Raw genomic sequence first — 69869 nt, forward strand, 5'->3', positions numbered from 1 at the left:
TACTCGATCCCTCCTGGTTGAGACGAGTTGTTTTGCCTGGCAATCTTCCTCCCTGAGAATAAAGACCTTTCGTCATAGGTTCTTTAGTACTCATTTTCTCTTCTAAAGTTCCCTCAAACTAGAGCAAAACTATATGGTTTGTCCAGGTTTGGGTCTCCATTTGCATTAGATCGCCAACTGCTCAAGGCAATGAGTTTCTAAAGAACTTCAGTGTGATTTCATAGTTTATGTTTCAGTTTTGCGTTTGTGTGTGGCAGCGTGATGCGTGCTTCTATGTTGTCATTTTACTTTTGCCATTTGCCAACAAAATCACGTCACTTGCCTTGTGATGTGGACATCGAGTCATATCGAGGAGGAGGTGCTAGGGACCCATTGTCTATTCCTACTGGTTCGATTACTCGAGCGCGGGCCAAACAATTCAAGCAAGCTGTTGGCATCATGGTTCGTGATCTTTGGCGTGAAGATGACCTTGGATCAAATCTTGAAGAATCTTGGAAATCTTGATGCAATTTAATTATCTTGTCACCAAATAATTCGCATTAGATTTTTAGGGTTGGTTTTTAGGGTTTGTGTGGCAGCCTATATAAAGGATTTGCCAAATTTCTTTGAGGACAGAGAGATATTTTATTTTTGAGGAAAAAAATTGAGAGGTTCTCTTTTTACTGTTCTTTTGAGGACTTGACCTAATCAAGATTCTCTTCGACTTATCGAGCGAGATAGCGAATTCTTTCGCTCGTGGCGTGCGTCTATAACGTTGGTTGGTTGACACGTGTTCGTCAACAGGTCACGTTCATACCAAGGTTGCCAATCACAGGTTTGATTGGAGGTCGAGGTTTGCAATTCGCACCATCTAGGCCATCGTAGAACGATCCATCCGCAACGATTCACATCACCTTGGTTCTGAAGTCGGCTCTGGAGGTGCAGTCTCTGGCTTCAGAGCTGGTTCTGGGGGTGTGGTTTTCCAGCACTGGTGTTTGTTCTTGGGGTTCTTCGATCCAGACAGGAACGTTGTTTGCCTCTTTTCATGTTCAAATGAATCAAAAAATCTTCTTCTCCAGTCAAACAGAAGCCTTACAAATCTTAAAACTCAATGACTTACCGAGTTCCTAAACTGGAGATTGTACAGCATCTGGCTAGTTTCTGTTCCTTGTTCATTTGCCTCCAAACTCCTTACCCTGACCCCATGTTCAAGAGCGTCATTGCATAGATCTTCCATGTATAGCTGCCAAGAAGCACAATCAAGGATCAAATAAAAGTTGTGCACAATGAGTTGACTGGTTTATCCAACTTTTTATACTGACCAGTAGTATATTAGGTGAAGACCAGCTATCGAGATGCTGTTCCAATATTCAGGATGCTTTTTGCATTCCTCGAAGAAATCAGCGATCTTGTTGCTTGATTCATCATCATTGTTGTAGGATCAATGAGAAATTCTGAAATACCATCAACAGTCATTTCTGCAGAACTCCCTTGATTAGTTGCAAACATGGGCAATGCACAATTCAGCGCTTCAACAACCGTTAGACCAAACCGTTCGTATAGTGCAGACTGCACAAAGGCTCCCCGTGTATATGCAATACGGTGATAAAGTTCTCCTTTCCAACATCTGTCAATTTGAGCTGCTATCCTTCTGAACTCCCTTCAGTTGGTATTTTTCTATCAAGGAGTGCATTCTTTTTATTTCCACAGTTTCTTCCCTATCTTCTGATTTCACTGGGTCAAAGAATCCTGTGACATCCACCAGATTCACCAAACTTCTCAGCCTTCCCATACCACTCAGACCAGAAATATTTTTCATTTTATCAAGCCTTGCCATAGAAAAAATGATTGGTTTGTTCCGATTGGCAATCCCTGTCCACATATACAAGAGTTAACAATATATGACATCAAACGCAAATTTTGCCTCCCTATATAAACAGATTGGAAAGGAACTAACAGATGCTCGTTGTTGTCCTCCTTGTTGTATAGTAGTTCCTCAATAGCGGGGTGAACATTGGTCAGCCTTCTTTCTTTCTGTGTGAAGGGATACACAAAATTATCAGCCCCCAGACAAGCAACATCGAACTTCAGTTCAAAAACATTGATGCCAGAGACACCTGAAATAGCCCTGGCACAGTGGATGCTCTATAACTTTCATATGCCCCACGCATAGATTGACTGGAGAAATTAACTTTCCCGATGAACATCATTGATAATAAGTCAATTAACAAATTTTATCAGGTTTGAAGGACCAAAACTAACCTTCCAGCAATTTCTTGGTATGTGCTGGTTATGACATAATCCATCTGATTCATCGCAATCAAGTCTGCAGTAAATTGACATGAATAATGGTATTTTGAATCAAGCTCCTTCCACTGAGCGTCCGAGTCCTCATACTCGATGCTCTCTAGGGCATGAGCTATAGTACCCTGTATTGGATGCGAAAGAAGCCAACATTTGCTAGCAAAAAAACAGCTCCTGAGATTTTAGGTCTTCCATGACTTTGCAGGATTAGCCAGGAACAAGAGGGAAATGGCAGAATATTTAAAATTACCAAGCCCATGTTATTTCTAGTTTGCTAGCAATAAGTGATGCCACCAGGTTTCCAACTAAGTAGTTTCCGAATATAAGATCTGGTTTAGAATCCATGTGTTTCATGAACCTTGCAGCCACATCCTGACAAAATGAACACACACACACACACACATATATACACATACACATAGATAAGACAATTATGCACCGACCTCCATAATACTTAAAAACTGCTGATGAAGCAAAAAATTCCAGGATGAATGCCTGAGCAAATCTTTCTAGGAAAGGATCGATACTGAAATGGGACACCCATTGGTGGAGAACGACTCCTTCTGGTGTCTCAAAAAGGACCCGAAGAATGTAAGAGTGCTTTGTCTTGAAGATCGGCTGCTTTGCATCAGGGATAAGTCGCATAACCTGGATAAGTGGAATTGCAAAAGACGACACAGAACATTCTTTCTATTTTGTGAGTTAATGTTATCTAGACGACAGAACTAATCTCCGTGGCCTTGAAAGTCAATCACCGCAAGAATGTTAGGCTTCACTGCAAGGCCCTGCTGCTTAGTTCTCAGGAGCAGTTCTTCTTCCAAAGCCCTCGCTTGATCAAAAACGTAAACCACCGGCGGAGATCACGCAGCATCATAAAATTTATGTAGTCATATTTGCATCGTAGATAATTGACAATCAAAAGTAGTGATAAATGGAATTTCCCTTTGCAGTTTACTACATTTAAACGACTCGCAATGATCACATATTTAGCACCATGCCACCTGTATCTGGCAACCCAAGGGCATCTGACTAGCCGAAGTAGCCACAAGGAGAGATTATGACAACATCGAAAAACATAGGAAGCCTGCTGATGAACAGGTACATTTCTTACCGAGCCAAAGCTTGAAGCAATTCGAACAATGCATGGTTTCTTTCACCCTTTCTGAAGTAGCCCTCCAACCTTTTCCAAAGCCCGGTTCCTTAATCCTGGGAAAAAGATAATTGGCAAGCCAAGTTTAATTGCAATGACAAAAGGGAGTTGAGCAGTTTTCTTTTCCGCAAGCAACGACAAACTGATAACCTCTGCTCAAAGTTCTCTATAGGCGCATCTTTCGGAAATGTGGAGCTGAGAATGCACCCACGGTGGCCTCCAAGAACCCGAGCCCCCTCAACGTTGTCTTCAATTGACTGCTCCGCTTCTTCCATAACCTCCCCACGTTTCATCAACCTTAACCCAGTTGACACAACCTTTGCCCAACCAAGAACCAAATCAAGAAACGAGTGAACTTCATGAGACACGCCCAACACGCGCGCACGCACGGAGGCACAAAAATCGAGAACTTAGGAACCGAACCGGATTTGAAAAATGTCCCCCTTAGCTCCTCAAATCGACTTTGAAGTACCTACCCGACTTCATCACATCCTGCACAATAACGGTCAACAAACCCGCCCTTTTAATGGCTGAACCTGAGGCCATTTCCGCTATTCAAGAAGCGCGAGAACGCTGCTAAACCGAGAAGACTTGGAATTCTCAAAGGAGCTCTTGTTCCTTCTTGCCTGGATGGGAATGTGCATATATAGTGAGAGAGTTGCGGGAGAGGAGAGAGGCATGGATTGGGAGGAGGAGAACGAACAATCTTTGTGGAACTAAGCGGGGAATTGCGAATATCTAATTCAAGAAAGGAAGTTAGTGTGGCAAAGCTAACTTCTATGTCGCAAGAAAACCTTCCGATCCTCCCCTTCTCCGGCAAGCAATTTTGAAAAAGAAAATTCAGCCAAGTCTATTAACTCATCGTGTTCTCTCGTTTCGACCTCGCCGCCGCAGCTCAGGCAACGCTGGCAGCGGTGACTTCATTGCCGAGCGGACGAGCCCGAGGCCGAGCTGGAGTCAGCGAAGCGGCGCCGATCGGGCTGCGGAGAGGAAAGAAAAGAGAGGGAGCTGCGAGTGCTCGGAGGAGGCAAAACAGAGCAAGAAACAGAGCATCGACGACGACGCTCTGCTGCGAATGTGAGCGTTGTAAATAGAAAAAGTAAAGACGCGAGTTTCGAAATTAGTTTATGTAAATTGTAAGTAGGGGGAGTCTTAGGATAATTTCACATAATTAAGTAAATAACGGTAATCTTGAAATTGTGGGCTGCCTAGAACTGGAGGTAGGACTTCTTTGCCGGGCTCATCATTGACCCTCTGTTCTCCTCTTTTTGCTCTTTGTTAAGAACAAGCAGCACACTCGAAGATCACAGTAGTAACTACAAGAAGGAAGTTATTGTCTTATCGATAAACCAGGAAGAGGCAAATCTGCTAGTTTTATTATCTGTTTTTCACAAGAGACGCGCTTTCCATTGCAACAGTTGCTTTGATACACCTTGCCAGAAAAAGAAAATTGAGCATAAAACGAAAATGACATTTTGTGTTATTGAATCTGGGCTTTATTCTTATTGAGTGCAGTTTCGGTATGACTTCAATGGCTTGCCCATGATGCCCCCTGAGGTCAATCTGATTCTGAGAAATAAAGCCTCGACAGGGCGTAGTATGAGATCAAGATGAATGTCATCGTGAGGCACCACCAGTTCCAGGGGCAAGTTATTTCGTTCCCTATCCTCGAGGCGAGCGGCTTTTCTTGGATATCTTCCTCCCTGAGAATCAAAAAGCTGGTTAGTTCAACATAGCCCTCTGGGTTCTTTGATACTTGGCTTCTTTTACATAAGCTCACTGAAAACTTTTGTTAACAGAATGATGTGGTTTGTGCATTTGATTGTGTGCGTCTCCGTGTGCGTTAGATTCACTGACAAATGGAATTAACTGCTCAAGGCAAAACGATGGTTTGGGCAAAATTTCTCACCTTGGCAGCTCCGGTTTCGGGATCATTTGCCCACTATAAGATCTCCTTAGTTCACTGAAAGATCGCAAAGTGTTGGTTGCATTCTAAAGAACTTCAATGTGCTTAGATGGATTATGTTTCAGTTCTCGTTGTTAAGTGACGTTCGATGATGTCATTTTGGTTTGCCAACAAAATCATGTCACTTGCCTGGGTTCTGGTGTCCCTTTTGAAGGTACAGTCCCTGGCTCTGGAGTTGGTTTTTGGGGCTTGCTCCCCACCTTCGCCCCTTGTTCTTGGGGTTCTTCAGTCGGGATTGGAACGTTCTTCGCCTGTTTTCATAGCTCAAATTAATCAAACCATCTTTTCTCGAATTGAAAAGAAAGCCTTGTAAGTCTCCAACTGAGATAACTCACCAACTTCCTGAAATGGAGATTGTACATCATCTGAATGTATCTTGTCTTAGCAAGTTTCTGTTGCTTGTTCATATGCCTCCAAACCCCATACATGGACCCCATGTTCAAGAGCTTCTTTGCGTAGATTTTCCACGTATAGCTGGGAAGAAGCACAACCAAGGATCAAATAATTGTTTTGTATGATGAGTCACAATACTTGCTAAGTTATATTTACCACTCATATATACGCTGAAGGCCGCCTGTTGAGATCGTATTCCAATATTCAGGACCTTTTTTGCATTTCTCGAAGAAATCGGCAATCTTGTTGCTTGACTCGTCACCATTGTTGGGATCAATGTGAAACCCTGAAACACCATCAACAATAATCTCTGCAGGACCACCTTGATTAGTGGCGAATGTGGGCAATCCACAGTTCATTGCTTCAATGACAGTGAGACCAAAAGCTTCATACAGAGCGGGCTGCACAAAAGCTCCTTTGGTATCTGCAATACAGCGGTATAGTTCTCCATTTCGATATCTGTCAGTTTGAGCCGCAATCCATCTGAACTGACCCTTGAGTTGGTATTTCTCTATCAAGGCGTGCATCTTTTTAATTTCTGCAATTTCTTCCCTATCTTTTGATTTCGCTGGGTCAAAGAATCCTGCTACAACAACAAGATTCACCAAATTTCTAAGCCTTTTGTTCTTCCCATACCACTCAGTTAGTCCACTGATATTTTTTACGGTATCGAGCCTTGCCATCGAAAAAATGATTGGTTTCTTCCGATCAGCAAGAAAACCCCTGTCCATATATACAAGAGTTAACACCAGGAACATGCCTCGAAACCCAAATGTTCAAGCCAAGATAAACTAATAGGGAAGGGACTAACAAACGCTCGTTGTTGTCCTCCTCCTTGTATAGTAGTTCCTCGATGGCAGGATGAAAATAAGTCAACCTCTTTTGTTTCTGTGTATAGGGAAAGTACACAGTTTGATCGGCACCTGGGGCAGCAATATTGAATTTCGGTTCGAAAACATTGATGCCAGAGACCACCCGACAAAGCCCCGGCATAGTAAACACTGTGTGACTTTCATACTGTCCGGGCCTAGTTTTGCTGAAGAAAGATAATTGTCTTTAGCATCACTAGAAATACTTCGACCGACAAATTTTATCAACTTTGAAGGATACTGAAACTAACCTTCCAGCAATTTCTTGGTATGTGCTGGTAATGACAAAATCAGTCTGGTTCATTGCAATCAAGTCCGCGGTAAATTGACATGAAAAGTGGTATTTTGGATCAAGCTCCTTCCACTTGACATCTGAGTCCTCATACTTGGTTTTCTCTAGAGCATGAGCTATGGTACCCTGGATAGAGAGGAAGCCAACATTCAGCAGCAAAACAATAAATCATAAGAATTGGAGGTCTTCCGTCCAATTTTGTGGCATTATTCATGAGAGAGAGGGAAGTGGTAACCTGTGTTATTCCCAGTTTGCTAGCCATGAGAGAAGCCACCAGGTTCCCATCTGAGTAGTTTCCGATTATGAGATCCGGTTTACAATCCATGTGATCCATGATCTTCGCAGCCGCATCCTAATGAAATAACAAATGTATCGTCAAAAAACTAAGCACCGACAATCATATGAACTAAAAGTGACTGATGAAGCAATGAAATCCAGAATTTTTGCCTGAGCAAATCTTTCTAAGTAAGGATAGATGTCAAAACGGGACACCCATTGGCGGAGAACGTCTCCTTTTGACGTCTTAAAAGGGACCCGAAGAATGTAGGAGTGCTTTGTGTCAACGATGGGCTCCAACTCCTGGTCACACTTGGTGTTTTTTGCGTCTGGTATGAGTCGCGTGACCTGCATAAGTGGAATAGCGAAAGATAAGATGAAGCAGACTTTCCTATTGGTAAATTATCGACCTCTAGAGAACTAATCTCTCTGTGAGTTTGTGAGTGACTCACCACAAGAATGTTTGGCTTCACTGCAAGGCCCTGCTGTTTAATTCTGAGGAGCATTTCTTCCTCTAAAGCCCTCACTTGATCTAGGATGTAAACCACCTAGAGAAATTGTGCAGCAAAAGATTCTTTTTTATATCTTAAGTCAGACTTGTACCATGAGAGTCATGAAATTAAACTAGTCCACTTTTATCATGCACGGATTGCCTTTCATTTTGCAGTCAAACATTTGATACGTAATATCCATATATTTTTTAGTACCTGGCCACCTGTATCTGGCAACCCAAGGACGTCTGCCTGGCCAAAGTAGCCATGAGGAGAGAATATGACGACGTTGAAAATCATAGGAAGCCTGCTAATGAACAAGTCCATTTTCTCCGAGTCCAGAGCTTGAAGCAACTCGGACAGAGTATGCATCGTCTCTTTCACTCGCTCTGCAGTATCGCCCCAACCTTTTTCGAATCCTAGTTCCTTGATCCTGGAAAACCGAAAGGGAAAAACAATAAGCCAGGTTTCGTTAGACTATAAAAAAGGAGTTCAAGAAATTCTCTTTTTTGCGAAGGCGAGAATAAATTAGCAACCTCTGCTCAAACTTCTGTACAGGTTCATCTTTGGGAAATGCGGAGACGAATGCTTCGGCTGCTATCAATGCTGCTTGAAGTTTTGGGACCGTGTTCAAGTTCTGGTTAATGATTAGATTCTGCAAATCGGGACCAAAATAGAACCCGTCAACCTCTGGCGCTATCATTGGAAGTGTTGCATTCTTGTTGGTTGTTTGTTCCATTCATCGCCAAATTTGGCAGTTGTAAATGCTTACCTCTCCGTGATGGTTGAGGGCAAGCAAGAACTCAAGAAAAGACTTGGCACTCTGACTGTCCTTGCTCAATTTAGAGGTCATTAACTTTGTGACAAAGTTCATTCCATTCCCAATGGAAGAAGGAAGTGCCATGCGAGGAGTGGTGAAGTCGATGGCTTCAAAATCTATTTCCAGTGCATTGTCGTCGTTTGCCCTGCACAAAGAGCAAAATCGTATCGAGCAATAAAATAAGATACCGAACTGGGCCGTGCCACTATTGCAGAGAGCATTTGCATTAATTGTGTTACAGCACTTCGAATGAAGTCATCGACATAGATGAAATGCATGATATAACCATTTTGCGAAAGTAATTCTCTTTGGGATTCCTCGAGTTGTAAAGCACGCACCAGTTCTCATCGAAAACCGTCTCCTTGAACCTCAAGTACTCTTTAGCAGTGATACCTTCTACCTCAAGATCACTGGCATTCACCTTCACATATTCCCAAATGCCAGGATTCAGTCTAACCGCCAACCCAACATATGGGGGGACCACCGCAGCCTCCTGCAATTCCACGGAACAGCAAAATTTGACGAATGCTCGAGCACCAAATGATAGGAATCAGAGATGCTATGCTGCTTTGACAAATTCACACGCAAATTTCAAACTTTTCAAGTTGTGTCAGTCCACGCTATTGCTATGTTAGGAATTGGGTTAAACTTAGCGTCCATGAAATATTTATCAATGCATGAGGGGAGTCATTCAAAGTAAAATTGAAGAAAAACCGAAGTCCCTGCATGACTGGAAAAGGGTCCTAATGTCCTTTCAAAAAGATAAGATTTCGTTTGCATATTTACCAAATCACGAAAGATGGCAGGTCCAATTCCCGAGTGCTCGGGCGCGTGCATGCATGCATGCAAGAGAGAGAGAGAGAGAGAGACCTGAGTGGAGCTAAGAATAAACCCGAGCTGGCCTTCAAGAACCTGAGCCCTTTCGGTCATGTCTTCAATTGACTGCTCCACCTCCCCCATGATCTGCTGGCGTTTCATCAACCTCTTCCCACCCGCCACAAACCTTCTCCAAACAAGGACCAAATCATCAAACCAAGTAAGCTTCACATATTTCCATTAAGTGAACACAAACGATGAGAAAACCAACACCAATCCAGACCCATAATCACAAACTACCAAGAAACCAAGTATCACCTGGTAAAGCATCTCTTCATGTGGTACCTACTGGGCTTCATCGCATCTGGCATGTTGTCGGCCACCGAATCCGCCCTCTTAATCCCCGAACCTGAGGCCATCTCCGCGATCCAAGAAGCGCAATGAAACTGCTAATCCCGCAACAGATTTGGAGTTCGCAAAGGAGCTCTTGTTCTTCTTCTCGTTCATGCTTGCCTGAACGGGAATGTATATATAGCGAGACCAGGTTCGAGAGAGCGGAGAAGGGAAGGAGAGGAGGGAGGAGGAGAAGGAACATTCTTTATTGAGATCAGTGGGAAGTTTGGAGGATTTTAACCAAGAAAGGAATTTTTGCTGTGGCAGGAAAAACCGATGCCAGAGGTTTTCGACTGTCGGACGATATTTGAACGTGGAGGGAAAAGAATTTTATCGGAACGTGTTGTTTTTTTTCTCTGCCCCTGAAATGGACGACCATTTGATTCTTTTCTTCTTCGTCTCTCTCTCTCTCTCGATGAAGAAGAACGTGAAAGAAGCAAGAACCACCGTCTTTCGAAAGAGAAGGTTTGGCGAACACTTCTCACTTCACTTGTTCATGAGGCCTCTTCAAACTATAGACACGACCCCATCAATACGTCGCCTGGGGGTATCGATGGCTCGGTTGAGGCTTTCAGGAAATCTGAACCGAACAGAATACAAATTATTGGAACTAAACTAAATAAGGGTAAGAAAGAAAAGAGATTTTAAGTTGGGCATTCAATTATTGTTGAGAATTTCGATTCAGTTCGGTTAACTGAGCTCAAATAACCCGAATCGAAAAAGAGAATGGTTATCTTTCTATTATCCAAACTGGACCAAAAATATATTAAATTTCGATTCGGTCCTGACGCCCCTAATGTTGTCCACGTATGAATTTTAAGAAAATGAGACATGTTAGTGGTGGTTTGGGGGCATCGAGGTGAACTTAATAAGAAGAATATCCGTTAATCACTCCAACTCATTGCTCTTAATTGGATCTTGACCGTCGAAAAAACATGAAATTCTTATTTATTCAGCAATCGGTTTCTTAAATATAATTGCTGAAATGCATTGGAGCAATGCAATCAAAGCTTAACCGATTATAAGTCTTTGAAAATTGTTAGTTGAAATTGCGTGTCGGTAAAGAGAGTAGCTCCACACGATGGATTATATAAAAAATGGGAGGCAACCGAAATTTTAGTTTATCGTGGGTAGGGACATTATTGCCGACACAATAACCTCTACATGAAATGCTGACATGAATAGAAAATAGACGATTCAAATAGCATTCACTAATATCATAGAAGACATTATTAATATACTTTTAAGAGAAGGTCTTATAAAAAAAAAAAAAAAACATAAGGAAGCATCAGAAAAACAACAAATATTTTTTGGTTCTAACCCTATAGCATAGAAGGAAGAGGAAAGAACCGTATCGAACTATTTTAAATTTAAAATATATCAATAGGCCTGACCTATTCAAACTATCAACAAATTCCTAGAATTTAAGGCGGAATGGGGATTGTAATTCTTTTTAGTTGGCTAAACGAAATTCTAAACTCCAAAATAGTTGAGATTACCAACCAAATATTTAAAAAAAAAAAAAAATCTTATCGGCAACGGAAGTAACTATATATTACGGAGAGAAAATTATAAAGAAAAAGGTTCCAACCCTCTTAATAAAGGAAACGGAGAATTTTGAAAGAACCATTGAAGAGTTTGAATTGAGAGGGAGGGATCCTAAACAGCAGCTCAAGTAACAAAATTATGGGCATGAGAGCTACAATCTCTACTAGTGAACGAATGTCGAAGAACTAGCAAAAAGCCTTACGGTGCCTCTAACAAGCTTTGATGTCGATCAGTTCTCCAATGGGAATCGAGGGTTCGCTCCATTCGCATCATCGACCATGCCGAGGCAATCGCCCGAGAAGACCGCATGCGACGTATCAATGAAATCAAGGGGTACCACAGTGGCAAAACGTAGAGTGAGAGCTTCGCATTCTCCACGAGTTGAAGGAGGATTTAGGGACATGCAAATAAGAGCAGGTTACTCGATCATCGTTGATGATCGCACTTAGAAAGGCATTGTCTCGTCTAGGGCCGTCAAAATAGGTCACATACCCATATGTTGACTCAAATTTATTAAAGCAAGTTAGATTCAGGTCACCTGAAATTTATAATATGGGTCCTATATGAGTTAACAGAGAAAACCTAATAAATATGAATTCTAACAGGTATATTATGGACTCACTTTCAACCCAAAAAAATCACAACTGCGTAAAACTAGTCTCACGGTTTGCTCCCTCCTCTTCCTGTTAGATCACACTGCTCCAGACAATCCGGCTCTTGTCGCAGCCGTTTGTTGTACTTGCCGTTGTTGCCGTTGTTGCCACCACTCAGCAAACCGCAAGCAGCTATGAACATTGGTTCTTCATAACACGAGAGAAACAAAAACGGAGGCGAAATGAGGGGGAGGAGAGCGGAGAACTTGTTAGCGGGCGTGGTACATGAGCGGAGAGCGAGAGTGCACATGAAATGTACGATGAAAAGGCAAGCACAAATAATCTCTCTCTCTCTCTCTCTCTCTCTCTCTATGAAAGCCCCCTATCTCGGTTCGAAGTTCAATTTATCGTCCTTGTTCCATTTAAGTAAGGGCCGATTAACTAGCTTCATCAAGATCCCTTTTCTCGACAAAAATTTAGCGCTCGTTAGATTAAAGAGGAAGAAAGCATCACATGCATCGCGAATACTTATGATGCCATGCGAAGCATATTAAGGTCGCAAAGAGAAAGAATCGTGCTAGACATTGCAAAGTTATGCTAAAAGTTCAATGAAAGGATATAACCAGACCGCACTTGTAGCAAATTTCAGTAGAGCCATCGTTTTGCATGAGTTTGGTAACGCATAATATAACACGAAGAGCTATTACAGCACCAAGAGGTTTAAACCTTTAAGTCTTATTAGATGCCACTTTGTCTCATCACCATCTTCACGCTCTTGTCCATAACTCAATGCCCGAGCTCCCTAACAAACTCAACAGGCTAGTCCATGAGTCACCCATCATTCAGAGGATAATTCAAGGAGAAAAAATCGTAAAAAGTAGAGTTCGGGTTAAGTCGGGTATCAGTTGAATTGAATCGAGTACTGAAATGTCGCTAATAAATGAATTAAGGTGAGTCGACCCACATGTTTGGCTAGACTCATATAGATGAGCAACATTTGGAGTCTTGCACCCAAGAATGGGTCTGATTCAGTTTGCCGCCACGGACTGAAGTCATCCAGCTCCCAAGCCAAATTATAGTCACATCCTTTTAGTGTCACTGCTAGAGAGGTGAGTAGGGGTGTAAACATCAGCGCTATGGAAAAATTGAATTCTTGATGCGCCGAAGAGCCTCACAAATAATCAAAGCAAGCATTGAACGACATGCCTGAACTAAGCAAAAGCAATGAGGTAGGCCAATCTAACAGTACACAAACGTCTCGTAGCCCGAGGCCAAATCAATTCGTCAGATCTAAGACTGACAAGGGATATGAACGGACAAAGGCGGCATCAGCTGAGCTTAGCAATGAAGATCGTGATCAGAATAGGCTGATAATTATCTTACATTGCATGCGAGCGCAAAAGCCTGTAACATTCAGACGGAAGCAACATTCGGATGGAAGCGAAAAGAGCTACAAACGCAACCCAGCCAACGACAAGACAGTGGCAATTTAACCACTCCTTCCAAAAGATTTGCAACTGGCCAGCCATCTCATTCTCAATATTTACCCCCGTATCAATTGAGCTTCTCCGAGATCGTGTTTCACTCTAAAGCAACAAAATTCGCAAAGCACACATTAAAGAACTAAAGCATCCAAAAAATCAATATCACTGAGGTAATAAAAGTTTGTCTGGATGCTGGCATGAGTATATGACCCACCTAAACATTATATTCCCACAGGGTGCGAAATTTGTGAAGCAGACTGGAAAAGGCAAAAGCGACACTTAAACAAGAACGACCCACCAAACCTAGCAGTAAAACATGACCCTCTTGACATTCTCTTTGAGGGCAGGCAGCGGTCTGACAGCAGCATTGGCTCCTGGCGCACGAGTGCTCCGTGAACCAGCGGCACCCATGCCAGGTCCCCCACGTCCTGTGGCAATTCCACTGGTCACGGAACCGCTGTCTGATGTCTCTGGTTCCATGTAGAAGCGAGCACGGAATGCAGCAAGATGAGCATAATATGCAGGAGGCACTGCAAGATCAAGAGATTCATCAATTTAAGTTCAAGCCTATATCCCCTTTTCAGTGTGTTGCGGGGGGCGGCGGCGGCGGCGGCGGCGGCGGCATGCGCACGAGAGAGAGAGAGAGAGAGAGAGAGAGAGAGACTCACCGATAGAGACAGACCGAGTACACCTTGCATAACTGCAAAATTAAGAAAGATACATCAGCTCTAATTTGTAGTCAGTAGTACACTTAATGAGAAAAAGAAGAAAACCTTGATCTTATGATACAAGAACAGTTGACAAACAGAAAGCACATTGATTTGCATAATTCCAGACGTAGACAGGGCTTATGATTCACCAACATAACAGAGATATAATACTAACGTGTAGCAAAGATTATTAGTCAAAGACTGAAGTCCATCCGCAGTAAACTTGTTCTCATCCCAGAGGACGTGATAATGCGCTGGACGGCTAGTACCCTACCAATATCCATCCAAGTGTTAGTGCATCTTCTGAATTGACGTCCATAAATGAAAGGAACAAATGTAGTTTATTTATGGCGCAAGTGAAATACCTGAATTCCAGCATGGCTGCACAGATAGAAGTCAAACTCTGTAGGATGGCATATCTTGGAGTCCACGACAGTGCCTGCTCATGATTTGCAATTTGTATATTCAACAATCAAAATAATACCAACAAACAAAGCTAGTTCAGAGTAAGCCAAAACCTTACCGGGCAATATATTCCCACTCCTATCAACTGCATTGTGGTCACGGTGATTATTAGCAAACAACCTCGTGTGGTGTCGCTTCTGAACAACAACAAATGTCACAGGAGGCTGATAGTTTGGTTCAAGGGAATTACATGCCTGGAATCACAAGGAAGGGGTCATGAAATCAGAGAGCTGCTACTTCATTAACTATTTTGAGTCCAGAGATCCAAAAAGTAAGTTGCTAATATATAAACCATTTAGAGTACAGAGACTGAAGTGGTTGTTACACTGCAAATAAAGAAGTTTAACTCAAGAAGAGGTTACTACCTTGCGAATAGCATCAAGCTCATAGAGCAACACCTGATAAAACTGGCCCTCACTCACGCCATCCCTACATATCAAACAATCAAAAAGTTTAAATACCATACCAACTGCCAACTGTTGAGTTAAGACAGGAAGAAATGTACCTGTAAAAAATGATGCGCTGAGGTTTCTGTCCCGTCGCTCTGCGAAATGATATAAGCAGTTCTCTGGGAAAAATTAAAGACAGTTTGGTCATCCAAATGACTTTACTAACAGAAATTGACATATTATGCAGTGTCAAAACTTGGTAACCTGAACTACTGCTTACGTACAGGCACCAATTAGTATCAGATGCACGTAAAATATGAGAGAGAGAGAGAGAGAGCATACTTTATCATACCACCAGTCACAGTCCCTCTGACTGGATCCTGCCAAGTCTTGTACAAATCTTGAATCAGCTCTTGTCGATGGGCTTGAGCACATACCAAACCTGCGTATTTGGTAACTTCCGGCCAATCTTGAGAAGCTACAACCTAAGAAACGAAAGAGGAGAGAATTTCAGTTATAATAGGTAACACAGACTCAGATTACAAATAAAACTAATTAATCAAACACATGATCAGATGAAAACAAATAACGCACGGCAGCTATCGATGGACTAGAATCCTCGCCGGGATGAGGATGAGTGACATCAGCACCAAAGATAATTGTGGGCCGATCACTGACTAGAGGAATTCGCCTAGACAGTGCATCAACAAGAACAGTGTTCCTCCCCCCAACCTTCACATTGATCTTGAGGGCGACATTTGCCAGGTACTGTTTACTTTTCTTAAATACATGTTTTGTCAAACAGCACTGAGAAACGAGCCCAAGATCAGTCTCACATATTCGCTTCAAATCCCCTGCAGGCAAAATGAATATAAGACAATATGAGTGAAGATCAATTTGAGAATTTGATGAAGACTAATGCTCATTGAGTATCTCCTACCATAAAGTGATCCATTATTATCAGGAAGAATGACGATTAGTAGGTCAATATCTTTGCCCTTGGGCTGGATTCTTGTCATGGCCTCATGGTATCGAGCTTTGAGAATCCTCTCAACTTGATCCGGACGGCCGCTTATTGGTGGAAGAATAGGATCAGGGTTGAAGGCCTTAACAACCAATTAAGAGGAGAGACAAATCACCAAAATATTGTAAAATTCAACGAAGTCTTTTGAACAAATTGTAAAATAACAATCAATACCATGCCAGAAATGTAGCACATGTGAGCAAGCTCGTGACAGAAATCACGTGCCACCGTATCTTGAACATTCCTTGAAAAGTTGATGCAGAACCAATTGTTCACTGTACCTCCGTTAACCATTTTCTGCATATTAAGGTTTATACAATCAAATGCTTGAAGAGGCAACATTTTAAGAGATGCAAGGGAATGCAATAGCATTGATAATGTCCAAGAAATGGGCCAAGGTATACAAAAGAATGTCAAAGCTGAAATATTGATGTATCATCCACCAAACAACCACACACTAGACTTCTCCCCTCACTAATCTAGCACGGACAAATGGACATACGCACGGACACACGAGAGAGAGAGAGACTTTCTCAGAGAAGGAGAGCCAATCCACACAAGCAACAGGAGCACAAGTTAAAGGAGCAGCCTTAATCTAAAACTCTCCAATCAAGATCACAGAACCTCCCCCCAAAACACAAGCTGATTAAAAAGCTAAAACGATCACGTCCTACCAAAAAAGCCAAAAAGTCTCAGCTGCAAGCAAAATACCACAAAAGCAGACCACGTCCAGGGTCGCTGAAGCCCTTATTTCAAAGCTTCATAAATCCAACAAACACACTAAATAACACATCAATATATGATTGTTAAGGGACCCCCCCAAGGTGCTGAAAAATCTTCCAAGCACAAGCCAGCCTCAGGAAGTAAAAGTACACAGTACTTAAATTGGCTCTTCAGATAAATAAGGAGGACCTAGTTCCACTAACTACTTACTTTATTCATCATGTTCCAGCAACCAACTTCAGGCAGGCAATCCTTTATTCTGCCTGAATCGTGATACTTGAGCTGCACAGAGTAATAATCATAAGAAAGAGTTATTTCCTAAACTATTGCAGATGGACAACAACAAGGTGCATGACATTTACCCAAGGTGCAGGAAGAATGCGTGCTTCCACTTGAGCGAGCCTCTCACTAATTTTTATTCCAAACTCCTTCGCGTAAGGGTCCTCATGGTAAGCATTATGACGAACAGTCTGGATAATAGAAACAGACAGAAAATTATGACCACCAGGCAGCAATACCAATATTAATCTGACTTGATACGCGTCATCGTATCAAATTATTAGAGAAGATATCTAATATTGACAATGTAGTGCAAGAACCTCCAATGACAGTACCAGTGTATGACTCCTGGTCTCATATTAATCTGAATTATCAACACCAGGAAGTGACTTGATATATGTAAGTATATCAAATTAGCAGATAATGTATCAAATTTTGGCAATGTAGTGCATGAACTCCAATGACAGTAAATTTATGACTCCTGGTCTTAAGCTATACCAACAGGTGCACCAAAAGGAGAAAATTCATAGAAACATGGTAGGAAATCCAAAGAAAATAATATTATGAAAAGGACAGGCTGCCAAAAGGTATGGCCCTAGATCTACAAAAACAAACATTATTTCAACTAGCATCCAAGAAACATCATTTTCCATTCAATAATGAAATAAGGGGCAAGTGAAAATAGAAGTTGAAGGGTCAAAATAAGGCAGCAAGTTCTCGAGGACGATAATTAAGCACACTCAATCAGCTTTGTGCAAATAGAGGCTTCAAGGCTCAGACCAAATGAAAAAGCCATACCCAGGGACTCTACTTGTTCAACAAGCATGAGCCTGCAAATCACAGTGGAACAAAGAAAACTTTCTTGACATGGTTATTCATTAAGTACATGCAAAAATTTAGCACTTTTGGTACGGCCATCAACAAGACAGTGAAAATTATCTCTGTTGTTTGATATTCCAGGATTATGGTATGGCTATTATTGAGACCCTAAGTGAAAAATTCTCTAATTGTTTCATATTCCAGGAGTATGGTGATGCAATCAATTGCAAATATAAGATATGCAAAAACACTTATCATCAAATTTCATGCGTCACTTCATGTTTCTTTCAAGTTTTCTCTTCAACCACAAGTATAAACTAAGACATACAGTAAAATCACATCCACACTATACCAAGGGAACAACACAAAGTTACTGACTACTAATTTCCATAACCTTCTGTATCAAGAGGATGAAACTGAAGGGGCACAGCAATCAGAACACAATTGAAATCATAAAATGTGAAAGAAGCAGATGAAGAAACACAAACAGAAAAATTTCTATTGTTTCACTAAACCAGCAACAGCTTTCTTGACATGTTTCTTCAAATTTCTAACCTGCATGATGTCTAGCTCTCTTTCATGAGGGCGCTGACAGGTCACCTTCAGCAATGCTGTAATCTGTCTCTCATTCAGCCTTTTAGAGTACCTCTGACCCTCTACAATCTTGCATACCTGAACTCAGAAACGATACAATCAGATAGGAAGGACGACAGATGGCGACAAAATATCATCAAAAATATAAGTTTAAAGTAGAGCACTGACCTCCATTGGCAAGTAATTCGGTCTATTCTGATTCCCCACTTGTAAACAAGGCCATTGGGTGTGTTGAATAGCAAAACCATAAGTCTCATAAAAGTACTCAACCACAGATTTCATAGTGCCTCTGTCATCAACAGGAAAACTAAAACAAGAAATCATTGAGAGGAGTCAATAACGTCTTCCAAGAGACATACAAGTACTATGAACAATCAGATAGGCTCCAAGGAAAGGGAAGTTAGCCAGACAGTTAAAATGTACTCACGTCAGCTCCCGTGTTGCCTGAGATGTCAAACCTGAGATCCGGTACTTCCTCCGCATATTACCACGATGGGTGACTTCAACTTTCACTCCTCTGAGAGCCTTCTTTATCTGCATGAAAAAACCAAAATAACATTAAAAAAAAATAAAAAGCCTAAAAGACATTAAAGCATACAATTATCAAGATCAAAAAGTTGAAGAATGCCCAACCTTCACACGATCAGCATCAGATAATGGTCTAGAGGAGACATCGCGATTCAGCAACTGAGTCACAAAGTCGATGACTGGCAATGGCTCGATAAAAGCAGTGGAGGACATATCTGCAAGGCACAAAAACAAAGTTAACAGAGAGCAGAACAAAAGAACTTATCAGAGAATAAGAGTTTCAAGCTAAAAGAAAGTTTCAATCTTAAGGACAACAACCAAAAAGAATAAAAAGCAGCCTTTGTACCCACCGATATTCAAAGACAGGCCCATCTGAGTTGGTCGAATACTCTGATAGAAACCCCTCCAACTTTCAAGTCCCTCACCAAGCGGCTGCCTTCTCCCAAGATCAGGAGAATAAAATGATCGACCCACCGGACAGTACCTGGAGAACATTTAACATGGTATGATTTTGTGCATGACAGAGGCAACATTGCATACAAAGCGCATCATTTGTCTCACACCTACCTAGTGTTAGGCAAAACACCAAAAAAATAATAATAATAATAATAATAATAAAAATAAAAATAAATAAAGAATGTCATTCAGATTGGCATCAGCAAACATATTAATACCTAGTAGTGGGCAATTCACGCAAGACGATGTCTAGAACTTGTAGAGCTTCCTGAGGTGCATCAGCTTGCCTTCCTTGTAAGAACAAACCTAGATGATGTAGGTCAGCACGAGCAGCCAACTTGATAACTACTTTAAATTCTCTCTCCCTCCTGTATGAAGACAGAAACAGTTAGAAACGTATACAAACAGATGGAGTTGGAATTCCATTAAAACATAGAATAGAATGACAACCTTTGCCCACCCGTCCCATCATCATCATCAATAAGTGTAATTTTAAATTCCTTTGACATAAAAGGCAGAGGCCCTGCTGTATAAAGTGATTTGCGACCATCATAAGCTGGAAGTCGCTTCCCCAAATGAGATTCTCTGTACGTATCCACTAGCTTCTTCATGACTTGGCGATTGACTACTCGTGATGAGACTTCAGGTGCTATAGTAACCTAGTTATAATTAAGAAATTAAAATTAATGAATGTAAAGGAATGCAAGCGTCTTAAGTCAATGCAACCAGATAGTGCATGAGGAGCAACTTACATCATACTGATGCAAATCTTTGTCTGGCAACTCGGCAAAAAAGTGGTTCGCCTTGACAATGCACCTCGTACCATAGCTACCTTTGCCAGGACGAAGAGGGAACGTCATTGATTTACTTGAGGGTGGTGCATGTTGTGTAGGTGCCTCTTGCTGGATGGAAAGCTGCTGCATTTTTTCTTCCATTTCTGATGGTTCAGGTGGCTGTGAGGATGAACTAGCCTCCATCTGCTGAGGAGTCACCCCGGCTTGATATGAAGCCTGGGTAGCTTGGTGCAGCTCGGGAACTGGAAATCTGGATGGGCCACCAGGAGGTCCGCCTTCACGACTACCCCCCCTGACGTACCCACCCCGGCCACCATGTTGAGGAGGACCACCCCTTCCTCTACCTTGATATTCAGGAGGGCCACCATGTTGAGGAGGGCCACCCCTTCCTCTACCTTGATATTCAGGAGGGCCACCATACTGTTGATGCTGCTGTTGTGGCATTCCACGACCTCGTCCTCCACCATAACCTCCATAACCTCCTCTCTGACCCTGGGGACCCCAACCTCGACCAGCCGGATGTCCCCCTCCCTGTTGAGGTGGAGCACTTCTGTCAGATGGGTGTTGAGAACCACGGCCACTACCCCCACCTTGCTCTTGGGACTCAGAGCTCTCACCTCCGCTTGAACCTTCAGATCTCTTCTTCCTCACCATTGTGACTTAAGATCTGAAAAAAATATTGATACAAGCAAATTATAAAATGGAAGGCTCAGCTTCCAAAGTATTTGGAGTAATAAGCATTAGGGAGGAATTAACACAAGCACAGGTACATCTAGAATACGCAAAGACAAAACATCTCTCTAATCAATGAGGGGGGAAAAGCTGGTAAGAAAATTGAGAAGGCAAGACTTGCAAAATGTTAGGAGAAAACCATCAACGAGAAAGGAGAAAGATGTTAAAAGATAATTTTACTTTCATAAACATTTCTACTGTTAACCAATCAACTGTGTATTAGCAACAAAAGGGAGAAAAAACCAAAACTTGCACAGAAGCGAACCAGGCTCCTTGCAGAAAACTGAACAAACACCAACACCAATTTGGTCAACAAAAAAACATAGAATGATACTGCCATGTTCATTTTCAGAGCATTAGCAATAATTAAATTAGAATAATGACACTCGAGAATTCTGCCCTACAGTTTCAGAAAAAACATCCATATCATCTGTGACAGACAGAATAATTTTCATTATTATTTTTTTTTTAGGGACTCCCTCTAATCTCCATAAAATCTGCTTCAATATTGATCATACAAATTACAAAGAAAATGGACAACAACTTATTTCGCCTAAATTAGTATAACAAGACTTCACAAAAGCAGTTAAAGCAAGATACCCCGGCATCCGCCCCAGAGGAGTTACACACCCAGCAGCCACATGACCAAAAAGAGACAGACTAAAATCAGCAGAAGGATTTCGGTAACACATGACGAGAGCGTGAACAGGAAGACACAGAACATGCAACCTACAGCATGATCATAATGCTAATAGCTAGGGAGGAAAATTCACCGAGCATTGCGATGACCATATGCGACTCAGAAACAAAATTGAACCCTACCGTGTTCGGATTTCACTAACGGATATAAACATCAGCGCACGAGCTAAGCTGCAGAAATCCCTCCTTAAACGAGCATCGATCATAAGGCCAGTGAACACTCAAAACCACCCAACAGAAGTGAAGAAAAACACTAAACCCTAACAAAAGAGCCTCCTTTCCTGCGGTACCTCTCTACTGAAGGCACTAGCGCTCGCGGCGAAGATGGACAGACCAAAGACACCACGCAGAAACAAACCGATCACCGAAACCAACGTCCAAAACCCTAAAACCACAAATCCAGCGCCCGAGATCTACCGAAACTCAAAAAAGCGAAACGCGACCGAGCTCGAGCCCAAAAAGGCGACGCTAGAAGCGCCACAAAACCGAGCAGATCAGCACAACCGGCCGGCGGAGAAACCGCCAAAATGACCCCGCCGGCCGGGGGCCGAAGCGCGCCAGATCCGTCCGCGGGAGCAGGACGGAGGAAAAAAAAAAAAGAACAAAACGCGGACAGCCACAGAGAAGGGGGCCGGCGAGGGGAAAAAAGGCCGGAGAACCGGCGAAGCCCTAGGAATGCAGAGCGGCGGCGGTACCTCGGAATCGCCGGACGGGAAGGCGCCGCACGCCGGCGACGATCGGAGCCGGAGGAGGAGGAACGACGGAGGGAGTACGGGAAGGTAAAGTACAAGTGAGCTGTACTAGCACCACCACCGCTCCCTCAGGAAGAGAGAGAGAAGAGGAGACGAAGCAGCCCTGGCCGAATAGGGGGAGTAATCTACGAGAATGCCACCGGGGAGCAGCTTATAAAGCTGAGGTTGGTGCTGGAAAATGACAACTCCGTCCCTACTTGCCTTCTTCTCTCTCTCTCTCTTCGCTCCTCTCGGCCCCCCCCAACGTCCTCGCTCTTTTCTTTTTTTTTTCTCTCTTTTTAGTCGGTAGAATAATATTTTCTGTTTGGCATAAGCCCCCTTCTTTCCAATATTCAAGTCGTTTGATTTTGCTCCCCAAAAAAATATTTTTTGTTTTGTTTTTTTCCTTAAAAATGAAGAAATATATATATATACATATGGAAAGTTACTCTTTTTATCGTATTTCCTAAAATTACACTTGTTTTTCTTTGTCTTGTACTCACCCTTTATCATCGATGTTCACTCGTTTTCTTCCTATTTCGTACTAATAAATTTTTTAGAGATTTTTCTTGCTTTCTTAATATTCATATATTTCGTAAGTGACAGCTCATTTTTTTCTATGCCTTGATTGTGCATAGCGCATGCTTAAACTAGCATAAAATTTATGTATAGTTTTCAATGCATAAATTTATATATAATTTTATGAAATCTAAATGAGATTTTAATTTCGACTAAAAAGAATAAAAAGCACTTTTATTTTTGTCTAATTGCAAATAAAACAGCTGCACACATGTCAATGTTTTTGTTCACTTTGAGATTGGAAATTATGCCGGCTACAAGTTCTAAATTAAACTAAGAACCCGTGATTAATCATCAAATTATAGCACATCATTGATGGCAACAACCTCATTATTCGGTGGTTTTCTTTCTATCTCGAGCATGACCTTGCCCCTTTCGTCACGCAATTGTTAGCAACGCTAAATTGACCACGTATTATTCATAGTGCATTTTAAGAAATGATATCTTGAATTAAACAATTGATATATTTTTATCGGCAATGGGTGTTTGGATCGTTGTACATGTAGATCTCTTGCCATTTCAAGCTCTTTTAAGATAGGTAAATAAACTGTCCAAAAAGAAAAGGATAGGTAAAAAAAAGGAACAATATTTCTGGTCATGTTCAAGCAAAATTTGAGGGGGCTGCGGAGGATCAAGGGCACGAGCGAGTAACAAAAAAACAAAAATTATAGACAAATCTAAAAGAATTAAGTAAGCTGCTATTCGACCTGCTAACTATTGGAATTATTAAATAACAAAAATAGTTATTGATGGAAGTACACACTATATAGAGGAATGTATGATGATAAAGGCAAAGATATAAATATTTCATAATTTAAAACCTTATTGGGTATAATATCATTTAATAGGAAAGATCATTAAACTTCCAGATTTAAAGCATGGGAGATATTATCTAGAGTCATTGACTTACACATTTATCATGGATTTCCATATTTGCAAAATATGTAACTCAAGGCATTTTCTGAATGGGAAAAAAAGATTTGACTTTCTAAAACTAGAAGGTATATTATAATTTTATATAATGCTTATCTGTGAATGGTCAAACTCGAGCCAATAAAAGAAGACAAATTGATACAAATAATCCTTAAATGTACAATGTAATTTTTAAACTTTTTAAATTATTCCATTTAATTCTTAAATTGTGCCTCAATTTATTCTATTTATGTCATTATCAAAAAAAAAAAAAAAAAGGAGAGAGAGAAACTATGTTTTCGAGAAGATTCTCGAGGCAAACTTGATTGGGCAGGCAAGCGAGTTGTGCAGTGGCCTAGCAGTCAAATCGGACCGTTGGCGGGACGTACTTGACTTCGATCGAGAGCGGTTCGATGGGTGCCGCTTTTGGTACGAATTGGACAACTGTCCTATCGATTATCCGCGTATTTATCAATTTCTTCCATTTAGTTCAATTATAACGACCATTTCCCCTCGACTTCTCGTTATCCCTTTTCTGCTCCCGTTTAAAAAAAAAAAAAAAGAGGCCACCCGGAGGTTAATAAATGCGAGACCCATTGCCCGGTCCTAAGTTCCTAACTTGCCCAAAATTTATAAAAAAAAAAAAAAAAAAAAAAAAAAAAACGCAAGGAGAGGACCAATTTCACAGCCGGACCCGCCAGCCAATTAGCCCGGCAGCAACCGATCTCGGCGGTGATCGACGGTTGGGACCGTTCCGGATGGCCTTGCGCGGCGGCCGGCCCTCTTTTCCAGGCATTGAAACACGGGTCACGTCCCATCTTTGCTGCTTACTGACTTTAGTCGACGACGTGAAATTCGCGTATTGTCAAATTTCCCTAGTGTCACGCGCGCGACGCGTTCGGAGCGGGTCCAATCGAGTCAAAAGGAAAAGAAGAAAATGGATTGACTACGACCTAACGTGCCTCGCGCGGCTTAACTTCCGATGGAGTTTAAAAGCGAGAGGGCCAGCGCACGTAAGGACGAAAACGTGGCTGCAAAATCGTGATTACGAGGCATTTCTCAACGGCTTCGATAACTTGCACTCCCTCGCAAGCTACGCGATACTTCGCTAATGAAATAAACCACATCGGAAGTTGTCTAATTAGAATATGCCGGGCCAAACGATGGTGGGATTTGCAAAAAGAGTGTAATTAAAGGTGTATTTGTTTCACGGAAAATTCAATGATAAAAGAAAATGTTTTTCGATGAAAAGGATTTTCAAGAATACGGTTTGTTTTCGTTTATTTAGTGATATATAATTGAAAATGTTTTCTGTCGTTTGTATTCCATTAAAAAATAATCACACTTCATCACCGGAAAAAAAAATGAAGAAGCAAAAACTCATTGGCCGTCCTTGTGGCCGGTGACGGGTGAAGAAGAAGCAAAAATAAAAAGGAAGAAAAGAAAAAGAAGCAAATTAGAATTCTTTATTTTTATTTTAAAAATGTTTTCAAAATTTTATTTAAATTTTTTTTTTTAAAACTCAAATTCAATTTTTTAAAATATATTTTTATAAGAACAATTGTTTGTAGATTTGAAAAACATTTTTCGTTCCTTTCAAAGAGGAAATCATTTTTCTGAATTTAAACTTTGTTAGGAAAATATTTTCCGTTGATTAGAAATCCATTGACTCATTTTTCTAAGCAATCCAAATACCGAAAAATGAGGAAAATGTTTTCCCGAAAATGTATTCCGCGAAATAAACGCACCCTAAGACTACGTTTGTTTTGTGAAAAACTTTTTTATGAAGAAATGATTGGTTATCTTGTTTGGAAAAATAGTCAATAAAAAATATTTTCATTACCGACAATAATTTGTTTCACTATTTTTATGAATGATAAAAATAATTTTCATTTATTCATTTTGTAAGCAATACAAGTCATCGATTTTTGAAAAATATATTTTTCAAATGTGCAACTTTCGTGAAACGGCTAGGATTCCGTCGAAATATCTAAACATAAAGTGTTATTAATGATGAATATATTTTTTATTAACTAATTATTATAAGTGATCAATTTTTAGAAACTATTCACTTTTCGCAAAACAACTAGATCTTGAACGTAAGTGATTATTATCAACCATATTTAAAGCTTAAGCTCTTTATGAAAGCGCGATTAATAAAAAAAAAAAAAAAAGAGGACCAATTCTTTCTCTTACGTCTTGCGCCGGGAGGGAGGCGGCTACTTCCTAGAGGGTGTTTATAGCTCTCGTTAATAACTTAGTAGTAAAGCCGATGCCTTGAACGGTAAGACAACCTTAAAAAGAGCACTCGATCATATAATGCTCGGCCGTATGTGGGACTAAAGTGATCAATTCGAATAAACTAAGGACGACAGATGCTTTTTCTGAACCAGGAAGCAAGCTTTGGAACCGAATAAACTAAAACGATTGAAGCACGTCATAAAATAATCAAGTCATAAAGTAATTGATTTTAGGTGAACTTATTCGCATAAAGTTAAAGAATTGACTGGGTCAACAAGTTCGAATCCAAAAGCTTATTTTTTTTCTTTCAGATTCCTTGAATTTACACAAATTTTCAAATCTCATTAAAATGAACACACTAAGCTCAAAGGTCTCCTCGATATTATTTTGCATTTCTCCTCCCCCAAGATATACTAAGAGTGATAGGTAAAGTGCATACTTGCCTTGCCAAAAACCAACAGCATCACCTTATCGAAGATTTATTATTATATTTTAAGTACCAATGGTCCTTGAGAAAGCTTAATTTCATCAAAACTAAATTTGACCGCATGACAGGTAATTGTCGAGGTCAATGCAAGGATCAACGCGGCCTTTTCGGTTATACGAGTCACTCGCAAGCGATATCAAGTTTGAATCCGTTAAAATAGAAGGTTTGGACGGCCTCACGGTTCTACTTAGCTATTAGTTAGGGGCCAATTTGCAATGTCTTGAGGCTTTGGATATACATCGTATCCGTCGTTCAAGCTCTATTTGTTTTACATAAAATTGATGATTTGCAAAAAGATGATCGTGTGTATTGCTAATAAAAATAAGTGAATGAAAAATATTTTCATCATATATGAAAATGTTTAGACATAATTTTTTGTAATGAAAATATATTTCATTAACTAATTATTTCAAATGATACGAACGATCATTTTTTTTCAAATCATCCATTTTTTATGAAACAAATGAAACTCATAAACTTAATCACACTAATAATTTTGGTTTTTTATCAATTGAAAAAGGTGGCGTCAACGAGTGCCTCCCGGCATTAATTAAGCGTAAGAAGAAAATATTTGAATTTTTTCAATACATTTATCACACATAAAATAACGGAAGCAGTGCATTAGAAATTATTATCATTCCTTAGAATGGGTCTTTAACCTGCAGGAGCACTATGGTTTGCCCACAGGCAACAGCCTAATAGGTGCGATAAAAATCGACTCGAATTCTTTCATAATTTGATTTGGACTTCATAATTTTTCTTCCATTTTCTCAAGCAAATAACCAATTATGAACCTTCCAGTAAAAACTTAAAATTGCTCAAGTCTTTGATAAATATGGCAAAAATTTATGTGAATTTTACAGTTCCTCGAACACTTATTAAACAATAAATGCAAAGATATTGCAATATTAAATACATAAAGAGGATTAGAAAAATCCTTTTTCTCTGGGATGTGCACAATCAAATTTTGAAAATCAAATACTTTCATTGTTATGGACATTTAACGATTTCTCTAAGGCATTTCTTCACAAAATTGATTTTTTTTTTCTATTTCCATGTTTCACACGATTACAAGCGAAATAATGGAGTAAGAAATAAACGCCAACTACGAGCTGGAATGGTGCTTATGGGCAAATCCAAACAATACTATTTACGCCCCGTGGCAACTCAACTGGAACTCTGCACATGACATCATTCTTATGATCGGGTTATGATAACAAATTAGTCTATCTAGACCCGTCCATTGATTGTAGCAGCTAGTAATAAATATCTCATTCAAAATGGGGCAGCTATTTTTGGCGCTTTCCAAAGGTCACATGACGTCTTTTCCTACTCAACACCAACTCGAACAACGATGCACCTCCAATAAATTGCGACTCTACTTTCATCATTGTATCTTCATACAACTTCCTTCTCGGCTTATTACCTTGTCGATTGGCGTTTAGTGTATTTTAAAATTTTTTCCAATGAAATATAAAGGGCTCGACTTGGAAAAAGCGAAAGCGATTTCATGCTCCAATTGGGCAGCCTACCAATGCAGGGGCAGCTTTGTGCCAATTAATGCAATGGGGTCTTTTGACTTTATAGCGGTCGCCATCGATCATCGATCGGATCCACGGGGCATCGCATGCCCACTTCGCGACGCCTAATGATCACAATGAAAAGCGTCCGCTATGCTAAATCTGGCTCGCCCACGAATCATGATGCTGGGGAGGAAGGAAATGCTAGTTTGGTACGACTTTTTCCCCATGGTGGTGCACGATTAGTTTCTTTGATTGAGCAACCGAAGTATGCCGCTGGAATTCAAGATGCAATGGGAAATATGCTCATCATGACAACTATCTATTCCCTGATATTTTGGCGATCGAAACAATATCCCTTTTACTCTTCTTCTTCTATATAAATGATCGTAACTAGAAAAACCCTAATTTGATTTTCACGAAATAACTGAAGCGCACGGATCTAAGATTCACAATCTTAGAAATGCCAAAAGGACAAAGCTTTAGCTGTCCTAAAGTCTTTTTTTGCTTTATGGGTGCGTTTGCTTCGGCTCTAGGGAAAACTTCATAGGAAAATGTAAAAACGTTTAGGATTAAAGGATTTTCTTAAATGCACGTAATGCAAAAAATTGCACTTGGTAAAGAAATTTTGCTAGTTTTTTTTTTTTTTAATTGTCAAACTATTTGTCGGTGGAACTCAACCATTGGCGAGCCAAATTGGCTATCAGCCAACCTTGCCTGAGGTCCGGTGAACTTGAGCGTCATTGGCTAGCACTAGACAAGCTTGTCAGCAACTAGATCTAGCCCTGGTGATAGCCTAAACCCTTACTAGTGAGGTTGCATGAAGTGGAGACATTTCCAGAATTATGAAAATTGAGTGAGGGTAAAGTAGAAAAAAAAAAAATTAACCACCGGCCGGTGGCATGGATGGTAGATCCTTGGCTCTCCCCGGTGGAGGCCAAGGTTCGAAACCCCGCGGCGAGAGGCCGAAGCGCTGCGTGGTGACTTAAGCGTGACGTCGGGGTGGTGGTTTCCCGCTAGCGTCACCGGGGGTTACAAGCACCGTTGTCGGTCTGTTTGGTTTCTCCTGTTCCAAAAAAAAGTAAAAAAAAGTAAAAAAAAAATTGTATTTGCATTATGAAAATACTCAAAACTCAAAATACCTCTGAATCAGCTTTAGGCTAAAGGTTTTTGGCATGGCAATATCATCTTCTCAAGACTTTCCAAAAAAATTAGCAAATGGTATTTACATTTACCCAAGGACTTCGGATCCCAAAGTGCCTTGGCAAAGCAGTTTTCTAATGCACCCATTTATCGCGCTTGAAATTATGCATGACCAAAAATTATTGTCGGTATAAGCTAACTGGGCAAGACATCTTTTGTTGTTTTTCCTAGAAAATTAAATGATATCATATGCCAATCGAATAAATCTATGGTATGAGAACCTATGTAGACTTTTTTATGGGTGATTTTGTCCAAGAACTATTTCTTCATGATTCCAAATATGACTCGAGTATTGACACGCTCAGATCAAATGTTTCCATCACTCATCTTTTTTTTCCCTTTCTTTTGATATGTCCAGATTGAATTGACATCTCATATCTCAACACCGATATCGGAGTGCTATTAAGATACATTGGAATACGAATTTGTGAGCCTTCGCTAGTACATACACAGATCACAAATTTCTGAAAACTGGGGCAATTGGGTTGAATTGGAGTTGTCCCCGTGGCCCGAACGACACCTGCATCTCCCCATTAAGGTCGTTTTCGTTATCCCTAGCTAATAACATATGCGAGACGTGAGAGATGACGGGATGCGTAGGTGGCCACTAATACTAAGATGAGCTAAAAGCAATTTTTGGATCAGCCACTAAATCCTAGGTCGCAAGTAGTCTTCTTCCGCTACAGGCAAAGCTTGCTTTAATTACATGGGCCATTTTGACCCTTTTTTTTTTTAATTTACCAAAGAGGACATCATTCCAATCTCACATTATTGTTTGGGTGTGGAGATAGAATATAATAAGGACCTCTTACCCTTAGTTTTCCCTTTTTCGCTCCCCTTAAAAGTCGAAATTGTTAAAAAACAAAATCTTGTCGAGAATTTATCTATAGTAAATTCCTTAAAAAAAAGAGGGCGGCAACTCCATTCCGAATTACGTACGCAACACCTACTCGTTCGGGCTTGCTTCTTCGAATGTAAAATTGATTCCTCTAATAATTTCTCATCTTTTCTTTTTTTAAAGAAGCGAACACACAATAAATCAAAGCAAAGATGACCACAAAAGGAAAGGAATCAAAGCAAGCACCAAACGCGCGTCGGCTTAAACTTTTGTTTCTTTTATTTTTTTTTGCTTAATTTCGATTTTTGACTTTTCTTACCACGTAACACCCGAGATTTTGTCAGCATACGAATTTCGACAAGCAGATTTATTTAAAGTTATGTTACAATTTTCAAATTCGGACGATACTATAAATACTAAAATGAAAGTTTCTCACGGAGCTAATAAACCACAGAAGATGAAACGACAAAAAGAGAAGACGAGTACCTATTCATCACAAAACTTCAGTCACAAGTTACGTCCCTCCTCAAGACAGTTTGAAAATGGAAATTTTGTGCAGAGGGTATAGGAGAAGGAATTTCTTTTCGGGGAAATAGTGAAAATCGGTTTTTAATTTTTGATTTTCAAATTAAGTACCGTCCTCACCTTTCGAACGAGTCTTTTGATTGGGGAGGAGCAAAAGTTAGGTTGTGCAATGCGAGAAGGGCATTTGATGCGGAGAGTAAAAGTTGACAATTGCTTTTATAGTTGAATAAAGTCAGAGAGAATTATCTATAAATGGGTAAATTCGAGGCCGATGGAGTACCCCACGAAGAAAAAGACCGCTGCATGCCGTCGGATCCTTTTCAAGAAACCAAGCCATAACGATGCACAAAAGTAACATAACAAGTTGTTTGCAGATTTGCGCGATTAAAACGACGCTACATCCCCAGGAATGGTGGCGATGAGTTTTGTCTTCAACTGGAATAACTTATAGGGGAATCCTCTCCTGGCGATCCCCCCGATTGCTTAATAGTGAGAATTCGTTAAACGATCCGGGAGGCTCCCAACGACAAATGCGTTGGATGAGTCGGGAGCGATGTGATTTTATTAAGAAGTGCGTCTGTGAATTTAAGCCCCACTTAAAGCAACCAATCCGGCGTGTTGGAAGAATGGTCAAGAAATTGAATAATGTGTTCGGGGATCAAAACGCACTAGACAAGTTTGATTCCCATGCCACTAAAGGCCGAACGTGAAATCCTCAATAAATCCACACTTGAGATGCATCGAGCCGCTAAGGGAGAAATCGCAACGGGTAACTTGCCGCGGCCCGCGTTCAGGGCCGTTCTGCTTAATTGGACAACTCGGCCCAGCCATTGCTCTTCAGATGTTCGGTTCAATTCGGCCCACATCAGGTTGGGCTAAATCCAGATCCAGACTCAGTCTTCCGATTTTCGGCTGAAAAAGCCAATTGTTCGATCCCGGCCCAAGTAATTTTCTTCTTTGGACTCCCGTGGCCCATTTAATAGCACGCAAAGCAGGGCTGATTCGAAGCCTCAAACCCGTTTTTGTGTTATTAATTTTTCTTTTTATTGAAGAAATACCACAAAAAACTCAGAATTGGTATATTTATGGCAAATTTAACATCTGTTAATTTATGTTAAAATAGATTAATACCGCAAAAAATCATAAGCCGATACACCTATAATAAACAAAGGGTAAAATTAGTATACCCGTCAATTACCACGCATCATCCCATTTAGCAATTTAACAAAAATTAACAAATGATGCATTTATCAAAATATACCATTTTAGGGTTTTTATAGTAAAAAAAATTAATTCTGAGTAAATTTATCATAAATGTATTAATTTAGAGTTTTTATAGTAATGATTCTTTTATTTTCGACTCACTTAGGATTTTGGCTTAATTCTATTATAAGATGCGAAATGATAGACTTGGCACTAAAGCGCAGTCAGATGTTTAGTCACTGTCTCTCTTTTATCCGTTTAAGGGAGCTGACATTAGATCTACTACTAGAGAAATTGACCCACGTTACAGACAGTTTCTGACATCCTAAAGTGCAATAAAGACAGACCAAATCTAATGTTATTTGTTTTTTTGTGTTAAATTTTATTTTTGATGATTAGAAAAGGGGAGATCTCGAATGCAATTGGCCTCTTTTTGTGCTCCATGGACACAGTAAAAGCCCTGGAAAATAAAGAGAGAAAAGAGAGAGACTGTGGGAGGTCTTCAGAAAGTAAAGCAAGTCTCGAAGCCAAAAAGAGATAGGACTCATCATCTTGCTAAGCAATTATGACGTAGAAAGTTAGGAGAAGTAAAGAAAAAGTGAGAAAGTTAATTAATTCCGAAAAAGAAAAAGAAGAAAAAAAAGAAAAGAAAGAGGACCTGATCTCTTCTTTCTTCTTCTCGATGACGATTGTGCCTTTTTACCTAAAAAACGGATTCAAATGGGTCTTTGTTGGTCAATTCAATCATCATGTGGAACACTCCACTCTCCAGCACATGAGGAATTAGAATCTAAACCCATATCATATATGTATATAAATTGATAAATTAGAAGTGGGTATCCTTTAGATAATTGGGCCACATTCAAATAGTCAATAAAAACTTGCTATATATATTTGTATCAGATATATCTATTATGATATATTTTGAGAACCAATATTCATACCTCTATCTTACCAAAAAAAAAAAAATTATATATTATTATATTCATATCTCTAGCATTATTTTGTTATAACTATGACTCCATGTAATTCGCCTTGCTCTTTACGTGCTTCGCATCCGATTTCATCTCATGATGCTATATTCACGAGCTCATACAATTAGGTGCAATGTATTCATGACCAATCCCCGATCCCATGAGTAAGGTATTAACATGGAGTCATGATAAATTAGCTTTAACTTGGCCAAAAGGGTATCAACAAATCAAAATATGATTTGAGCATGTCGACTCTTGCACGACACTTACAACCAAAGAAGATACATGGATCGCTAGTCCATCATTTATGCCTTCGGTACAATGCATAGATGGCCAAAAACATTAGTAATTAATGTGCGCTTAATGAGTATCATATGCTGGCATTGAACAAACACACAAACCCTAATCAGGCTTAACCTTTAAGCTATGGTGGTAACTATTATCGAATTGTATGTGCATGAATAACAAGACTTGTAATGAATATGAAGTGGGGACGGTGCATGCACGGTTTTAACCTCTCTCGTTGTCTTGCGAAAGAAAAGGGCTTGAGCGAAACGTTTGTCTGGGAAGAGAATCTGTAAAGAGAAAAAAAGCGATCCATCAAGAGGAAAAAGAGAAGGAGAGAAGATGAAAGAGGAGGGATTTTGAATCCTTTTTATAAGTACCATGATGGTGGTTGTGGTGAGAGGGAAAAGAGAATAGAGAAAGAAAGAAAGCGAGAGAGAGAGAGAGAGAGAGAGAGGGAGAAGAAACTGAGGTTGAATGCTTTGAACGAGAAGCCGCAAAGAGAGAGAGAGAGAGAGAGAGAGAAGAAAAAAAACGAATGGCGCCGGTAGGTTTGCCGCCCGGTTTTAGGTTTCACCCGACCGACGAAGAGCTCGTCAACTATTATCTCAAGAGGAAGATCAATGGCCTAGAGATCGAGCTCGACATCATTCCTGAGGTTGATCTCTACAAATGTGAACCATGGGAATTAGCAGGTCTCCCTCCCTCTCTCTCGAACAGATCAATGGAGATATCAAATGTGATAGAATGCCATTCGATATATGCGTACAATTAAGCAGGTCTTGATCATTCGCCGAGCTCGCAATCTAACAACAGCTTTGTGTTCTTGTAGAAAAATCGTTTCTTCCCAGCAGAGACCCCGAATGGTACTTCTTCGGGCCGCGGGATCGGAAGTACCCGAATGGGTTCAGGACCAACCGAGCGACGCGCGCCGGCTACTGGAAGTCGACTGGAAAAGATCGGAGGGTGACGTGCCAGAACCGACCAATCGGGATGAAGAAGACTTTGGTTTACTACCGGGGGCGAGCTCCTCAAGGAATTCGGACTCACTGGGTGATGCACGAGTACCGGCTCGACGACAAGGAATGCGAGGATACGTCCGGAATTCAGGTACTTGAAATCAAACCAAACCCCTTTTGCCATTAAGCTTCTGCATGCAAACTAAATTGCACTCAAAATCAAGAAAGATGGCGGCAATATGATTATTAAATGTGAATAGTCATGTGCTTATAAATATGAAACTTTTCTTGTGTTGATTTAAAGGTTCGAATCAACAAGTGAGTCTAATTATGTTTTCAATGTTTGCAAACGTCAAAGGTCAGGTCTTTCGATTTATCAATGTGTTTCGGTTGGAGGTGTTAGTTGTCTCGCTTTTATATTCCCATTTAACTCTTTTGCACTCATTACTCTATTTGTAAAGCTCATTTAGCTTTAAGGAGAGGAAAAAGAAAAGCAGGGTAAAATGGGACCGAGAAAAAAAGATAAAAAAGGTTAATGCAAGGAGCTAACTACCCACTATTTAGTAAGAAAACGAATTGGGTGAATTTCCTTAATTGTTATTATAATCAACTTCACTATTTTGAGAAAACTTAGAATGCTCCTCTCGTTTTGTTTTTTGTTGAATTTCAAGCAATTGTCAGTTATTCAAAGAATAATAGACTATTTATTCGCTGTCTATTTATAATAAAAGAAAAGAATTTGTATGGTGGAAAAAGAAGAAGCAGCATGTGAAGTATATTATTTTCTGCCCAACTGAAATTACTAAATTCTATCATTAGTCTACTACATTGCATAAAGAATGAAAACCGATCTCTCACACGCGTAACATGCACGAAAACTAGTTGGGTTTATTGCGGACACAGTACATACCCTACACATTCTACTCCGTATTTAGTCAAAATCGAGATTTCACTAAAAGAAGAAATCACATATTTCTCCCAATACGAAAGAATCTCTCCACTTGGACTTTGTTCTCGGTAACTCCAGGGGTAGGCCCGGCTACACCATTTCACATTTTCGTCTTTCATTTCTCGAATTCTGTTGTTCAACCTTTGAACCACTGAAACTGCACATCTACAGCACTCGAGCTCTGCAAAGTGCAGCCAGATGCTAATGTTGTTATATGCATAAAACCTGGCCATTTGATGTTGAGCATCTTGGAAACACAATGTTATGTTTATGCATAACATGGCATTCTTGCGACGATAAGTCCTTCTCTTCTATATATAGTTCACAGATGGCTAAATGAACATTTCTGTGCAGTCTCGTACACTCGGACGAGGTTGGTGCACCAAACACTGCATTGGCACAACAAATGCCAAGTATATCCGAAATTTGAACCCAGGATCATCTTTTTCCTCAATTTTCTCCCGGACCATGATCTGAGTTTCACGCCCTATCTAGAAAACAAAAGGAGGTGTTGTCACTTTTGATTAGTTCCTTTTTCCATCAAGAACAGCGACCCGAAACAAAGCTAAAGTTGCATTTAGGGTTCGCGATTGGCGCAACGTAGGTAACGTGGGAAGTGCATGAGATGATGCATGCCAAAAACCCCTCGCCTAGGGCTACGGCTTTTGCCACTTTTCCGTCTTGAATTAAAGATGTCCGTTCACTTTACTGCCACGTCTTTGCTTTCGATCATATTCCTTCCTTGCACTTGTCAGCATCTCTCTTAAGTGACGAAGTCTAACCTTCACTTTTGTCTTCTCCAGCAAGTGAGACAAAAGTAGGGTCCTTCATATGACCCAACCTCGTCGAGACTTGGAATTTAATAATTGGGTTCTTTCATCTTTTCCTTACATTCTTTGATCTCAATTGTAGATTCTTTGTCTCTAGATCTCTATTTTTTTTTTCTTTTTAAATCTCTCTTTTCCCCCTAAGGTTAAAGTGCATGTTCACATCGCTTTTCTTGACGTAACTAGGTGTCGGTTGCTTTACACTTTATTCTTCATGGACCAAAAAACAAGACTCTGCACAGTAGATTATACATGTTACGGCACATGTGCGTTTGCCATTAGATCTAGGAGCAACACACCAGAAACGAGTTGATTTCCTGCACACTTATGGAGGTGGATGAACAAAGCAACAAACCAATTGATATGCTTGAATTTCTAAATAGATTAGATGGTATTAGAAAACTATCGTTAACATCGAGTACATACAAACAGATACAGCAATAAGACATAAGTACTTCCTCAGAGAATCCGAAGATGTTGTATGGCGAGGCTTCTTAATTTTTGTACATTCTCTTTAACTTTTCGCTTCTCCCCATGAAAATAGCTCACATCTTTCTGTCCAACTAACCTGCCTTTTGACCTTTCATTTGTATTTTTGCTAGTACTTTTTTATGAAATATTTGCGTCTTTCATATAAAAGAAAACACCCCCTTTCTTTTGACCTTTAATTTGAATATTTGCCTGGAACTTTTATTGTGAAATACTATTGGAGTTTTGTATGGCGTCAGGTCTTTCCTTCTCAAAATTTTCTAACATTTCAGTCCAATAGATCGTGAACATGGAAAGAAAAGATTTCAATCATATCCTCAGCCAATGGATGGGAGAAATTTCTATTTAGTGTTTAATCTTCGAGGAAAGAACAGCGTTAGTGCGTCAATGGACGCATATATTAATTAGATGCCCTTGGTATATGTAAGCCAAGCTCATGTGCATCGTTAAAAGAGATTAGCATACCTTTTTCTGAGCTTGCAAATCTCTGTTTGTTCATTCAGGATTCTTACGCATTGTGCCGCGTGTTCAAGAAAAACGGGATATGCACTGAAGTGGAAGAGCCAGCTGGGCAATCCAACTTGGCCTCCATAGAGACCTCGCAGGGGTTGATGAATGACTACGAGACGATGTCGCCCGACGCGCTCCTCGGGCAGTCCTCATGCATGGACGAGGAGGAAAAGGACGACTCTTGGATGCAGTTCATCACGGACGACGCGTGGTATTCATCCAACGCTGCTCCAAGGGATGGATCAGAAGAAGTCTCTACGCTCTAACAGGAAGGCATTCACAAGTTGGAAGGCTGAGTTATCCACATCGGTACACGGTTGGCGGTGAATAACGCGACGAGCATTACTTCACTCATACATAATAAGCCAAGTGATTTGTAAATCTTTCTTCTACCTAGCTTCTTACCTTTGGGGAGTACAAGTTGTTGCCACACGCTAATTCCCTTTTGGTTCGAATTCGTTTTCCCCGTAGCGAGGTCGAGAGCGACTCGCACGTTGATGGTTGTTGCCACTATTATGTAAGGGGATACATCGAAATGATGGGTTGGAATTGGATCAAGGCCTGACGTCTTGGTCTGCCAGCAATGGTTTCTCATGTGAATGGCCCATCTCTTACTGGAACACTACGATAAATGGGACAAAATTTTGGAGAAATTCAACGCAAGGAAGAAGGTAAAGAGAACTACGAAGAGGCTAAGACCCAGACAAGTAATCCCAAAACGACATTAGTCGACGCAGAACATCGGCAAGTCATAGGTTTCCGGATGAAATCTTGCCCGAGGCTGTAAATCTACGATGAACCAAATAATCTGAATCGAATGGGTCTCACCCAAAGCATGTGAAGTGGCTAAGATCACTCGGTCTAGGTCGTACCGGCCAATACGAATGTCTCTGCTTTTTGCGCCATCTCACAAAAATACTACTTAGGTTTTAACTACAAAATGCGAGCATGTCATACCAGTTTCTTATATAGAATGAAAGATGATATATGAAGATCGCGTCGCTTTCATCAAACATCTGGAGATGGTGAAAATATGTAGCATGAAATGCCCAGCAAGAAGCTCAAAAGAACTATAACTAATGACATCAGAGCCAGAATTGTATAGAGAATTAAAGTCAAAATGAGTCTCTAAAATCTTGAGCTGAAGCATAAACACATGACTGGTTTCGAATAAACGGAGTCTTATTCCGTCAAAAAATGATAAACAAAAATTCAGTCCAAGATTTACAAAATCGTAGTAACCGTTTCTAAAACCCAAAAGAGGAGATGCTTTTAGCAATAAAGGTTACAATTACTTAAAGATCAAGGAAAAGGTCAGAAGATCATGATGAGGCTCTGGCTGGTACAGACAGCACGTACATCTTCCAATCATTCTTTCGAAATAATTGGACATGCTTAACTTAGAAGTTAAAAATAATTATGCGTACTTCGTCTCCTTACCCCCTCGTATGTAGAGGAATATTACACAATTGCGGAGCAGAGGGAGTCCAAGAATCATGCGGATCAGTTATAAACAGGTTCTATGCTACCAGATAAGCTCGTGTCTTACCTGAGTAGGCAGTGTTATGAACACACCCTGGTTCTTTGTGCCTGACGTTCTTCAGAAACAATTACAGGAGACTTGACATCTCTCTCTGCTAAGCATCTTTTGTAAGGCACAAAACCCTTCTTGCAGTCACCAGGGTGAGTTCTCCGCTCCAAGTGTTTTGGCACTTGGGAAAAACACCATCCGCATTGTTTTCTACATTATTATCACCGTATCCTTCTGTTTTCTTAGCTACCGTGTTTGTTTCGCTGGATGTTTCCTTGATAATTTCCTCTACTTCCATCTTTTGATCCTCGTGAGAATCTAAAGGTCCTTGAATCAAGGTTGAGTCAGATGGTGTCACATAGATGAATGGTGGACCTTGGTACAAAGGCCACCATGGCAAGAAACAATCAGAAGTAAACCGTGAAGATTCAACATCCTCTTTCTGAAGTTTCATGGCAGTGGCAGCATGGGCACCAGAGTGCAAGAATCCATTGTTACCACAAGCTAGTCCAAGAGACAACTGCATGTCAAATTCTTCTGAAGATAGAGGTTTACCCAGTCCCTCATCCTCAGTAACTGAATCGTCTTCACCAGTCTTCTGCGCAGGTGATTTTTTAATGCCCCTTCTTGATGATCTGGTTTTTGGATTTCAGTGACCAAAACTGTCCTTCCAAAGAGCTTGATGGAGGGTGCTTCAGTGCCTCCAATTTCCTCAGGAGATGAAGTGTTTTTTGAACTTAAATCACAATTCTGGAAGAGTTACGATCAAGATCACAAAAAACAAAGTCACAATCCCGCAGTCATCTAAGAATGATGTAAACTAGTTATAAGCTGAGATTTTACTGTACCATTGAAGGTAAATTTCCCAAGGTCAAGCCACTGGGCATCTGAGTTGAGGAGAGACAGCCTTTATCTTCTTCTTTGAATATTTCAGGTTGCTTCTCAATTACAGCTAGACCAATAGAGGGTACATCAGTGGTACATGAAGTCGGTGAAGAGCATCTGTTTTGTTGATGCAAAGATGCTGATCCCAGCATGTCTGAACCATGAGCAGACAAAACTGAAGTAGGAGATCCAGTGTTTTCATCTGCTACCGAAGAGATTGGAGATGGAGACCTCTCTTGTTGATAGGACAGTTTCACCTCCTTTGAATCGACAGATTTGCGCGGATATGGATGCATTGGCTTCCGCTTTGGCCGTGGAGGAGGTATTTCGATTGGTTTAATCACACCCTCGCTGCTGCCACTTACCCCGCGAGCAACCTGGAAGAAGGGAAACCAGCATACCAAAATTCTTAAGCAGTGATCACTTATTCCAAGGGAGAAAAGACAAACACATACATGTATTCTCAATTAGAGTTTTCCAATGGCCAAGGCTTAAAACCTTTGCATGCACTTTCACAAACAAATTACAAACTGAAACATGAGCTTTCCACCTTAGAGAAGAACTTTTGGGCATGACTTCGTATCTGAACTGCAGTTTTGGTTCCTACATGCTCTGCATACGTGCACTAGTAAATACACTGGAAAACTAATCTACAAATTGCAGATTCAGAAGATAAAAGAGGCATATAGAAATAATACCTTCTATCTGACGCCAACCGCGGCCATACAGTTTCAAAGCTTCAAGGAACCTCTCATGCTCTTCGTCCGTCCATTTCTCTCTTTGCTTGGAGATGGTGTAAGGCTTCCTCACCTAACAGATACATAAAGAAACTAGGTCAAAACCAATTAAAAGTGCCGTTCCTGGGAAAACATTATTGATAATGCAACAAAAGTAACTTCTGAATGAAACTACCTTAGGTGTCTGGTCATTTTCCAGGACCTGCAACTCTTTCAGATTATCCACAGCTTCCAATTGTGACCCAACTTTGGAAGGACGATTGGGAACGGTGAACAAGGCACTTGATACTGCAACCTCATTCTGTGCCTATATCCACTTTGAACAAATTAGGATGAAGATTCCTGATTGACGAACTCATTAACATTAGGATGCAAAGGAACAGAGAATCGCAGATAAACACAAAAATGGAAAAGGAAATAGGGGGAGTTGCCAATTTCGACAATCTCGCTACTCAGATCACACAAATGAACTTCCGGCTAACACATGCCCAAAAAGAGTACCATTTAAGCTAGCCAGACGAATTGAAGTACGATTGCCACGACGGATGGTAACCACTTAATGAGAAATTTAAAGACAAATACAGAGCTCCTCTCATTGATCAACTCAAGTCACCGCTTTCAAACGTCTGGTGTATTTATATCCAACTCGCGGACAAACGGGATTAGAGATAAAGCAAAACCATGAATTGAACTCAACATAACCAATAGTTTCAGGCGAACCCTGAATTTGAAACACGAGATTACAGATACACCATCAAATTACAACAGGCCGTCTCGGTGAAAATGAGATAAGCATAAACCTATACTCTCCACAAACGAAGCTACTTCCCTATTCATTCTCTGCTTTCTGATATAAGCTTATTAATTCTTCCCCCAAAATCCAAAACTAGTTTGTCCTCAAAACATATTCAGAAAAAAAAAAAAAAAAAATGGTAAGAGCTTCGAGCTTTGACTCAAGCGTTGCTTACCTCACCAGCCATTGCAGCCAAACTCCCGAACCGGTGCCCTGAGGAGACAAAGAAACAAACAACACCGGCACCTGATTGAGACCAAATTCCAGAACACCACGCAATAAAAAAAAATAAAAAATAAAAAACACCGACGGAAAATATTCCGCAGATCTATCGAACACTCACGGCCACGCGATTCGAGATTCTCAAAATAAAGCCCCCGCTATCGAACTCAAAATCATTCGCTCGCCGCATTGAGAAAAGAGCCGAATCAAAGTCCATCCAAGCACGCACTTACCGAGCGCCAAAAGAAAACCAAAAAGGTTCCTTCGAATCGGATTTTCTCCCCCCCCCAAAAGAAAACCGCCTCAGCGAGCGACGAAAAGCTCCCCTTGGAATCAGATTTCACTCCAAATCCGCAGGAACGGAGACAGGGTCCCGCCTCTCTCGGAGAGACCAGGAAGCCTTCTAGAACGTTCGACGGACGGTCAAAAAAAGGGAACGCCGACAACGGTGCCCGAAGCCGAAGGCAATCGCAGAGCCGCGCGCGAGAAGAGAAGGGAGAAATCGGAAGCTCTGCAACGACGAAGACGAAGAAGATGGAGGAGGAGGAGGAGGGAATGGAGGAGAAGAATGGAGAAACCGAGCACGGTTTTGGAGGGGGCGATGCGCAGAAAAGCGGAGGAGGGACACGTCAGATTTTTGGGGGAAGAAAAGCTTGGGGTGGTGCCTCCGGATTTTTTCCCCATCCCGGAAATAAAAAAATGATTTAATGCGGGGGTGGAAAATTCCAGAAGGAGGGAGCACCTTGTGGCTGAGAATGCACGGGAGGGTGGGACACGTGGCGAGCCGCGGGGGCTTCCCCGCCTCCCGTCCACCTATTCTTCACACCTGGCCTCCGGTCTGTTCGCTGGGCGCTTCCCCGGGATTTGTTTATTTGTTTTCCCCTCCCTCGTTAAGCATAGTCAATTAAAAATCCTTTCGCTTTTTAGATATTTGATTTTTTGGGTAACATAATGAAAGCAGAGCACCGAAAAATGTCAATTTTTTTTTCTTTGTTTAGTCGATTCGTTGGTGGTGTTCAGTGACATTCGTTAACAAATTCGTTTTTTTTTTTTTTTTTTATATATATTTTGGTGTTTTATTATGATTATTGGGTGGGGTTCTGTGGAAGATACGAGGAGATATGAGAAGATAGTTAGGCGAGGATAGAGGATTTTGTGGGGTGTGGGGAACAAAATGCGTGGCCAGATTTTTTTCATCGCTTTAACGTTGGAGACGGAGATTGTCGGCCTCCACGCGCGAGTAGAAGGGCTCGCTGCGTACTCGCCGTGCTGGCCACTCGCTCTCGTCTGGAGCCTCGCGCGGCGGCTCGTGGGGTGAGCCGGGGACGGTAGGACAGGCTTCGGTGTACGGCCGGCGACGGTAAATCGAGAGTTCCGTCTAATTAGCATGTTTATGACTTAATCAATTGAACTTGTCAAAATTGACTTTCTTGAACTCGAAAGACCCTAAATTTTTCGAGTATGTAAATACCAACCGAAGCGTCGATTCATATAAAATATTTTCGACATTTTCTTAAATTCAAATAGTGTTATAAAACGTGATAGAAAAGAGAGGGAAAATAAAGAACAATCTTTTATTTTTCATTGGGAGGTACTCAACTAGTGTCGTGTGAACCCCGCAACTCTGTTATGAATCCGACTAATTTGTACTTGGATATTGGCAAAAAACATTATATCGAGGCACTTAATGGGATGGGGACATGAAGTCGACATGTGCATTCATTGACATCATTTGACTATTTGAAATATTCCCCTTGAGCAGTTATGGTTTTTTCAAATTGTACACCTCAACTAGCCTTGTACAATGAGAGTCTTGTACAACAAGAAATCCACATTTTTCAATCCATTTAGCTCTTTTATGAAAAACATATAATTGTTAAATGAGACATCTCCTGATGCAATTAATTTTTTGGTAATCTATAATTTAAAATCATAAGAGCTTAGAACGCCGAACAAGGCAAATTTCTAAAAGTTGCTACAATATTTTATGGTTGCAAGGTTGCTCCAATTATAAAGAATCTATTAAAAACTCAATAAAAATTAATAAGGCTCTTTTCACAATTATCATCATTTTTTACTCTAAATGAATACACATGTGATAAATTTATTCTCTATCAGATTTCGCTGAATTTTACCTTTAAATCACTAAATTTAATTACACATGACAATAGATGGATATATAAGTTTGGATTTTACCATATGTTTATCAAAGATGTATTACTAATTTTAATTCAATTTAATTAAAATTAACCAAGAATAAATTTGTCATGTTTGTATTAGTTTGAAATAAATTTATTATAAATATATCAATTTAAAAAAAAAAATAGTGATATTAAAAATAAAATAAAATAAAGGAAATTCCATTTCAGTGCACAAAGTGAGAGGCCCAAAGAAGAAAGAAGAGGAGAGGAAGTGGGGCGGCAGCAAAAAAATCGGGGGAGGATCGCGAAGGGCCAACAGGAAAACAAGGAGTGACGGCACAACCACGGCTGGCCAAGTGGCAGATTGTATGACGCCCATCGCAGCAGAGAGAGAGAGAGAGGTGGTGGCCCCCGCCCTTCCCTCCCATGCTTTGCGCTACGCTTTTTCTGCCACGTCGGTGCCCCGCCGCCGCACGCCACCCGCGCCGCGCCGCGCTCCGCTCAGCTCGCGGCCCCTGGAAGCCCCCGAGCCGAGCACACGCTCGCTTTTTGTTTTCTTTACGTCCGTGTGCTTCTCGAAGATTGGGTGGACGGAAAAACGCAAAGGTTCATCCACGGAGGCATCGGAATGATTTCTCCATATGCCTTAGGAAACGCAAATGCATCATCATGCCCATTCGGACAAATCCATTATTTATTCTTTCTCCAATCCGGGAAGCTCTCGTTGATTTCTCTTTTTCTCCTCGTTTCCTTCTTTTATCTCGAGTGAAAATAATCTAATGAGTAGTTCATGAAACGTGGAGTCCTCAAAATTCAAGAAAAATCCATCATTCTATAGATTTCCTCCATCCTCCCGTTTACACAACTTTATCACGTCATTCAATGGCACGGGCGCAGGAACCCAACTGCCAACCCTGAATGGGATAACACTTTTACCGATTTCCTCCCCATGACCAGCGCTATCCTCAACTGCAAAACACGTGAATTCGAATGGCATCCGTCATGATGGTTACCTATAACATCCCGGCGGAGGCAAGTCCCAACCAAAAATCCAATGAAGGAAGTACAAAAAGTCGGCAATAACTAATTTTGGGGGATCCTTCTTTTGTTTTCGCTTTCCTTTTTGGGGCCAATCATGCGACGCGAGATCAACAGTGAACAGCACTTGCCATTTTTTTAGGGGGGGAAGGGAAGGGGGAGGGGAGGCATTTTTCTGGTGGAGACAAACTTCAGTCGCCCCCACCACCTAAAATCGATAACGCCAGCCCCAAAATTCCCAAGATAAAAAAAAAAGAGAATTAAGAAATGAAAAAATGGAGGCCACAAGAAGCGACGCCTTCCCGGGTTGCTGCCACGTGCCCCTTCCCCTCATCCGCCAAGCCGAGGTCATCGAAATGTGAGGCGGAGAGGACCTTTCGTAAGATATTCGCGTCCGGGATTCCGTGACCCCACGCTTCCCCACCTCCCAAGCCTGTAGCTTCTCATCTTTCATCATTATTTTTTCCTGAAAAATGAATGATTTTTAACCAATGCTGTGACGGTATTTCAATATTTGAATTATTGATTATATACGGCACGACGACTAGAGTGAGGTATCGAATTTCGGGAGCTCCATTTGTTTCAGCACTTTGAATCCATATCCACGGAAGGCGAAGTTGGATCCGTGAGAACATTTCGTATGATGGGTCAGAATCTAATTCTCCATGTCCATGTACAATCCACTAATGTTTTGCGCGTCTTTTCTTCGCATTGTTGCGAAAATAATTCCCATTATTTCCCATGGTGGGGGGAGTAAAAAATGTACAGGTCAGATTGCGGGCTCGCTTTCGTCGGGTTGCGCGGGATTTGTTGTGTCAGGAGCTGCGACAGTGATTTTCTGGCCTAAAAGGGCAAAAAGTAAAGAGGAAGAGAGAAAAAAATATATATCAGTAATTTTAAAAGAAAAATAAAAAAGGGGCAAAATATATATTTGCGCGGCTGAGAAAAAGAGAGAGATGAAGAAATCCCAAGAAAGTTGTGAGCCAAGAGATCGATACGGGCACAATCCAGATCTGGCGAGATAGATCCGCTGAGCTCTCTCTCTCTTTTTTATTAATCTTCTGCTCCAGGATTCTGGTGCCGCTCCAGCCCATCCTCCCCCACCTCAGCACCTTCTCGTGCCCCCACCATTCTATTCCTCCATCTCTAGCGTTCGCGTGTAACTCTGCCATTTGCTCTTCTTGCGCTGGTTCATGCTTCATTCCTTTTGTGCATGATTTGTTGGTCAAGGTACGTTTGTGATGCGATAATGATGATGATGAGGTAGTTCGAAAGATGGGTAGACTCTGCCAATTGGGAAGGTTTCGAGTTGTTGGGGCACGCTCGATGCGGTTGGAACGAGGCATGTAGACATAGAAATGCATGGCGGAAGACCCATGGTCCCAAGTCATAAATGATCCGGTATTGAAGATGTGTCGACCTGCTTTCTCATCCCGTGCGAAAAAGTACCCATTTCCGTTATTTGTACTTGTAAAAGAATTTTTGAAGGAAAGTAAGCTCGAGAATGGGATATCCAACTGTCGATATGCGAGGGGAACCGATAAAATTTGCGAGAACCCAAATATCCCTATCACTTTCGCTTTTCATCTAGGCAACTTAATAACTTACTTTCAGCTCAGAAGGTTGAGATGGATAAAGAGGATAGGGCAACGAAGAAAAGTTAGCGAGAGGAAGTGATGAAAATGAAATGACCAAAATTCGATGGGCCCAGAAAAAAGGACCACAAGGGCCCAAACGAAAGGGCGATTTTCAACGCCTTCTATAATCTAGCCGCTCCTTCTACGTACGCAGAAATTTATGACTTTGCCTCCGACCGCGCCGCGCTACTGTCAATTTCCTAAATTTTGCTTACATGTTCATTTATTATTATTTTTACAATGAAAAATGCCTGCTGTCGACAAATTTCAGCGCCCTTCCATCCCTAATTTCGCAATTCAAATAAAATGCGAGTCAAAATTTGACCGAATCAATAGAGCACGGAGTGTGAAGTTAGTGAATGTTATGATTTCTTTGCTTGTAATTGCGAAGATAATAGAAAATAATCTTCCATAACAAATGAAGCTAAAAGCATAGAAGAACTGAAGGGATGTCCAAGGAGCGTGCGTGAAGTGGGCAAAAGTTTACCCATTAAAATCATAAACTTCACATGCTCCTAGCCTTAGGAAAAAGCGAAGGCTTCGTCTGATCAAGGTGAATAAGTTGTTGAGCGTGACTTATTATAAACGGATGATAATATAAGGCTCATAAATTTTGACTTAATGCTCAATGTAATCTCCAAAATTTTTATTTGTTCAATATGATCCATGAACTTTTGGTAAATGTTCAAGCTAGTCCACGAACCATGTGAAAACATAAAACAGTATTGTTCCATCAATTTAAGTCAAAAGACTAATTTGAATATGTACTAATAGTTTAAGGACTACATTGAACAACTAAAAAGTTTAGGGATTACATTGTACATTAGATCAAATTTTTTTTTTTTTGGTAAAAGGTAAGTAGGCATTAGATCAAAGTTTAAGATCTACATTACACACTGAAGTATTGTTCATTTCGTAGAAAATAAGTTTCAAGAAAATATTTTTTGGTGTTCATTTCACGAAATATAAATTAGTTGTGAAAAACATTTAAAGGTCTTCTAAAAGAGAGGAAAATATTTTCCACTTTTCAAATTAGGGAAAATATTTTTCTTACTCTCTCTTATTTCATACCCTTTTAGCTCCCCTTCTTTCTTTCTCCTTCTTAAAATTCGAGTTTTTACTTATTTTTCTTTTGCTTTTTCCTTTCTCTTTTCCTTTAATTTGTTTCCACCTTCTTCTTCAATCAGTCGCTAGCCACGACTACGGCTGGCAACTAGCCATAGGTGAGCCTCAAGCTCAATGGCAAGCTCGAGCTCGACGTTCCAATGAACCAACGACAAGCACGAGCCTCTAGCTTGTTGATTTGGTGAGGCCCGAGGCCAACGAGCCAATGGAAGCTCTCCTTTAGTTGGTCGCCAACAACCAACCAATGAAGATGATAAAAAGAAAGAGAAATAATAAAAATAATTTAAAATTGATTTTTTTTAAAATAAAAAATAATTAAAATCGATTTAAAAAATAAATAAGAAAAACTTCTTGAAAAAAATATTTTTCTTATCAAATAGTGGAAAATATTTTTCACTTCATTTTCAGATCTTATCCAAATATCGAAAAATAGTTACATTTTCATAGAAAATGGTTTATTGGAAAACTATTTTCTAGAAACGCTATATTTCTAGCGAAATGAACGGAGCTTAAGTCAAAATTCAAAAATCATTTCTGTCATAAATATACATGCTAACTAGAATTACCCCCGAGGCATTCATATCATCATTTTAGAACAGTTCAAAGGTGGAGCTAGATATATAATTTTTTTATTAGCGAGAGATTTTGAAATAAATATCGTCAACAGGTCTAATATAAATCGGGCGCCCTAATGATCAAACCCAAGAAGAGATATTACTAATTTTCTTTAACTTCTTGTGTAATGAACTCTACAAACCAAGAACCCACCCGCTGTGGACACGTTGGTTCAGGCATTTCCCCCTCTTCTAGTTGGGGGAGGTTCAAGTCACCGCGGTCGCATTTGCACGGCTTAAGTGCGGCACCGTGAGATGTGGGTCCCCGCGCTAGCGTCGCCCTGGATTTACGTCCCCAGCTGCCGGTTATACGGCGGTTTTCGAGTCATAAAAAAAAAAAAACTCTACAAACCAAGAGAACAAAAGTTACCCTTTTTCACGACATGATTGATTGTCTGCCATTCCTATTGATTGAGCGGTCCATGAAATATACGGATCATACAGATGTGGGCGATTCCCTGCTAATGACATCGTGAGAAGTCCACTAAATCTTATAATTTAGAGGAAGAAGAAGTTGCAACAAGGTTTCCATAAGCAAAACCACGGAAGAATCATTATGGAATCATTCCTAATAGAATGACCAGAGAAGTCAATGGGAGATGGTGGGTTCTTTCGCCCAACGCTCCTTGACGCTTGTATCGCATAGGTGTCTAGCGAGTTGGGCCTTTTTTTGTTGGGTCGGTCTTACTCTATTCCTACTCTAACACTCACTCTCAGACTTTTGCCCTTGCCTACTTGTAGGGCGTGGGAGTCGAAACCCACTCCTGAAATGAAATCGTCCCCATCCCAATCCCCCCTGAGAACGTAGGGATTTGAACCCCCAACCTCCTCCTTCCAAGTTGAAAGCCACTGGGGCGAACCCCCAGTGGTTTCACACTTAAATTCGGAGTTCTGATGGAATCTGGTGCATTAGTGCTGGTATAATCGCACCCAGTTGGGCCTTTCTTGGCAGCACAACGAACCTGAGGACGGAATGGAACTTAAACAAGATAGCGCAATGGACTAAGGTTTGGCCTGAGTGGTTGTCAAGGAAAAGGAATTACTGAGGACACTTGCAAACTCTAAGGTCGCGTTCATCTAAATAAGGAAGAATCACAGCAGTCTTTGCTCTTTTAGTAAGTACACATCAACCACGTTAGAAGATGGACCTCCAAACACATAATATAGAGGCAGAACCTACTCCCTTTTCTTTTCTTTTTTTCCTTTTTTTTTTTTTAAGGTCGATCCAAGTCAACCGGCAATCAGTTGGCATCCGGCTTATGCCGTGTACAACTTATCCAGAGTCCAAAAAGAAGAAAAATCAAGGATGCCGCCGCTGCTGCCGCTGCCCATTGCGTTTTGAGCAAGGTTCTGACCGAACCGTTGAGTGACTTGCTCAACCGAACCATGCTCGGCCGCTGCCACCATGGAAAAAGCTCTGACCCCGGTAGCCGATGGTCTCATCATGGGTTGCGCTAGCGCTTGATGAGAACTCTCTATATTCATACCACTGGGGTTATATAGAACTCCCTGCATGTTTCTATGCCTTAAAACAGGTGAGCTTGATGTTGGCGCCGATGATTCAATCCCGAAGAAATGTAAACCGGCTGTGCGGCCACCGTGTATGATGCCTGTTGAGGTGCTGGTGGTACCACCCGAACAGGCCTGGCCCTAGTGACAACGGCACATTCTATATGCACGTCAAAATTACAGTAACTGCAGCGATGTATCCAGTGATTACCCCCTGCGGCACGACAGACGTCGCAATTAAACCCTCTTGTCTCGTACAGACTGTTAAAAGCAAGATTGAGGTCGTGACAGTGAGACTGGTGGCGGATTTGCAAGGGCTTTGATGCACAGACTATGTGGAGATCGAAGCTGCACTCGGCGCAGTGGTAGCTGAAGCCACGACCTTGTGGGCCGCACCCATCACAGTTGAACCAGCTGCAGGCATAAGCGGGCCGGTGAGGAGCTTCAGAGGGTGCTTTTTGTGGCTCAGATGGGCGATGAGGGGTGGCATATGGGCGCATGGTGCACGGATAACGAACTTGAGAGGCTTCATGAGTAGATGTGTCCTGAGGCCTGGCACTTGCAACCTCAGCACAGTGGGCAGAGGGTGGCAGCATGCCTCAGCGAGTTCAAGACATCGGAGAGCTCGAGTCGGTGAGGGTGGCCCGGGTGGTGGATGTGTGAGTCATAGCCGAGCCTAGTCATCTCTCTAAGGTGATAATTGGTTCTAATGGATCCAAGGAGGAGAGTGGGAGGGTAGGATGATCGAGGCAGAGAGGGCAACGGTGACCTGCTGGGCTTTGCAGAGTCAAATCATGATACGCGTTAGGCTGGAGACTCTAAGCACAATGGTTGCTATTTTATTTACGAGCAATGCAAGGGGAAACTGACCACGGTACTAGACATTCTTCGTTAAATGATGCCATTTCTTTTGTCTATTACTTAAAACCAATGATTAAGTTGATGAATTCATATAATTCATCAATTAGTCTAATGACGCCATTATATAAATAGGATTTAGCACTCTCATTTGTAGGTCATACGGCATTCCCCCTTAGATACTGTATGACGTATTAATATGACGATTGAATGGATGTGCTTGACACTTCTTTTGGGCTGAAGTCGCCGATCTCTAGTTGGCTTCCATTCCTTTGGTCGTTTCAAGAACACTAACAGTTTACAGACTGCAAATATAAGGCATGCAGTACCTTGAGTTTTGTTTCATGTTTTGGTAATAAGCAGGCCTTACGTTCTCCTTTAGAAGCTCTGCTGTAATCACACACTACATGAAAGAACAGATGAAAACAAATCTGCATTTTTCCCTTTCAGAATGGAAATCTCAGACAAAATAACGGCAACAAAAAGAAACGAAAGGAGTCCATGAGGTAAGTTGGACCCGAAGAGATAAGAGATCAACTTTGCTGGCTAAAACATCCAAAATCCAGTTCAACAGGACTTGTATTTGACTCGAGAAAGAAGATGCGGTTAAGAATTGAAAAGATTCACATTTCACACAATCAAAACCCATTAATATGCTACAAACTCCATATAGACATGTCTCACCGAGTAAGTAAGGCAATGATATTCACGGTATAACACCGACGTCCTTGAAGTATTCGTGCTCAAGAGCGACCTTGGCAGTTATTCTTCTTCTAGGATCCATGCACAGCATTTTCTGGAATCCAGCAATTGCATCAGTAATAAGAATGCTCTATTGGCAATTTAATATCACTTCATACATTATGTTCCTTTGGTTCAGGGCAACAAAGGAGACATGATCTCCACCCTTGTCTATAAATTTTCAGTAGAGGATGGTCCATTACCAGTTTTTACAAGTTCACTGATATAAAGATAGCAACACATAAAATAAGGTCAATGGTGTAAGATCACTTGCCTATTAAGGAACGAAATCAGACATCCACAGAATATTTTTTGACCCATCTTTGCAAAAGCAGGGTGTTATTCATTCTGAATTAAGTCTAATGTTTGAGCCATTAACAGGATAATTGCAGAAACAGGACTTGGCGCTTTGGTCATTGGTGAATTGGGGATTGAGGATATATTTTGGTCAATTGAGGACTTGAGGATTTAAAAAAGGCCCAACCTAGTCCTGTTTCTTCACTTATCTTGCCATTTAACCATGTTACAGTTGAAGTCCCTGCTGGCTTGCCTAACATTCTTTTCTACAAAGGCGGATTTCTAGCAAGTCGATTTCCTCCTAATGAAAAACTTGTAAATGTGATCATTCAAATGTATTATCTTCCTGATGGAGATTAAGAACTAAATAACGCTTTCCTTCCTATTCCTGGCGGGGATCACTAAAAAGCTCTGGAACACATGCATGAATTTTGTCGACTTACAGAAAGAAGATCGATGCCAGCTGGATCAACAGTTGGCGTAACAGTTTTTAGGTCCTGCAAGATAAAGTGCATGATATTAATTTTTAAGATAACATGGATAGTTTATAATCTGCCCTGATTACAGCAGAGAAGACCAGCTACCTGTGAAGCCCACTTAGGAAAGGTTGATTTAAAATCAGGCAAAGAGGTCACTCCGGGCCATGAATCTTCATTTGGCGTGCCCATTATTCTTCATCCAAGAAAAATAAAAGGAATAAACATAGCACCTATGAGTAATTGATGGACTTAACAATCTGTTAATGTTTCAGTCTATAGGCAAAAGGAAAAGGAAAAAGAAATTCATGGCATTTTCTTAATGACTAACTTGGTCTTCCCACTTTCTAGTCAATAAGATAGTCTGCATTTTGGAGAATGTAGAACTAGAAAGAGGACAGCAGTGATAACGCATCCTATGATTCTGCAAGACTAAGTATTGCAGCATTACTGAACCGAGCTAACCTTTACAAGAGGAGATATTTTAAGGTGTTCTAGGGCCATGACTCAGTTGTCAGAATCTAAAATAAATATACATTGATGCAAGCTAGCTATAAGCTAACTAGGAAAAGACAAACATTAGCGGCATCTATTTACAATTTATTAACCTTTTGGATAAATTTTTGAAAATAATTGTAATAAGCGATCTAATTAGCCCAATCAATCTCCGCTTTATTTCATGACAAAACAATGTGCAAAGTTGTTTTAAGGTGCATTATAAAAGCATGCTCTTCAAATGCATAAACATCAAGTGCCCATTGTCTACCTTTCTGATTAATTTCTGACCAAAGAGCTACTTTCAAGCAGTGGCAGAGAGCACAACTTGACAAACTAGAGGATCTGACTAGAAAGAAAGGGGTAGAGAAAAGGATGCCTGAGACTTAGATAGACTATAGCACCTGAAAATCTTAAACAATTCATCAATCTCAGAGTCCCCAGGAAATAGTGGTCGCCGGTTCACCATCTCTGCAAATATACAACCCACAGACCACACGTCAACGGGCGTTGAGTAATGGCGGGATCCAAGGAGTATCTCAGGAGCTCTATACCATAAAGTCACCACCTACAGAGAAAAATAACAAAACTGAAATAAACCATGAACATGATGTGACCATTTACAGAAGCTTGCTCCATTCTGTGTGGGTTAACTGTTAATCCAATTGCAAAAAGAAGAATGGAAGAAAAGAAAAGCAAGTTGGGAAGAAAGAAAGGCCTACAGAAAATAAGTGGAGAGTTATTCGTGAAAATGGTTAGGCTATATAACCTCAGTCTGCTGTGAATGTCCTAACAAGGTACCACAGATTCCAAAGGTTATAGATTCATGGGACTGTGCTATTATTGCTACTATAAAAATCCATAAGGCTGAGTTTCCCGTTTTGACCAAAAATATCATTATGTTCTCCTAAACCATCGGTGCGGTTTTTGGCAGGAAGGAGAGTAGGTGGAGACTTATCAAAAATTAGGATCCCTGAAACTGATTTCAAAGCAATTTCTAGCCCAACATGAATATGGACAAGAGAACATCAGAACAACTACTACTCACAATATCTTGGCTGAGTAAGAGGAGACAATATACAGATATCTTCAATGCTCCATGATTTAAAAAACATTGCATCATACTGTTCATGCAGTGTCCTGAACTTGTGACTGAATCATGGCAGAAAAACAACTTAAATACCTCATGGGTAAATGTCCTAACAGGAATCCCAAAAGCCCTGGCCAGCCCAAAGTCAGCTAGCTTCAATGAATTAGTACGACGATCTAGCAGCAAATTCTGGGGCTTCAAATCTCGATGTAAAACTCTATGAGAATGGCAATAGGAAATGCCACGCAGGATCTGATAAAGGAACATCTGCAAGGAGAAATTTGCTATGTTATGAAAATGGTAAACAATCACACTAAGAATTCAATCTGATCTACATAGACAGAAGAAACAATGAGTAAAGCATAGAAACAACAAATGAAGCAAATCAATAAGAAGAGCTCAAAGATCCAAAAGTCATCTGCCTCATCCAAAGAGGACTGTGGATCGAATGCAAGTGTTTTCAAATATTGGTCGCTCCATATACAACGGAGCCACATTAAGCTTATTGGGCTCTATTTGACATTTATACCCTCATTTTTGCCCATTACAGCCACGTGAATTGAACATGGTGGACATGTTATAAAATAAAGAGCCAAAGTAAGAAGATTATAAGAAGTAAGAGCATGATTCTTCTAGATATTGTCCACTTATTTGGTGGGACATTTTCATCTCTTACTAACCCATGATTCAATCCGAATCCGAAAAGGACAGTCCAATCATCTTAACAAGAATACGTATTCTGAAAAGTCTCAATGAGATCACACTTGAGCATAGTATTACAGGCATGGACTTCTGCCATCCAGAAGATAGCACATCCAAACAGATAGAACCAAGATAAGTTACCGCAATATTGTTCTGTAAATTAAAACTCAAATAAGGTTATGACGCCATTAAAATGACACAACGCATAAACTCCACGAGGGAAAGAGAGCTCACTTACTTTTATTGTGTGGGTGTCCTTAGAAAATTCTGGACATGAATCCATGTGCTTTTTCAAATCCAAGTCCAAGTACTCAAAAACTAGATATAGACGCCTCTCACTGTGCACTACGTCCTGCAACCTGCCACTCATAAGTGTATGAGCTATAATATGATTAAACCATAACAAAGACATCTCAAACAGAACTTGCATATTATTTAAAATGAACTAAATCTTTTTTTTTTCTTTTTTAATATACGAGCATTGATCAGTCTCCTTTTCTACGAAATTCAGAACTACAGAAACACGACCTAGTGAATCAATTTATGGGTATGGACAGCACCATGCACCGGCAAGTAATTACTTGCAGCGTCCAAATTGCATGAATTTTACATGTCAGACATGTTAGACAGAATAATGCCAGTTATGTCATCAGAGGATGTAGAGCTAATACATGCTCCATCTAATGAAATCCTCTTTTTTGGCCTGATGTTTATTTTAAGAAACTTCCTTAAAACCAAAGAGAAGCTGTAAGAGACAGGATAATGCCAGTTATGTCATCAGAGGATGTAGAGCTAATGCATGCTCAGTCTAATGAAATCCCTTTTTTCAGGCCTGATATTTATTGTAAGAGACATCCTTTAAACCAAAGAGAAGTCGTAAGAGACAGTGCTAGGAAAGGGAACATATGATAGAATGAAATAAAATAGCTGAAAAAGGCTAGTTAAGTTGGTTCATGTCACCTCTCCAAACACTCCTAGGAGAAAAGCAGGTCTCCCATAGCTTTCCTTTTTTTCCTTTTTTTATTTTCAAGTTTTAACATCATCATTGCCAGTTGTATGCATCAACTTCTTTAAGAAAAGGGAATTTTGAAATATACTCGCCTCCCAAGTTAACCAGAAGAAAGCTAATAGCCACCATGAGCACTTTAAGACCGAGTCACACCCTGCTGAAATGAGATGCAGTAAGCACTCGCATGGATGAATTTTATCCTTCTACCCTATGTCTCCCACAACCCCTAAGTTTTACTCAAAGGATGGCCCTCCCACAAATATTGGAATTAGACATATGATTAATGGAGTCCTCATAAAAGGCCACCACACCCAGTGGTGAAACAAAGATTTGGATTACATCCCATTTTCTTTGATGCTGCTTGCATGTGGAATTGCTCTTTTTATGCAAATATATCCATGAGCTTATTTCGCTTTCAGCCACTGATATTGTTTGATACACGATGTGAATCTGTTAAAAAGGGTGGCTACAGGATTTAAAGTTCCTGGCTAATAAAGCACAGAGTTAAGCACTTAAGGCAAAGGAGTATGCTAGAGCAGCTATAGCTGCAGTCCAATGAGGTTGATTTGAGAACGACCCCAATTATGCAATGCTGAATGCCTCGGAATACAATGGTAAAGGACAGTCTTCAAGTATCAAATACATTCCAATTTGATGAAGAAAAAATGTAAGTACAGCATATGTTTCCATATGCTGGAAAAAACCAATCAACAAATCTATATGGTCACTTAAATAAGAGAACATCTAGGAGAACATCACATACTTGACAATGTTTCCATGCTGCATTTCTTTCAAGAGAGAGATTTCTCTGATTGCAGTACTCGGAACTCCTTCATCTTCCTGTTCCAAACGAATTTTCTTCAGAGCAATTGTCTTATTGGTGGAGCGATCAATAGCCTTATAGACCACGCCATAAGTTCCTTCCCCGATCTTCTCGATCTTCTCATACTGTCAGACAAAAAATCCAAGGAGATACATCATGCATAACTATAAAACCAGTGATTGAAAAAAAAAAAGCTAGAAAAGCAGGAGGAACAGCATCGGATAGACAAAATTAGAAGCATCGAACAAAATTAAGCATGCATACCTGATCCATTCAACTCCAGTTCAAAGATGCCGCGCAATGCAACAGCAACCTAATAATAGCAAACAAACAAACATACTTAGAAACGATACTACCAAAATCAGCTCTAAGCAGATTCTCTTATGCACCAGCATTCCACATAGAAGCTATACGTCAGCTCTCCTCTCTTTATCCACAAATGTACTTAGTACTTCCGATCAACCTCTTCCTCTCATCGCACGACAATACCAAGCGACAATCGACGACCACGACACCGCGAGAAAGTCAGTCAAACACTAGCCTAACAGCTCATAACAGAAGCTCCGCAAGAAAACCGGCCGAACTAAGGCAACAAAGCAACGCGACGCTTTCGCAGCTTGCGGAGAGCAAGAAAGGAGGTAGATCGGATCTCAAGCAAAGAGACAATCCGGCCGAGAGATCGATCGGAACGCTTCCGCATCGGAACGCCTCGGCCGCGAGCCGGGAGCCCGAGCGCGTCGTTCGGCGCCGCCGGTAGACGGCATTCCGTCGTCGGCGGGGAGCGCGACGGCGAGAATACGCTCGGGTGAAGTGGAAGACGGGAAAGGCATCGCCGGGAGAGGCGAAGCGGCGAGGCTTTTCTCGGGAGGAGGAGAGAGTACCTGGAGGGGGCAGTAATGGCGGCCGGTTGCTGTTGCTGCTGCTGCTGTTGCCGCCGCTGGTGGTGGTGTTGGCGTTGGCGCTGGCGAGGAGTGAATTGGACTCGCTCGCTTTTTGCTGCTGTTGTTCGCCTTCTTTTTATTCGAGAGCCCTGCAAGTCAGAGAGAGAGAGAGAGAGAGAGAGAGAGAGTGGAGATGCGGTAATTATTGGGTGGACTACGGTCAACGATGGTTCTACTGCCGTTGCGTCTTCTGCCTTTTTTCTTTTTTACTGAGGTCCAACTCCCAATGGCCAATGATGTGACGACACGTAAGAACGGCGTGGAGATTTATTTACACGGTTTCACCTAATTCATTTGGGACAGTAGTGATTTCGAAATTCTCACACCGGTATAAAACGATTTTAGCAAAAGGCTCTCGCATTTCAATCCACTCCACTAATTAATTATGGATGCACATGACAAAATTACTGAAACATAAATTGATTTCTGATCATAAATTGATTTCTTGATTTTTATTTCAGAAATGAAGAAGTTAAAAATTTAAACTTCTTATTTCTTCTTCAAATCTATTTCTATAATAAAAATTTGTTCTGAAAATAAAAAAATCAAATTATGTTATCAAATGGATTTCTATTCCAAACCTGTTCCCAGGAATAAAGAAACAGAAAAATAGATAAATATAAATTTTATCATACACACCCTATTTATTTCGTTGTGTCGTGGAAGTGCCATTTTTGGGCGTGAAAGTAAATAATTTGGAAAAAACTTTCAAAAATAATCGCTTGAAATTAATTATTTGATGAAAAATATATTTCATTACCAATGATAATCTATGACCATATACTACCGTGAATGATGAAAATACTTCTTAATCATCAATTTTTTGTAAACAATCTAAGTGATTATAAATAGATGAGCCTTTAAAATTAGCTCTTGAGAATGCTCTAACTTAAATATAGAAAGAATCACTAATAGAATAACCTTTCTAAATGTTACATATGTGCTATCACAACCGGAGATGATTCAATTCGACCTCATCTAGGATTTCACATGGATAAAATAGAGTAAATATTTGGCCATCAAATTGACTTCAAAAATGGCAATTTAAGTTTACAATGTTATATCTGCTCCTAATACATGAGTGTATTTCTAGTTACAAACTATGCTTTATTATTTATTTTCTAGGCTTTTGATTTGTTTTGCAATTATTTGAGATTTGTCATACTATAAATTTTTACATGTACCTCTTGAGTATTATTCTACTATATGAATGATGTATTTTTTTTTATAGAAAAAAAAATCTTTCTCTATTGATGCCTTTAGAAACGTGCTTTTTTCCTTTCTCTTTTTTTAAATTTATTTTCCACTTATACTTCACCGTACTAACGAATATAAAAGGACATATATCTAATACGGCGAATGAAAGTGGGAGTTATGACGTCACGATGAGGTCGTGCAATTTTTAATCCGCTCTTGGATGGGTGCGTGCTTTTCCCCGTGTACGGTGGATTATGGCTCCATGACGGCTTTCATGCCTTCGGTCCTCCCTCGTACATGTTGGGCTCCCCTTCGTACCCGCGAATCACGTCCCGTGATGCGGTAGCTGTCGACATTTAAAGTTGGCGTATCGGCGGACGGCGGGCTACACCTTTTTTCCCACCAACGAGGATATTCGATTGACTCGAATCTGATGTTTTCTTTAATGAGAGATGGCATATATGAAATGTAAGTGGAGATTATTCGATATAAACAGAAAGGAGTCTCTTCTCGATGCCTGGAATCCTGCAGAATTTCGTTGTTTCGTGCTAAAAAAGGTGTTTTTTTGGGGCCTCACTAAGTGTGAAAGAAAATAAAAACAAAAGCAATTGGTAGGAATTCGAGCCTAAAAATAAAGAACTTAGGGAAATGCATGTCAACTGCCTATTTTTTGAACTAATTTTGCTATTTCAGACCTGTTTCTGAAATAGAAATTCGTTTGATAAACTTATTTCGTTTTTCTATTTATGGAATAGAGGTTTAGAATAGAAATCGAAATATAAATTTTATATTTCTCTATTTTTGAACAGAAATTTATGAGAAATAAAAAAAAAATTTCATCGTTCGTCAATCGATCTTTCATCCGTTCGCGACCACCGTCGCCGGTCATCGCCCGCCGCCGCCCTTGCCGTCGCCGCAAATCGTCACTAGTCACGGCCTCCCCGCCCTCGCCTAGGTTGTTGGCCGCCGTCACCGTCGCCGCTGCTATACGTCACCGCTATCCACCGGTCCACCGCCATCCAAAAGGAATAAATTTTGTATCGTTATCAAACGAATTTCTATTTTTAGAATAGAAATTTTGTGTCATTATCAAACAGTTATTTTTGCTTAGAAACTCTTCTAGAAATAGAAATATAAAAATTTATTTATGTTCCATAAACAATTTTTGGAACAAAATGGTTGTCATGCGCACCCTTAATGGCTTGAATCAAGTCCACACTTCCTGATTGCTAGAGTACAAGTTTGTCGATTATCCTAAATTATGCCCACTCTAACATAACTATTATTAACTTTTTTTGTATAGCCAAAAATTTTAAACTTACCTAATTAGACACAATTACTTATAAATTTGATGACATGTATACATTTTATTTTAGTTCCATCAAATATATATTTATTACATTGATACGAATTCAAGTTTTTTATGACATGAAAAAAAAAGTTGGAGTATTTATGTCATAAGTTTAGGATTCTATGCAGTACTAAAAAATAGTTCAACATATTTGTATCGTGTTAAGCATAATTTTGTATTTTTTGTGGTATTAAATCTAATATGATTGATCTACAAGACCCATTAATGGGATATTTAATGAGCTCATTGATCACGAGTTTCTAGTGAACACGGTTTACATGAAGTGCATGACTCACGACCATGATTGATTCACTCTAATCACGCATAAAAATTAACAATCGAGTCAATGAAAATCCATTGATCCAAGATAATTGTAGTTGAGGAATTGGTCGGCCGTTACAAGTTATCCCTAAAGTATCGTGTAGGTCAAGACGTGAGATATTTATAAGAGAAAACTAGAAAGTAGAATGAACTGACCCATCAAAGGTGCACAAGACATGAAAGAGAAGCAACCATGACCAATGAGGAAACAGCGTCAAGCAACAACATTCACAGAGCAAGCAAGACATCAAGTTCTAAGGTTCGGTGTACTTGAGATGACGGATATATTGTTGTTTTCACGGTATTTGTACCGTCATGCATATTAACCAATTTCCATCTTCATTTTTAAATCTACAGCGATATCGTTCCATTTAGTAGAAAAATGTTTTTTGATATGATTAATTCTATCAGTGGGGGCGGGAAACCAAAATTTATAGGAGATATTATATAGTCAGTTTTAGACATGTTGTACACGTACTAATTCAGTTTTCAACTTTTTAGTTTTGCCAACTTAGCTTTGAAAGCTTTATGCAAGATTTTAATATAATTACCGCAATCAATTTTCGCTGAAAAATTACAGATGTGATGGTTCAGTTATCGCCGCTCGATTGTTCTGCATAATTTGATTTGTAAGTAATTGGACAATAGTCTCATAATTAGTGACAAAAGACAAAATAGAAACCCTTTATCCAAACCTAAACCCATGTTGGAAAAAGAGCTATATACATCGATAAGAAACGTGCAAATTTGAGAAAAGAGAAGAGCCTTTAGTAATCATTCATTTTCTTTGGAAGGGACTGCGCTCACACTCTTAAACAAAACCTAATAGCTGAATTGAGAGTACCTATCACATAAAACCTTGGTAAGTATCTCGGAATTCCATTTGATTAGGGAAGAACAAGAAAACAAATGTTTGCATGGATTCTTGCTAAAGTAGAAAGGAAACTTGAGGGATGGAAAGAGAAATTGATCTCGAAGGCAAGAAAGGACATTCTCATTAAGACAATTATTCAAGCCCTTCCCCAATATGCAATGTCCATTTTTAAAATCCCAACTTCTATTTGTCGCACTATAGAGAAAAGAGTGGCCTCCTTTGGTGGAAACAAAATGTAGTTAGAAAATGAGTCCATTGGAAGAAGTGAGAAGTTTTGAAAAACATAAAGGAGTTTGGAGGCCTTGGCTTTAAAGATTTGGGCTGCATTTGTTAAAAAGTGTTTCTTTTTCCAGGAACACAATTGTTTTTTTTTTGTTCCGGGAACAAAAAAAGAAAGTAAACGTGTTTGTTTGCGTTTTTGTTCCAAAATTATTTTTTTGTTCCCAGAAACATATCCGGAACGGAAATAAGAAAAAAAAAATGTTTCTTGTTTCTAAAACAAAATTTATGAATACTTTGTTCTCTCTCTTCCATTTTCTTCTCTCTTTTTTCTTCTTCTTTTTTTTCTTTTTTCTTTGGCCAGTCACCAGCCTCGACCCGCCTGGTGCGAGGTCGGCCTTGACTTTCAAGCCTCATCTCAAATGGATCTTAGATAACCTCATCTCAAGGACCGGATCAGAACCAAAAATACGTTTCGCTACTTTATTATGGCAAATATGGAAGACCCGCAACTTAGCGGTCTTCCAAGGGAAGAAGGCCGATCCCCTTTGCACCCAAGAAGAAGCACAAATCATAGCAGATCTCCGTATAAAATGGTTCGCCAAAGGAAAGGGAAGCATTAATTGACAACAAACAGCCCACAGCAACTCGGAAAAATGGAAACCACCTAATCCTCATATGCTGAAAATGAATGTCGATGCGGCCTGGAGTAGCTCGACAAAGGAGGGCTCGGTTGCTGGTGTTTGCCGAAATGATGCAGGGCTACTGATTGCCGGTTTTACAAATTAAATCTTGGCTCCGATCGCCTGGGTTGCAGAAACCCTCGCCGTCCGAGAAGCCCTGTTGTGGGGGCCGAGATGAGCCCTCCCGGCAGGCCCAAGCGCTGGTCGCTGATTGCAAAAATCTTCTAGGCCAAATGAGTGGTGTTTCTATTTCTTATGAGTCCACGGAGTCCAACAAGGTTCCTGTATTGGGTCGCAAAAGTCCACCGAGCCAAGTCCCTTCTTACAAATTGGGTTAATTATCCTCCTCAACCCTTAATCTCTTTATTATGTTTAGACCATTCTTGTAATGGTACCCTCTTTGCGGGATAGTAATAATATTCACTATCTTATGACCAAAAAAAAAAGAAAAAATGGACTATGTGGATGAGGTAGGTTCGGGTTTCGAAATCACTTGTTAAATAATACGATTTAGCCATCATTACAAAGAGAAGAAAAAGGGGAAAGTGTTCTGTCCGGGCGGGGAACAGTGGGGCACGTTTTCACGGGCGAGGCGAGACCGCGATGGATTGGGTTGGGTGGTTGGGGGGGTGGGGCCCACGGCGGACGATCAATTGAGTTGGTCAAATCTCACGTGATATGATAGCTGACAGCATAATTGCCGCCCCTTCTGCTTTGATTTCAAGCCAATTAATCACGTTCGGTAATAATTCCCGGGGGAGGTCGTCGCCAAAAGGTACCAAAATAATTAAAGCCGAAGTTCGAAATTCGAACCACTCCCCGTCCTTCGAAATTTCAAATTCGGCGGGGACGCTGAATTTATTTCGCAACCACGAGCGTGGCGTGAGTTCGATTTCTCCGTCCGAGAGAGAATTTTGTTGATTAAATACATTTATTTCGCGGAAAGTGAATTATTTAAAATAGGTTCAATTTCATCATTTAAAATAATTAATCAATAATATTCATTTTTTAATCAATCTAAACAATAATTAAAAAAATAATTCACAAATAATTTATTTTCTACGAAATAAACAAACAGTGTCTTAGCCAATCATGAAAAATAAAATATTTTATTAGATGTATATACACTTACTAGAAGTGAACATGGTCGGAATTGGGTTGATTTTTAGTGCCTAATCCATAAAGAAAATCTGCATAGTCTTTTTTATTTTTTTTATTTTTTATGACTCAAGGAAGCCTCGTACGCGGACAATGCGGCAGAGTAAACCATAGGGAGGCACGTGAGTCACCACCCCTCGTGTCCTGAGTAAGTCACCCTTGTGACAATCGGGAGTATTAGGTGGAGAAGCTCGCCGCCAGTAGCGCCACCCAAGCGGGTGGTCTAATCTGCATAGTCTTGATCCTTAATTTTTATGATCAAAGATCAGACTAATGTTATGGGTTTAGTTTGATTCCAGGGTCAATTCAAGATGAGCTAATCATTTTCTAATTTCATTTTTTGTGTTCGTTGAAAGGAATATACTCTTTTAAATCACATATCAATCGACAAAGTGACCTTAGACAACCAAATTATAAACATCAGTACATATCGAACATAATATATGAGATAAAATAATAACAAAAAATCTCCACCTGTGATTATTAAGCTACGTTCATGAGATAGGCCAAGAGAAGCAAGCAATTTTACTAATTAAACTGTGCTAGTGAGGCTAGTGAAGAGAGGCAAGCGACAAGTGAGACCAACATAGAGAGCGAAGTGAGGGAAGAGGATTTATTCTTCTTCTTCTTTTTTCTTTCTTTTCAGAATCCGGGGTGGGTTTCTACTTAATTTACACGGGAAAACAATATAAGAAAGAATAGAGGTGAAAGGCGCTAGGGTTTGAGTGGGCGAAAAAATATAATAATTATAGAGTATGTATTGCATACATTATATTTGTAATATATGATATATACAGAGTTGGTCCAACTTCGATTAATCCTAAAGCCTCAGAACCGATGACCAACTTGTACAGTGTAGGGTTTAAGAGTCCCAAGACCAAGGACTAACTTAATTTCCCTAGGAACCAAATTAGGACTAGCCAAGTTAGGTCGGTCTAGGATTGGTCTTGGGCTAATGCTCACCCCTAACACTTGCATACTCACCTCTAGATCATTGACGGGCTAAAAGAATTCAGTTACAACGTGCATGTCACTCGTTAAACAGTGAATGCGTGGGGTTTTTGTGACATTGATGATTGACCTGGCACTAGAGATAACATAAAAAAAAGAGAAGAATTAATCTCAACAAATGACCGTGCAGTAAAATGATTCCAATATCATTCTTGACTCGAGAAAAAATGAAAAGGAAATTCCTCACATATAAGATGTAGGCATGAAGTTCGTTGGAAGTAAGATGCTGATAGGAGCATAAAAAAAAACAAAAAAGCCCTTAATTGAATCGAGTGGACTCGAGAAGGATTTCAAGTCTTTTCCATTCGAGTTTGTTTTGATTTGGGTGGTAAGTAAAATAGTAGGTATTTGGAGGTTTGGTTAAATTTCGAGCCATAAATCCAAACCGGCTAAACCCACAAAGGCCTGAAATTTTTGGGTCAAGTTAGGCTGGGCAGGTTCAATTTGGGTCGAATATTTTTACAGTCCTAACAGTAATAAACTACTAAAATTGCTCGTCATTTTGCAAGTGCAATCTTGTCTGATTGAAGTGGATGGAACATTTAGCATGCCTTCACGAGAATATGTGGATGGTTAGAGTATATATAGATTCTAGCCCATGCTATTAACCAAAGAAAGAAAGGAAAGAGGAGAGGAAATTGGAAAGTGTAATTATGGACCGGGCCTCGAACGAGCCCAAGTGTTTCTCGAGTGATGGCCGTAGGCCCAAAACCGTCACAAAGGGGTCCCCAAGCCCAACGGGCTAATCCACAAGCTGCTTACTATGAAGCCCTCCTTTTCTGCCATCAGGAATTGGCGATCGGATTCGGGCTGAGCTCATCGGACTCTCTTCGAAAATTGCTCGGAGACGACGGAGCAACAGGCCGCGGCACGGCGGCGGCGGGGCTCTCGCTCAACCAGGCATTTCTCTTCCTCCTCCTCCTCTTCAATACGCAAGCCGACCTGCTCTTCCTCCAGTAGTCGACGGTTCACGTTTTCCTCGTCGACTGAAGAAGAACGGCGGGAATGCCACGGTAGAGTTTCGCCGGTTTGAGATGAGGAGGCTTTGTAGGTACGGCCGCTGCTGTCGCAATCTCGCTCGGGAGTACAATCCATCTCCGCCTCCTGCGTTGCCCGGTGCCGGACCTCCGATTGCGAATCCTGAATCCTCGCGGCGGATATTGCCGGGGCTGTCCGCGCCTCGCTGGTGTCTCGACGAATCCCCGTTTCCCCCGCGCCGCCCTGCTGCCGCGGCCGGCGTCGCCGTGCGGTTGTTCTGCACGGACGTCGTCTCGTCGGGGCGGCCCGAAGACGTCCGTGGCGTGGAGGACGGGGGTTTAGATAGCGATGCCGATAAGGTGTATAAAATCGTGATGGATCATTCTTGTGCGTATCATGACATGGAGAAAGCCTTGGACCAGGCCGGCATTGGCCTGACCACCGCTTTGGTCGTCGGCGTGCTTCACCGGCTTCGATACGAGGAGAAGATAGCGTTCCGTTTCTTCACGTTGGCGGGGCACCGGGAAGATTACGAGCACGAGCCTCCGGTTTATAACGCGATGATGGACATACTGTCCAGTACGAAGTACAAGGCGAAGCAGTTTCGAATTGTCTGCGACCTGTTGGATTACATGAAGAGGAAGGAGAAGAAGAGAGTCCCTATGGAAGTTCTTCTGAGGATATTGAGGGAGTACACGGAGAAGTATTTGACACATCTTCAGAAATTCGCTAAGAAGAAGAGGATTCGGGTGAAGACCCAGCCGGAGATAAATGCCTTTAACTTGCTATTGGATTCCTTGTGCAAGTGCAGTTTGGTTAAGGATGCCGAAGAACTGTTTGAGAGAGTGAAGAATAAGGTTAAACCCGATTCTAATACTTACAGCATATTGTTCTTTGGTTGGTGCAGAGTAAGAAATCCGACTAGAGGAATGAAGGTTCTGGAAGAGATGATCCAAATGGGTCTCACGCCTGATAATTTCACTTACAATACTGCGATCGATGCTTTTTGTAAAGCAGGGATGGTAACCGAGGCAGCTGAACTGTTTGAGTTTATGCGAACCAAAGGCTCCACCATGTCTTCTCCCACTGCGAAGACCTACGCGATCATGATTGCGGCTTTGGTTCAGAATGATCAACTGGACGAGTGCTTTAAACTCCTGGGACATATGATAAACAGTGGTTGCCTTCCTGATGTTTCAACCTACAAGGAGTTTATTGAAGGGATGTGTAAGGCTGGGAAGGTTGAGGAAGCTTATAAGTTCCTGGAAGAGATGGGAAACAAAGGTTATCCCCCTGACATTGTCACCTATAACTGCTTCTTGAGGGTTCTTTGTGACAACAAAACGGTGGATGAAGCGATTAGGCTTTATAGGAAAATGATTGAGGTCCAGTGCATGCCCAGCGTACAAACCTACAATATGCTGATCTCAATGTTCTTTCAGATGGGTGATCCTGAAGGGGCATATGAGACATGGCATGAGATGGATGAGAGGGGCTGTGCACAGGATGCAGATACATACTGTGTGATGATTGAAGGGCTTTTTGACTGCAATATGGTGGAAGAAGCACGATTTCTTCTGGACACAGTCATAAATAAAGGTTTGAAATTGCCATATCGAAAGTTTGACTCTTTTCTGATGAAGCTATCAGTAACTGGTGATCTTCAAGCCATTCATAGACTTTCAGAGCATATGAGGCAGTTTTACAATCCTGCTATGGCCAGACGACTTGCGCTAAACGAAAAGAGGAAAAGCGTGAGGTTGAGAGGAAAGTGAGAAAATATAGAGGCAGTCACAAGCCAAGTCCTATGTGATCAGATAGTCGTACCTTATCGTCTACATGCTAATTGAGGATTGTTTTACCATAAAAATACAAGAACATCCTGAGAGTTTCTCATCACAACGTGGATAACTTAGTTTAAAGCTGCCTATGCAGAACTTGACCTTGAGACTTTACTGTACTTCTTTCTCATACATCGAGCCAAATTGTCCATCTTCTACAACTGCTAAGGTCTATACAAATGCTTCAAATTGGAGGTGATCAAAGTCACAGATTATGGCATTCTTTGCTAGAATAGTTTATCTGATCAAAATGCAAGACGGAGATGTGTATAATGATGACCTCAACTAGCCTTAAGTGCCCTTCTCAAATCTGGTTTTTGTGTTGCCGATAAAAGAATGAAAGGGATATAAATGCATCATCTTTCACGATTTGCTGTTTGGGGTTCAAAATCTCTTCCGTGGTTTGAAATTTTGGTGGTGCTGTCAGCAAGGAAGGAGGACACATAGAAGAGTCCTTAGCTCTATTGCATTGGCCTCGATCTGAACTCCTGAGAAGTTACCTTCAGCAATACACATTGCCTATAAATGTATCTTTCATTGCCTCTGTATGAAGAAATTCTTTTTAAGAGGACAAATTTCAAGAAAAGGGAAATAGGTTTAGATGTCAGAAGATGTTCTCTTATTAATAAGATCTGCCATCATTCAAGTGCTGTTTCTGCCTAACAACGAACAAAGGAGAGCTTTCTGGCCAAAATCGGCAAGTCACTTCCAACACCAACGTAGAAACAACCAACAAATCAAAATTTATGGTTTGAAGTTCAAGAGAGAGACAGAGAGGAAAGGGCTGCTTACAAGTTTTGTTGAAATGATTTGCTTCAATTTTCACTCTTCTACAGTGCCAAGATTGATATGTTTGAACTCCTCTTCCATGTTCCACTTACTTGAAGACGGATCACATATTGCAACATTTACTCAATTTGCTTTTGTTCTATTGTAAATGTAATTGAAATCGCGGGTTCATGGTTCTATCTGCCATTACATGTGTGAATAACTTATGTCGCTATTCTAATAGATAATCTTTTAACAACTCAGATGTTGCCATTTGAGGTCATGGATAGAGAGACTAGCTGATGACTTTGATTGGTAGAATTATGTAATGGGACTATCTGTGTAGTTTGATTTCTTATATAGAGATATCACACCCTGTGTTCACATTTGATGGATTTATTCTTTTCTTGTGGATTTTCTCCATGGTTATGTGTACCACAAGAAGTATTTGGAAAAACCATTGATGATGGATAAACAAAGTCAATTTTAGTGTAGAGGATACATAGGGAGTCCAGTCTCTTTCTGCGGGACTGGGGGTATTATACTCTTTTTTCATTTGATATATGTAATCAAATTGGAGCATGGTGACTTTGGCCTTCAGGTACATGCCAAATGGCCTCTCAGGAACCATTTGTCAATTTATTTCTAATGCCAAGTGCGGATCATGGAGGCTATTGAATTTGAGGTTATAAAATGTTATCAACTTGAAGTACTTCAGTTTCTGGATCTCGCTGCTTGAGGTTAGCTGTAATTTGCTCTGCCTATAGCTTAATGCATGACGGAGGTTTTGGACTGTTCTTTAGCTTAATAATGGTAGTCCTTATAAGACCATTTATTACTGGTTGAACTTGACATGCTGACGGATGCTTTCAAGATGATATCACAGGATGTGTTTTTCTGTCGTTCCACTTCCACGCCTACATATTCTGGAACTTCCAAGTTTTCTGTTCAATTAAACATTCAAATAGTGTTTCTGCATATATGATCCATGTAACACATCCGCACCTTTCATGAACATAAATTTCAGTTGTGCTTATTTACTTCATGTGTTGTCTCAAGTACCTAATTTGAATGTCTATTATGTATGACACCACAGTTAGTTGTTGCCACAAAACATTAATGATCACTCTTCTATCACTCTTACTGTACAATCTGTCATCTATTTGTCTGCTCTCTCTTCCACTTAACATGTGCTGAGTTAGACGTATCTTTCTCCATTTATTTTAATAGCAGGGCACTTTGCTTCTGAAAAGTTTCTAATCTTTGGAACAGATAATAGTGACAAGATACGGATTTAAGGTGAAACTTTGCTTGAGATGCAAAGATGAAAAGTGAAATGACTGGCTATTACTGCAGTTTGATCCTTGTATAGCAAATGTAGTTGGAATTAGCATTGCCGCTTAACCTTATAACTTGGCATTTGCTGATTTTAGGAATGGCCATCCATTGCTCTGCTGCTTCGTCTTAGGAAGGAGATCCATCACATCCAATATAAGCCACCTAGTTGGGATGGCTTTGATTTTTCTTTAGTTGGGCGGCCTTTGGATGGTTAATGTAACATATTTTACAGCGTGCCTCTACCAGATTATATTTAAACAGAGATTGGAATTGGCGGACAAAATGCTTCCGCACTTATAGAGTTAGGCATTTCGGACAAAAGTGAAATGAGGTGGCATCTGCTGAAGTTAGGTATGGCCATCCATTTCTCTGCTGCTTCATCTTAGGAAGGAGATCTTTCACATCCAATATAAGCCACCTAGTTGGGATGGCTTTCATTTTTCTTTAGTTGGGGGGGCCTTTGGATGGTTAATTTAAGATATTTTACAGCGTGCCTCTACCAGGGTATATTTAAACGGAGATTAGAATTGGCGGACAAAATGCTTCCACACTTTTAGAGTTAGGCATTGCAGAGATAGTAGGCTGGGAAGGGCATGAGGAATATTTAGTGCACTAGTTTTAATTCCAAACTTTTAAAGTTATAGGAGCAGACTTTCTTTTTTGGCACTCATATCATGTGCTATTTTATTAAATGGGAATGGTCATGTTCGATCCGACTCTATTGCTATTATAGCACTTATGAGGTTCCCCTCTCACAAGATGCTTCTGAATACGCTAATTTGCTTCCTTCAGCATCTTCGATTAACTTACTGCTCTAAAGCGTGTTGACGAGATCACGTCTCTCTCTCTCTCGGCGATTTTGGAGGTGCGTGATGCGTATGGCCTGTAACATGCTATACGATCAAGTGTTCCCATTCTAGCATCTCCAGTCGCCTGGTTTCTCTGACCCCCAATCTGAACTCTTTTACACATTTCTTCATAGTAGTCTGAAAGAATCTTTGAAAAATGCACCGATCTAAGACATGTGATTTAAGGAATAGACTCTAACTTTTTCGCACAAACTACAGTATTCCCATAGCTCTCAGTTATCATTTCTAATCCACTATGAGTAGCTCGTCAATGTTGGCCTATCTGTACTTTGGATAAAGTCATACTTGGCTTAAGGCATGAATTTCCTTTTTGACATTTTTCTTTTGACATTCCATTCCATTCTTCCCAGAACCTGTTTAACCCTGTCTAGGCACTATCAAATCATATGCAAGAGGACAAAAGGCATTGCAGCGTAGGCTTTATTGCTTCTTGTACTCAGTGGATCTTGACAGTATGGTTGAATTATTATTATTGTTATAATTTTTTTAATGCATAAGAGTGTTGCTGGTTTGAACCTTGGATCAGATTCAAGAATGGTCATTATGAATTAATGTAGATATAAGCTGCAACATGGAGAAATTGAATTTCTGTGGTCTCTAAATCATGGTTTAATTTGTAGATAAGTTGAAAATGTCATCCTTTATATCTCAATTAGGTAGTATAAGTATTTGCCTCTGTATTCTATTGGAAGCATAATTGATATTTGACCGATCAACATCATATTCTGAGATTGCGCGTAACTTTAAGGGTGACGGTATTTCTTTATTTACACGCAGAT

The 69869-nt window shown here is 40.5% G+C and overlaps 6 protein-coding genes and 1 pseudogene across 11 annotated transcripts in view; 2 read left to right on the forward strand and 5 right to left on the reverse strand.

The window, feature by feature from the left end:
• Nucleotides 1-1058: 1058 nt before the first annotated feature.
• On the reverse strand, nt 1059-3979 carry LOC104427662 (annotated as a pseudogene).
• A 799-nt stretch (nt 3980-4778) lies between these two features.
• Nucleotides 4779-9901, reverse strand: LOC104425866 (sucrose synthase 6). 2 transcript variants are annotated; one of them, XM_010038708.3, is made up of 16 exons: nt 9675-9901; nt 9411-9543; nt 8879-9033; nt 8493-8685; nt 8257-8375; nt 7937-8153; nt 7682-7777; nt 7401-7577; nt 7189-7305; nt 6913-7079; nt 6604-6828; nt 5949-6515; nt 5735-5873; nt 5529-5650; nt 5343-5396; nt 4779-5136 (listed from the first exon to the last, which is right to left on the reverse strand). In XM_010038708.3, exons 1-16 carry the CDS (start codon nt 9773-9775, stop codon nt 4992-4994), a joined length of 2727 nt encoding a protein of 908 aa, XP_010037010.1. In that variant the 5' UTR covers nt 9776-9901; the 3' UTR covers nt 4779-4991. The 2 variants fall into 2 exon arrangements, with proteins under 2 accessions (XP_010037010.1, XP_010037011.1); XM_010038709.3 differs by lacking the exon at nt 5343-5396 and having other exon boundaries at nt 9675-9775.
• Nucleotides 9902-13400: 3499 nt separating this feature from the next.
• LOC104425865 (protein argonaute 1) lies at nt 13401-22469 on the reverse strand. Its single transcript, XM_010038707.3, has 22 exons — nt 22282-22469; nt 20114-20822; nt 19812-20020; nt 19580-19729; nt 19256-19389; nt 19011-19120; nt 18805-18911; nt 18546-18684; nt 18339-18455; nt 17048-17155; nt 16896-16967; nt 16137-16259; nt 15879-16044; nt 15533-15792; nt 15281-15423; nt 15055-15117; nt 14915-14978; nt 14608-14743; nt 14450-14523; nt 14260-14354; nt 14043-14074; nt 13401-13904 (listed from the first exon to the last, which is right to left on the reverse strand). The coding sequence occupies exons 2-22, from the start codon at nt 20807-20809 to the stop codon at nt 13678-13680; spliced, it is 3225 nt and encodes a 1074-aa protein (XP_010037009.1). The 5' UTR covers nt 20810-20822; nt 22282-22469; the 3' UTR covers nt 13401-13677.
• An 11043-nt stretch (nt 22470-33512) lies between these two features.
• Nucleotides 33513-37376, forward strand: LOC104425864 (NAC domain-containing protein 86). The gene is made up of 3 exons (XM_010038706.3): nt 33513-33779; nt 33917-34194; nt 36812-37376. The coding sequence occupies exons 1-3, from the start codon at nt 33623-33625 to the stop codon at nt 37082-37084; spliced, it is 708 nt and encodes a 235-aa protein (XP_010037008.1). The 5' UTR covers nt 33513-33622; the 3' UTR covers nt 37085-37376.
• A 515-nt stretch (nt 37377-37891) lies between these two features.
• On the reverse strand, nt 37892-41658 carry LOC104425863 (protein REVEILLE 7). Of its 2 annotated transcripts, none has more exons than XM_010038705.3 (7): nt 41220-41658; nt 40940-40977; nt 40147-40278; nt 39933-40044; nt 39785-39846; nt 39198-39611; nt 37892-39099 (listed from the first exon to the last, which is right to left on the reverse strand). In XM_010038705.3, the coding sequence occupies exons 2-7, from the start codon at nt 40949-40951 to the stop codon at nt 38854-38856; spliced, it is 978 nt and encodes a 325-aa protein (XP_010037007.2). In that variant the 5' UTR covers nt 40952-40977; nt 41220-41658; the 3' UTR covers nt 37892-38853. The 2 variants fall into 2 exon arrangements, with proteins under 2 accessions (XP_010037007.2, XP_010037006.2); XM_010038704.3 differs by having other exon boundaries at nt 41108-41658.
• An 8670-nt stretch (nt 41659-50328) lies between these two features.
• On the reverse strand, nt 50329-56581 carry LOC104425861 (cell division control protein 2 homolog). Its single transcript, XM_010038701.3, has 9 exons — nt 56423-56581; nt 55806-55854; nt 55482-55666; nt 53948-54068; nt 53101-53274; nt 52322-52485; nt 51531-51618; nt 51390-51443; nt 50329-50704 (listed from the first exon to the last, which is right to left on the reverse strand). The coding sequence occupies exons 2-9, from the start codon at nt 55812-55814 to the stop codon at nt 50615-50617; spliced, it is 885 nt and encodes a 294-aa protein (XP_010037003.1). The 5' UTR covers nt 55815-55854; nt 56423-56581; the 3' UTR covers nt 50329-50614.
• Nucleotides 56582-63976: 7395 nt separating this feature from the next.
• The window catches only part of LOC104425860 (pentatricopeptide repeat-containing protein At1g73400, mitochondrial), an 8261-nt gene continuing 2368 nt past the window's right edge, over nt 63977-69869 (forward strand). For 2 of the 4 annotated variants that reach the window (XM_018865856.2, XM_018865857.2), the window contains exon 1: nt 63977-69869. This exon is cut by the window's right edge. In XM_018865856.2, the coding sequence (XP_018721401.2) occupies nt 64331-66049 (1719 nt within the window). In that variant the 5' untranslated portion in view covers nt 63977-64330 and the 3' untranslated portion in view covers nt 66050-69869. The other 2 variants (XM_018865858.2, XM_010038700.3) reach the window with 2 other exon arrangements.

This window comes from Eucalyptus grandis, chromosome 11 (genome assembly GCF_016545825.1).
Source record: "Eucalyptus grandis isolate ANBG69807.140 chromosome 11, ASM1654582v1, whole genome shotgun sequence".
NCBI lineage: Eukaryota > Viridiplantae > Streptophyta > Magnoliopsida > Myrtales > Myrtaceae > Eucalyptus > Eucalyptus grandis.

Bases quoted from the DNA above. Each gene is read 5' to 3' on its own strand.
- LOC104425866 (XM_010038708.3), bottom strand. From the start codon at position 9,775: ATGGCCTCAGGTTCGGGGATTAAGAGGGCGGATTCGGTGGCCGACAAC. The intron at 7,080-7,188 runs GTTACCACTTCC...CTCTCTATCCAG, and splicing joins GCAAACTGGGAATAACACAG to GGTACCATAGCTCATGCTCT. The intron at 5,651-5,734 runs GTGAGTTATCTC...CTATGAAAACAG, and splicing joins ATCTCCATTTCAGGAAGTTG to GCGAAGAACGTTCCAATCCC.
- LOC104425863 (XM_010038705.3), bottom strand. The intron at 40,045-40,146 runs GTAGTTTCATTC...TGTATCTGTTAG, and splicing joins AAAATGACCAGACACCTAAG to GTGAGGAAGCCTTACACCAT. The intron at 39,612-39,784 runs GTGGAAAGCTCA...CCCTTCTTCCAG, and splicing joins CCCAAAAGTTCTTCTCTAAG to GTTGCTCGCGGGGTAAGTGG.
- LOC104425864 (XM_010038706.3), top strand. From the start codon at position 33,623: ATGGCGCCGGTAGGTTTGCCGCCCGGTTTTAGGTTTCACCCGACCGAC. The intron at 33,780-33,916 runs GTCTCCCTCCCT...GTGTTCTTGTAG, and splicing joins TGAACCATGGGAATTAGCAG to AAAAATCGTTTCTTCCCAGC. The intron at 34,195-36,811 runs GTACTTGAAATC...TTGTTCATTCAG, and splicing joins AGGATACGTCCGGAATTCAG to GATTCTTACGCATTGTGCCG.
- LOC104425861 (XM_010038701.3), bottom strand. The intron at 54,069-55,481 runs GTATGTGATGTT...TATGAGTGGCAG, and splicing joins CAGCATGGAAACATTGTCAA to GTTGCAGGACGTAGTGCACA. The intron at 52,486-53,100 runs GTATTTAAGTTG...TTTTCTCTGTAG, and splicing joins TTAGGACATTTACCCATGAG to GTGGTGACTTTATGGTATAG.
- LOC104425865 (XM_010038707.3), bottom strand. From the start codon at position 20,809: ATGGTGAGGAAGAAGAGATCTGAAGGTTCAAGCGGAGGTGAGAGCTCT. The intron at 18,912-19,010 runs GTTGGGCATTCT...TTTTTCATGCAG, and splicing joins CTGATGCTGATCGTGTGAAG to ATAAAGAAGGCTCTCAGAGG. The intron at 16,260-16,895 runs GTAAGTAGTTAG...CTTAATATGCAG, and splicing joins GCTGGAACATGATGAATAAA to AAAATGGTTAACGGAGGTAC.